The sequence below is a fragment of the Sabethes cyaneus genome, chromosome 1, assembly GCF_943734655.1.
Source record: "Sabethes cyaneus chromosome 1, idSabCyanKW18_F2, whole genome shotgun sequence".
In the NCBI taxonomy this organism is placed as follows: domain Eukaryota; kingdom Metazoa; phylum Arthropoda; class Insecta; order Diptera; family Culicidae; genus Sabethes; species Sabethes cyaneus.
In genome coordinates this window covers 60,216,283-60,288,371 of record NC_071353.1, presented here as the reverse complement: position 1 = coordinate 60,288,371, position 72,089 = coordinate 60,216,283, and the positions used below count along the sequence as shown (strand labels likewise).

The 72,089-nt window shown below is 39.7% G+C and overlaps 3 protein-coding genes across 3 annotated transcripts in view; 2 read left to right on the top strand and 1 right to left on the bottom strand.

Annotated features, from left to right (window-relative positions):
* The window catches only part of LOC128732735 (alpha/beta hydrolase domain-containing protein 17B), a 13,239-nt gene extending 1,370 nt beyond the window's left edge, over nucleotides 1-11,869 (top strand). Inside the window, exons 2-4 of the mRNA XM_053826067.1 lie at nucleotides 1-33; nucleotides 91-223; nucleotides 11,416-11,869. The exon at nucleotides 1-33 is cut by the window's left edge and continues 603 nt beyond it. Coding sequence (XP_053682042.1) covers nucleotides 1-33; nucleotides 91-223; nucleotides 11,416-11,499 — 250 coding nt within the window. The 3' untranslated portion in view covers nucleotides 11,500-11,869. The remainder of the gene's footprint in view (nucleotides 34-90; nucleotides 224-11,415) is intronic.
* LOC128745731 (uncharacterized) lies at nucleotides 11,645-18,854 on the top strand. The gene is made up of 2 exons (XM_053842812.1): nucleotides 11,645-11,695; nucleotides 11,749-18,854. Exons 1-2 carry the CDS (start codon nucleotides 11,645-11,647, stop codon nucleotides 13,741-13,743), a joined length of 2,046 nt encoding a protein of 681 aa, XP_053698787.1. The 3' UTR covers nucleotides 13,744-18,854.
* Nucleotides 18,855-41,437: 22,583 nt separating this feature from the next.
* Nucleotides 41,438-68,936, bottom strand: LOC128745200 (sarcalumenin). Its single transcript, XM_053842221.1, has 9 exons — nucleotides 68,835-68,936; nucleotides 48,563-48,649; nucleotides 48,091-48,497; nucleotides 46,096-46,578; nucleotides 45,657-45,978; nucleotides 45,412-45,584; nucleotides 42,251-42,442; nucleotides 41,933-42,196; nucleotides 41,438-41,865 (listed from the first exon to the last, which is right to left on the bottom strand). The coding sequence occupies exons 1-9, from the start codon at nucleotides 68,893-68,895 to the stop codon at nucleotides 41,455-41,457; spliced, it is 2,400 nt and encodes a 799-aa protein (XP_053698196.1). The 5' UTR covers nucleotides 68,896-68,936; the 3' UTR covers nucleotides 41,438-41,454.
* Nucleotides 68,937-72,089: the final 3,153 nt, after the last annotated feature.

Sequence of the window (72,089 nt, the reverse complement as noted above, 5' to 3'; positions counted from 1 at the left end):
CAAGCGAACATGGTTTTTCGATGTGTTTCCAAGGTAAATGAGTAATAAAAAGTTTGATTCCAAATATTAATTTGCCGATTTATTTTCTAGTATTGACAAGGTGTCTAAAATTAGTTCACCAGTTTTGGTAATCCATGGAACCGAAGACGAAGTGATAGATTTTTCTCACGGATTGAGCATTTACGAAAAGTGTCCCAAAGCGGTCGAACCTCTCTGGGTTGAGGTAAGTTGCCATAAAAATTTAAACCATTGATATTGAACAATTTACAACCAATGCACTGACGGAGATGTTTTCACCTTTGCTCTGCTATGAATACTGTCAGTGCCTAGGATACTTCATACTGTGTAGAACTTATGCTTTGATGTATTTTATTATACTAAAAGTCATTGCCCTAATGATCTCGAAAAATGAGTGATAACGCTTTACACTAAGATAAAGACCTTAAAGCGCAGAAAACTTGGTCGGTTACCGCGTATTGCAATTATTATTATTACTAGCTGACCCGACAAACTTCGTATTGCCACAAATTAACCTGTGTTGTACATAAATCATGAATCTCGGATGATCTTTATCACTTCTCGAGTTTTGCAAGCCCCCCAGTGGGCGGCGCTTCCGACGGCGGGTCACCGGCAACACTCGCGACCGGCTCGTCCTGAATGATCTAGTGTTACTATAGATAGTTTTTGTGGTCTTGTTATTGATTAATGTTTTATGGAATAGTCTCGAATTTCTCAAGTTGGATTAGTTTTTGAGTTTCGCCAAAATTTCTGTTTTATTTGTATGAGAGTCCATATCCCCCTACCACAGGGGTGAGAGGTCTCTAACTATCATAAAATAAATTCAAGACTCAAAAATCTCCTACATGCTAAATTTGGTTCCATTTGCTTGATTAGTTCTAAAGTTATGAGCAAATTTGTATTTCGTTTGAATGGGAGCCCCCCCCCTCCTAAAAAGGTAAGAAGTCCTAATTCATCATGGGAAAAATGGTTGCCTCCAAAAACACCCACATGCCAAATGTTGTTCTATTTGCTTGATTAGTTCTCGAGTTTTGTATTTCGTTTGTACAGGAGCCCCCCCTCTTAGAGTGGGGAGGGGTCCTAATTCACCGTAGAAAATTTTCTTGCCCTCGAAAACCTTCACATGCCAAAGTTGGTTCCATTTGCTTGATTAGTTCTCGAGTTATGGGGAAATTTGTATTTCATTTGTATTGGAGCCCCCCCTCCTAATGTGGGAAGAGGTCCTAATTCATCACAGAAAAAATTCTTGCCTCCAAAAACACCTACACGCCAAATTTGGTTCCATTTGCTGGATTACTTCTCGAGTTATGAGGAAATTTGTATCTCGTTTGTACAGGACCCCCCCTCCTAAAGTGGGGAGGGGTCCCAATTCATCATTGAAAATAAAATTGTCTCCAAAAACACACACATGCCAAATTTGGTTCAATTCGCTTGATTAGGTCTCGAGTTATGAGGAAATTTGTATTTCATTTGTACAGGAGCCCCTCCTCTTAAAGTGGGGAGGGGTCCTAATTCACCATAGAAAATTTTCTTGCTCTCGAAAACCTTCACATGCCAAATTTGGTTGCATTTGCTTGATTAGTTCTCGAGTTATGAGGAAATTTGTATGGAAGTCCCCCCTCTTAAAGGGGAGAGGAGTTATAATTCCTCTTATAAAGAGGGGAGGGGTCTCAATTCACCATAGAATAAATTCTTGTCACCAAAAAAAAACACCCACATGCCAAATGTTGTTCTATTTGCTTGATTAGTTCTCGAGTTAGGAGGAAATTTGTATTTCATTTGTACAGGAGCCCCCCCTCTTAGAGTGGGGAGGGGTCCTAATTCACCGTAGAAAATTTTCTTGCCCTCGAAAACCTTCACATGCCAAAGTTGGTTCAATTTGCTTGATTAGTTTTCGAGTTATGAGGAAATTTGTATGGCAGCCCCCCCTCTTAAAGGAGAGAGGAGTTACAATTCCTCTTATAAAGAGGGAGGGGTCTCAATTTACCATAGAATAAATTCTTGTCACCGAAAACACCCACATGCCAAATTTGGTTCTATTTGCTTGATTAGTTCTCGAGTTATGAGGAAATTTGTATTTCATTTGTATAGGAGCCCCCCCTCCTAAAGTGGGGAGAGGTTCTTATTCATCATAGAAAACATTCTTGCCTCCAAAAACACCTACATGCCAAATTTGGTTCCATTTGCTGGATTAGCTCTCGAGTTATAAGGAAATTTGTATTTCGTTTGTATAGGAGCCCCCCCCTCTTAAAGTGGGGAGGGGTCCCAATTCATCATAGAAAAAAATTTTGTCTTCAAAAACACACACATGCCAAATTTGGTTCCATTTGCTTGATTAGTTCTCGAGTTATGAGGAAATTGGTATTTCATTTGTACAGGAGCCCCCCCTCTTAAAGTGAGGAGGGGTCCTAATTCAACATAGAAAATTTTCTTGCCCTTGAAAACCTTCACATGCCAAATTTGGTTCCATTTGCTTGATTAGTTCTCGAGTTATGAGGAAATTGGTATGGAAACCCCCCCTCTTAAAGGGGAGAGGAGTTATAATTCCCCTTATAAAGAGGGGAGGGGTCTCAAATTACCCTAGAATAAATTCTTGTCACCGAAAACACCCACATGCCAAATTTGGTTCTATTTGCTTAATTAGTTCTCGAATTATGCAGAAATTTGTGTTTCATTTGTATGGGAGCCCCCCCTCTTAGTAAGGGGAGGGGTCTCTAACCATCACTAAAACCTTTCCTGGCCCTAAAAACCTCTACATGCAAATTTTCACGCCGATTGGTTCAGTAGTTTTTGATTCTATAAGGAACACAGGACAGACAGACAGACAGACAGACAGACAGACAGACAGACAGACAGACAGACAGACAGACAGAAATCCTTCTTTATAGGTATAGATTACAATTTATTGCAATGATTTAATTGCAACCAACAAGCGACAGATTTATAAAATATTTCATTTCTTTAATTTCATCACGAATCTCTGTGATAGGTTCATTAAAAATATTTGATTTTTTTTATAACGCTAGGTTTTACATTCGACGGTAAAAGAAAGTAATGAAACAAAGGTGTTGATAGTGTCCAACAGAATGGGCAAAACGTGAAATGGAAAGTGCAGAAATTTAGATGAAGGAGGGTCATTGAAGCGACGCTTTGGAAGTTGTCTACCTTTCCTGTTTACCCAAATTGGGGGATCTGCTGATCAAACCGAACTGGAGCCAATTATAACCGGATTCGAACTCAGCTTCTCCTTTCAGGTTCCCTACTTCTCCTCACAGGACTTGGGAGAAGTTGATTTCGAATCCGATTTGAAAGAGACTTCGATTCTAGCTTTTAAATTAAATCTCATTTAAATGAAATCTCATAAGTTTTGTCAACACACGAGAAAGGCTTCCGTATTCTAGATACATAGTCATACATGGTATTAAACAAATGCACCAACCTGCCTTACTGCCCATAAATGGTCTGGAAGTCTGGAAGTCATATGAAACTAAATGAACTAATTATGCAATTCCAAATACTTAGAGGTGTTGCATAACAGGTTTGCTATGATGCAAAGCAAAGATGGTTTGATAACTTTCAGAGTGTCGATTTCCTGGAAAAATCTGGAAAATCAGGGATTATCCGGGAATTTAATTTTGGATCAGGGAATTTCGAAATTCATTCAGGGAAATTTTATCCAGTCGGCAATATTGTTTACCAACTTCGGAATCGAATTACCGTGGACGCACCAAATTTGACGCAGGTCCATAGTTCACGCACTTTTCAGAAATTTTCGATAATAACTTATCTTGCCTGTTAAGATTTCGCAAAAATGTACCTTTGACCCTTTCTTTACACTTATAAAACGCATTCGTGCCAAAAAAACTTTTGATCGGTCATTTATAATAAGGCCATTGCAAATCATATTTAAAGTTTTTGTCACCCCCCCCCCCCCCCCTTGGAAATTGGCTTGAAAAATCGGGGGGCAAAAAAATAATTTGTAGAATATGAGTCAAATTACTGTTTATAAAATCAATTGTCTGTGGGCTCTACAGTCTGAAAAACTCGAAAAATGAGTCTCCGAGTTGAATTAACGCTTCTAGCACGAAACAGAAATAACAGAAATGGAAATTCGAACAATAGAATTTCCGAAAATCGTTCAAAAAATTATTCCTTCGTTTTTGTTTTTTTTCGTTTTTTTTTTGCATAGAAAATAATAACGTATATATTATAAGCAAGAATAGATTCGGTTTTCACGTACAGGTATACCTCGATATAAGACAGCCTCGTTATAAAACAACCTCGATATAAGACAATTCGATATAAGACAATTTTTGTCTTATATCGAAACAAATCCCTTTGACATAGCTGGTAACGATGCCAGAGGAGGATGATCATGAGGATGTTCATTATTTCAAAATAACTCTAAAAATTGTAAAAATGTAATAGTTCAAACAATAATAAATAGTTTAAAAAATGTAAACACACAACACAGAGCAAAATGGCGACCACTAAGGCAATTTTTTTTTTGAAAAAATCATGTATCAATATAAGACAATTTCGATATAAGACAACTTTTTGAAATTATAAATTGTCTTATATCGAGGTATCCCTGTATAAACCTTTTTTTTGCTCGATTAAAAAATTCACTTTGTTTTTTTCGCTAAAAGCTAAAAGCTATTATGCTTATTTCTGGATAAAAATGTTTTGGGTCAATTTAGGCTCTTAGTGTTTCTTATTATTTACAGAGTAAGATATAAAAAGTATGTCATCTATTCCGACACTAAAAATGTCGTAAGACATCAAGAAAGGTATTGGTTCAACAGTATACCATCTCATTAGGTGTTACAGATATCACAGTTCGTCGGAAGAAGCTGTAGAAAACACTTTCTCAGGGCAAACATATAGTTTTAGCGTTGAAGAGGAGGTCCTATAAACTGTAAATGACTTGTTTCGCTTATGAGTAAAATCAAGTTCCCCAAAGGGGTAGGGCAATCAAAAATATTGATTTAGGATTAAGGTTAAATTAGGATACTTTTTTCGCTTGTCTGTCTGATCCAATCCTGCAGTTACTGCAGTTTCCGGTAAGCGGCAGGGGGCTCTGTAGCCGCAAGGTTCCCGAGTCTGCTTTGACAAGCGAATGGTCATGGGTTCGAATCTTAGTAGAATCAGGCCATTCGATGTCAAAGTGACTTTAGCATGGGTTTATTCTCTGGCCCCTCATCACCCTTCCTTCATGCTGAGTTCTACATTATCCCGAAGACGCTTCTTATGGTTAGTATACTGGTATGAGCACCTAATGAGGAAATGGTTTTGAACCTCAGGAGGACTCACCAGTGCTAACTATAACGAGGCGAAACAGGTTTGGTATAGTAGGACATGCATCGAAGCATGGGTAAAACCCTCAACACATAAGCACGCATAAAAAAATATAAGCTTATCGTTTACTCAATAACGATAAAGCACAGAAATGCAGTGCAGAATATAGCATACACCCGGGCAACATTACAATAGATCAATAATGTTGTGGTCAAAGTGATAAGCCCATACAAAAAAAAGCGGCTAATTTAGTTTTTCCTGCGACACCCTAAATCTGGACACTTTCCTAGCTGTCTTTTAAAACAACGTACAGCTGTTTTAGAAAAGTCATTTCCAGAATTTCTATTGACATAAATTATGACAGATTTTTGAATAGCCTGCTTGTGGTTGCAATATAAACATATCGGCTGTCCCAGTTCTCTCGCCGTTTTCGCAAAAATTGGGGTAAAATACAGCCACACAAATAATGAAAACCTTGTGTAACTATTTAAAATAATGCGCAGTCATCTAAAATACAAAATACTTTGTCGTTTTTGTTAAATTATACTAATTTTTCAAGTGCGTCGAATAAGAAACACTTTTCGTCAAATAAGGCACATTGCAAAATTCATTCATCTACAAACTGTTTTCACAGTTTATAGAACAGAAGTGCGCGGAACGATTGGTTAGCAACCATCAACGTTGTTTATACATTCAACAGTTTCCGCTTTGAAAATTTCGGTAACCGAAGGATAACCCAGCGGGGGTGAAAAACAAATTCGAACATCAGAAAACCTCTCTTGACTAACCTTGACCTTGACCTTGACTTTATTGGCCAAACCGTTATTTTGTAATTAATATTTGAAATTGAAAATTTCTTAACCGCGTCAAATTTGGTGCTTCCACGGTAATTTCTATGTAAAATATGCGCAGCTTGATCGGTTGAATTAAAACTTTTATTTGTTTTGCGCCGTACAACTGTCAGATTTCACTTGCAGTAGTGCTCGAAATCGGCATCTTCAGGCCTCGCGCACTTTACGGTACCGACATCACGAGCACAAATTGAGAGGCAGACTGTAATTTACTCGCGATCTACAACGTTTTCACCAGCATTGATCATAGAAATTTACGCCAAAAGCCTCCAGCATTCTTTGATCATCTTCTTTCAGCGTCCATGATTCATATCCGTAAACGGTCGCCGGGAACATTAACATAGTGCGTTCTGTAGAATTTCTACGGGACTGCAGCTGACTACGTAATCCACAGAAAGTTCTATTCGCGTCTGCAATGCGCCGTTTTACTTCGCGGCCTTCATCGTTGCCATATGTCTCAGTCCTTCCAACATCATGAAAGTAGGATTGAACAGTATGCCTCAATAGTTTTTACACTCGAATCGATTCCTCCTTTGAAAATAGGGCAAATTAGGTTAACCAACCCCTCCTCCGGCATTTATTTTTCCATTCAGATTCTGACAATGATTCGGTGGATCACTTCGTAAAGCCGCTTGCTCCCCGCGTTTAGAAGTTCAGCCGTGATACCGTCCATCGCTGCAGCCTTATCGTTCTTTATCTTGTTAATTGTCTTTTTATTCTCCTCCTGTGTTAGCGGCTCCACAACTTGACTATCGCTTACACGCTGTTCCTACCGATCTCCGTGTTAACCTCTCCATTCAACAGCGTCTGGAAGTGCTCCTTCCATCTGGATGCTTGCTGTCTTGTCAGTAAGGAGGTTGTCTGCACTACCATTGCATATCACAGGCATGGCAATTCCTCCCCGTTTTGTAGATATTCCTGATGTCGTTACTGACGGCACGAGCACGGCGAGTACTTCTCGTACTCACATTATTTTTTAAACAGTGCGTTCTTTTTCCCATAGCTCTAGTCTTTTTATATTTTTTTTTCTGTTCTAACGTGTACCCGGAGTGAGCACGCGACTCTTGGCATGGTTCTTCTAATCTGCCATTCGGCATCAAACAAGCTGTTACGCTGTCTTTCAAAAGTCGTGCCTACCACTTCCCTCGTAGTTGTTGGCGCCATGGAGAATCCTCCACAGCCCACTTACATCTTCTTCCCCCTGCTATTCTGTGATTCGTTAATCAAGCTTTCTGGTGTATTCCGCATCTCGCCATCGTCATCTGCCGTCAACCGCTGGATGTTGAAACGCAGCGTCCTCTCAGTGTGATCTTCGCCGATTTCGATAACCTTGCGCGAGTTTTACGACGAGATAGTGGTCATAGTTGATAAAATCCCCGAAAAAACCGTGCATTGATGATTTCCAAAAAGTGTCGACAGTTAATCAAGATATGATCGATCTAAGAGCTAGGGTCTTGAATTTTCATGTTGTGTGCTCCCCATAGGTCCCCTTGAACCTTATTCGTCCTTAGCATCATCGGAATCATGATTTGTCGCAAAGCCATGGGTATAACCGTCCTTTAGAACTTGACCCATCTTTATCCACAGATTTCACAGTTATTTCGAGTAAAACCATACGTTTACATACACTGTCTTGTCCAAATCACCCTAGTTATGTTTCCATATCAACTCAAACAATATGTTGATTGAAGTTTTTTGCTGATTGATGATGATTGCTTTTATTTTAACATATTCTTACAATATATTTAGTTAGACTTTTGCCGTAGCCAGCAGAAACGCGTATTTTTCTACCAAAAATCTTTAGTCACTTATCTCCTTAAGAATCATTGGTATTAGGTCATAAAACATGAATAAATCTGACTTTAGTTTTCAGAAGTTCGCAAAGTCCATGCAATAGGGTTAAAAACTAAAGCCAGAAATCGCCTAAATAAGCTTTGTAATCGAGTTTTAAGGGTCAGGGAAAAACAGGGAGTCAGGGAGTTTTATTTTTGAATTTAAGTCGACACCCTAACTTTAATTAAACTTTGATTCATTTGACAGCCAAGCAAAATTTGGCATTGTAGCATCGTAAATCAGAAGAAACAGCAAAATGTATTCAGCAATATTGTAGATAATAAAGACCTTCTTATAAAGACCAGTGTGCATTGATTGACATCGAAACATTGGAAGATCGACGGAATACCAAACGAGCTGTGTTTGGTGCAAAAATTTTACAAGCTGAGATTGAAAGTCTTGCACTGCTTGGTGAACTTCTTGTCTATGCACCATAACGCATTCTAAGGCCCAGAACGTGGCTACGACAACCTCCTAGAAACACTGTATATGGCAATAATGACCCTATGATGAGTGTGAACGGACGATTCCAAAAGGCGTATCATTTATTCGATTTTAAGGTATCCACAAAGACCTTCTGTCAACGAATTAATAAAAGTATGTGATATTTTATGTTACTTTAGATCATTAAGACCATATGTTATCAGATGATTTTTTTATATAATAAACAATGATAAAATAATAAGATTGACCTATGTGACAATGCGAGATTCTCTTCGCGTCTCCTCTCTTCCGCTTTTCACGGCTACATAAATAGCATAGCATAGCATAGCATAGACAACCGTACACATCATGGGTGGCTGATATGATGTACTCGTAAGTACACCATACACCTGGCCATGTTCTTACGATTGTAGAAATGGGTACGATTACCTACTTTAAAGGGGGACCCTACTCTGGAGAGTCGGAAAAATCGAATTTTATTTTTTTGCATTTTCAAGACGCTTTTACCTTCAGAAATGTCATGCCAAAATCCTCCTTTAATGTCTGATCTCGTTGAAAACTTACGGCAAATATTGTGGGTCACCTCAAGGGAAGTCCATTGCTGTACGAAATTTTGAACGTGTTTTCCCCGAAACCATGTTTCTTTAGCTGGCGGTACGTGTATCTCAAAAGTTAGTGAACCGATTAGCCTGAAATTATTTTTCAGCATGTAAAAATGAATTATCTGAATTGTTACGTAGCTGTTTTTTGATATCTCAATTTTTCAATTTTTTCAATTTCAATTGGTGATTTTTGATGAAAAAAAACCTTTTGGAAAAATTGCCACCATTTTGGTAATTTTTCGAATTTTCAAAAACCGCTACGTAACAATTTAAGTATTAACCTAAAGCTTCCAAATCATGCTTGAAAACTGTTCTACGATACTCCATTGGTTCCCAGCACGTACCTACCGCCAGCAAGAAACTATTTTCTAGAGGACATTCACGCGCTCACCTGCCACCAGCACAATAATCACTATTCTGGTATCCAAAAAATACAAAATATATCTTCATATATACCTTAACCAACAACCAAAATACCCCAACACTTAACTATAATTCTAGCATCTTCATAAGTGTTCTTGTACCCAGTATTGGGGCGGACTGGGAGCCAAAGGGCCCACCGGACATTTGAGATTAGGAGATTAGGTGTCGAGTATCGGGAGAACGGGCAGCATAGCGCCTCGATACTCGAAACAAAATAAACTCAGTCGTTATTAGGACCGAGCTACCAGCTTTTAGCGTGTGCGTCATATTAACGGTTAACGGTACTTTAGTTTGGACGCATTTTTCTTCAACCCAATCTTCGCTATTTTGAGTTTTAGTTTGTTCAGCCACCACCACAGATGCTGTTCTATCGACAATATCCATTTCATTGGGAAAGCAGACGAACTAACTAGATTTACTGAAGATTGTGCCTGTGTGTTGCTCCTTCCCACGGGCGTAGCCAGAAAAGTTCCTTGGGGGGCTTTTAGCCCCCCCAGTCCAGTTTACGTGAAAACATGTAATTCTCATCCACCGAACTTTGCATGTAACATTCACATGAATTTAACCACTTATTTGATTTCGAGGTACAATGATGTCCTAACAAGTACTGATTCTTTTGAAAGCAAAAATAATAGCAACAAACTTTTATGATGACCCGTGTTTGAACCTTAATAATGTATCAAAGTGGAGCTATCGACTGTTGATGATTCTCAAACTTTATGTTTTCGGCAGGACAGTCAATCGGCAAAGCAAAACGACACTTATGGGTCATTCCACGTCAAGTGTCCGAGTCACCTGTAATCGACCTTCTCGGATTTTCACCAAACTCGGCCAGATTGTTCGTTTTGGGTCAAGAAGCAAAAATCCCAAGTTTGGTGCCGATTGAACTTTCCTTCGGTTTTTGGGGACCCCCCCCCCCCCCTTTTATTAGAAAAAGCATCATTTTCGTCAAATGGGCTTATTTTGTTTTGCTTATATCTTCGTAAATATTCAATTTAGAAAAAAAAATTTGTTCTACATTTTCATGGGAAATCATCTGAGGAATCCGACAAAAATATTAGTTTTTTGCGGCAGTGCTGTCAAATACTTTTATTTTCCATCTGAAAACTAAATTTGTATTTTTCTCTCAATGAGTACAATTTGATCTCAAAAATTTCAACACGATCGTATTCCTCAGACTTTTTTACATAAGAATCACTCAAAACCACGAGGTGTTCCGTCCCGTTCTCGAGATATAGCGTTTTGAAACAAACAATTCCCAATTTCTCATGCAAAAGAAGCAAAATTAATTTGGTTTAATCTACAGCAACATTGCGCTGTTGTGAAAGCACATAAACAGTATATAATATAACAAAAGTTTGTTTTTGAGCGTCTTAGCAGAAAACGAAAGTTGAGTGAACGAAAAGTCAAACAAACAATTCCTAGATTCTCATGCCTTCAACCATGTGAGATGGCTAGCAGTTCTACATAAAATACATAGTTAACATCATTTCTAAAATGTTACAATAGAACGTCGTACAGAACCACCTATCGTCTTTTGTCTGGTGGCTTCTGTTGAAGGTTTAAACTAGTCACATTGATTCGTAATACTAGCATTAACCGAGCTTAAAATATAATAATGTTGACTGTTAATTAACTTGTATTTTTCGACTGAGATATAAGTATCGAGTGATTGGGATTTTGGCCGTTCAGTCATTAAATTGTAGTAGACGTCATATTTTCCTTTTTACGCCAACGTTTCGATCCGGATTAGGATCTTCATCAGGGCTTCTACGAACGTGTACTTTTATTAGCTGCTGTCTGAGTTATAATTTGTTTGTTACTTACAAAGCGTTGATCGTCTTTGTCAAAATTCTTTTAGCCTATAGTGTTGCCTGGTTAAATGTTAATGATGTATATAAGCTCATTCAAAGTAAACATGCGGTATTTTCTTTTCATTTTTCTAGGGTGCTGGACATAATGATGTCGAACTATACAATCAGTATTTGGACCGCTTAAAGAAATTCATTGCAATAGAGCTCAACAACTGACAATTAAAGAACGCTCCTAGCCAACCGCCACCGGCTTCGTCCCAGAGCACGCTAGCTACTAAAAGCCCCAAACTGGTGCCAGGAGCTGAATCCACGACCAGAGAAACGAGCTGTTCAACTGGTGCTAAAACGCCACCGAAGCTGAATGCCGCCGCGACTGAGCCCAAGAACATTAGTACTAACAGAAGCTCCCCTAGTAGTTCCATTAGTGCAGCAGCAAGTACTTCGACTGCCGAAAAGCTGTTATAGCATTCGTTAGCCGGGCCTAGCACTGCTTACGGTTGTAACTGTAGCAAGGCGAAAAATCACAGATCTCACACTCATACGACAATTAGTAGTGCAGTGCGAAAAGAATTGGCATCCTACGAAAATCCCCACCAACACCCTCCTCTACCCCCACTTAAGGTAACACTAGTGAAACGTGATGCTAGTACCGAAAGTTTGGACATTCTTTCAGAAAGAACAAAGCAAGAATGTACCTGTGCGTCGTACAGTCCAAACTCAATTGAGGGCCAAAAATGTAAAAAGTGCAATCGTGACCCAAAAACCGCATGTGAAGCGCCGCGTTCACAAAAAAAGTACCATTCTTCGAAATATAAAGACGCTTCAACATCACCGAAATCGAATAGCCCACTACGGACCACGTTAGAACCTGTTCAAAGTCCACGAAGTCCTAAAAGCCCTAAGAGTCCACGTGCCGAAGCTTCTACAGATACTAAATTTGATTTTCCGAATTCCTCACCGAAAACAGAAAACCATTACAAAAGATTATCAACGTTAAGCATAAATGGAGCTGGAAGTAAAAGTCCATCGAAGCAATCGCACCCATCGCCCAAACTTAGCCCCAATAAACTAGCTCCTTTAGATAGAAATGAACGCGTGCTGGAGAAGAGTAATTCTCTCGGAGAAAGTAAACCACAAAAGCTTCTTCGCACAACGAGGAGTTTATCGCCGAGACCTCCGGTAAAACATCAACACTCCATTATGGTTTCGGATGAAAACGATATTATTTCCGTAAAATTGTCACCAAATGAAGAATTTATTGAAAATGGAAATTCAAATAATCCGTTTAGGGAAGAAGAAACACTGTCAACAGACAAAGAACAGGAGGCACCTAGTGAGACAACATCGCCCAACCTTTCGGAGTATGGTTGTTTAAAGTTAGAGGATGGAAGTTTGAATAGTGCCAACAATAGGAGTACTAGCTGCTTGATATATGTTCCGTCTGACCCGTGGACCCGAATGACTAGCAACAGTTTTACTGGTTCCTCTAAAACCAAGGAACTAAATGCGAAAAGAATCGAAAATAAGTATTTCAGCAAACCTAATTTGGACTATCTGGAGGACTCTGACCCTTGGGTATGGCGCTCAAATATTACTTTAAATGAGCGTTACGTTAAAAAGAAAGGATCACTTCCACATCAAACGAAATCCCTGAGCAGTGCGCATAGTCGAGATGAGCTGGACTCAACACAAAAATCACGATTGTGCCAACAGAGGTCACTAACAAAATTCGAAAAGAATCTAACTATTCCTGGTATAGATCTACACTTTGATGCCAGAAAAAAAATCACTCGCCCGAAATTACAGCGTTCGAAGTCGCCAGCATTCTATGAAGAATTTTTCCAAACGGAAAAAGATAAAAGTCTGAGTATAACTAGCAAATCTGCGTCATCGTTAAAACTAGAAAAGAATCCCAGTAACTCCAACATTAATGGTGCCAAATGTAACTGTTCTGAGGTAAATTCACTCAATCGTCTCAATAGTACCAGTAACAACTTTCAGTCAGAATGTGAACATATTTATAAATCCACAACAAGCATCACCTCCCCTACAGGTAAAACGCACCCATCTCCCAAGTGGAGCATTTCCCAAGCTCCCAACTCTAAACAGCAGCCAGAATTGGTTAAGGCATCCTTAACGGTTCTAAATCCAAACCTCTTACAACCACGACACAGTTTTTCCACAGTACCGTCGTCATCGCCAAAAGATGACGAACTACAATTGAACATTAGGCGATTGAGCGAGCAGATGAACAAATATAACGGTACCGGCAGCTTCCTTTCTCAAACTCAACCTCCGAATTACATGAACGATACAATACCGCTAGAAAGGAAGAAAACCGGGGGCAGTGGTGGGCTTTTGACCGCCACCGTTGTTGGCACCGGTTCTGCCGCTGACTCACGGAAACGTGCTTCGTCGCATTCGAAAATTAACGAGCCAATATTGGAGACACGTTGCTAAAAAGACAATTCGACGTATGTTTTTGGTGTGTAGATAGTTGATAGTTTCGATTCGTTGTTTGATTTCCATGATTTGAGTGTTGCGTTGAAGTTTTCTTGTTGTTAAGCTCTAAAACTAGCACATGAATAGAATCGCTTCGTGATAATACTAGTTGCGACCTAGCTAGTCCAAAAAAGTCATCGAAACACACATAACTAGGCCAAGCGTACGGGATTGCACATTTAGCTCCTTTACCAAAAAAATGTTTTTTACTAGAGCTTGGTTGATGTTAAAACAAAACGCGAACAGATATTGTAGTTAGGTTAGAGTATCTCCAGATCAACCAAGAGCACGTTTGCCTGCAGCATACGAAATTTTTGCCAATTCCTCGTCGTGATAAAAAATTATCATTCTATTCTGATGAAACTTCACTTGTGGTGGCAATTAACTCTACAAACATTTTTTTTTACAGAAAGGCCATTGCAAATCATTTTCAAAGTTTTTGTCACCCCCCCTTGGAAATTGGCTTGAAAAATCGGGGACCAGAAATTTTTTTATAAAATCAATTGTCTGGGGGCTCTACAGTCTGAAAAACTCGAAAAATGAGTGTACAAGTTGAGTTTACGCTTCTAACATGAAACAAAAATGGAAATTCGAACAATGGAATTTCCGAAAATCGTCCAAAAAAATTTTCCTTCGTTTTTGTCTTTTTTTCGTAGATTTTTGCATAGAAAATAATAACGTATATATTATAAGCAACAATAGATTTGGTTTTCACGTTTAAACTTGAAATAATAATGCTTAAACCCAAGTTTTTTTTGCTCGATTAAAAAATTCCCTTTGTTTTTTTTCACCCCGCCCCTTTAGTGGCCGAACACCGGAAGAACAAAAACTTTATAAAATATTTGTAATGGCCTAATGTCGAAAGCGAAACTTTGATTTTAGTTGAGATTTTTGTATTACATAGGGATATATAGGGTAGACTGCTGCAGGTTGAGAAAACTCGATTATTTTTGAATGAATGTAAATAGTGCCTCAAATCTTAGTCTAAACTTAGTTTAGAAGAAACTAGATGAACATTGTCCTTGTGAGCCGAGTGTGTGGGTCATAAAAAAATGGCCAAAAATATTTATTGGAAACTTTTTTCGAACCAATATTTTTTTGGCTTCCTCCAAGAATTGGTTAACCCTCTAACGGGTAAGACCGTCTGTAGACGGCCGTCGCTTTTGGAGCTCCAGAGCCACATACGAAATTTTTCAGATTTCCTGACATGTTGATGTTAATATCACAGCATTCTGACCATGCGCTCAAAAGTTATCATCTTTCAAAAACAAGAATTCCGAAAAATTCCGAAAAAAAATTATGGTTCGAATATTCTCTTTTTTTTTCGTTTGAAGAAAAAGAACATCTAGAACAAAATATTCGATCTCAAAGTTTTCCTATGAGTAATTTACATGTTTTTTTTTCAATTTTGTGATATATTTGAACTGAAAAAAAATATTTGGGAAGAGCGTTAGGCATGAAAAACTAAAAAGAGAAATTGGACTATTTCATACCCAGCGATCATCCAGATAAATATTTTCCCATGAAAATCAATACTTGAGCTTCTTTTGAGTGTACTTTCATGATAAAGTAATTATTTGCTCGATCGCATCGTTTGTACGATGTTGCCCGTTAGAGGGTTAAGGCTTTTTTATGTATTTGATGCGTATTGAAGTGCTCTTCAACATCAAAGCCTGTATGTATTGTGATGACTGATGATATAAAAAATGGTTATGTTAAAATGGCTTGGCCGTGCTGCAGGTTGAGAAATTGAAATTTTTGCCAGGCGAAATTTTTTTTTTTTCAACATTTAATCCATTTTTTTAAACTGCTATATAAGCAAGTTAGACTTGTTTGCAATGAGTGTTGTGCATTTCAATGCTTTATACTGGGTTGAAGGTCAAGTAAACGGCGTCCCTACCTATCGCTCTTGTCTTATCTTGCCCATAATTTTCGAAAAAAAATTGTTTTCATTTTATTTAAAGCTTGATGCTCCAGAAATACCATATGTACAAATAAAATGGATTTGGTTTTCATTATTGTGAAAACGAAAAATGTCTTAACCTGCAGCAACAATTTTTTTTGCGAATTTTAAGGACCTTCACGGAAATGGCCATAATTTTTTTATTTTTCTAAAATCAAGTATTTTGCAATTTTTTCTGTATAGCCAATAGAAATACCTTTCCAATGATGACACTCGTAATTAAAAGATTTTGATGAAGTTTTATGGACCGAAAACAAAATTGGTCTCAACCTGTAGCTTTCTCCCCTACCCGTATTTTTCACATTTTCTAATGATTCTATTTTTTCATAGTGTTCGTTAAGAAAAAGAATGAAGCTGAATTTGATACTTTTTTTAAATTTTGACAGCGTATATTATGCCAAAACTCACTTAGCAGACCAAGTACGCGACAAATCAGCATGTGAATTGATTCGGAGAATTGTAACATTGCATTGCGAATAGAAGCTTATATTTCAAGTAATAAAACCGACATGAACACTATTATGTGGAATAACTTACGCATACCTACCGGTTTTTAGTTCAATTTAAAAATAGAAGAAGTAAACAAGACTACATGCATGAGATATTCTTAGAAACTTGTGTCGTTTGCGTTTTGAAATCAAAATGATTCAACGTTATTCAAAATTAACGTTTAATAAATACCGATTTTCATTATTATTGCTTGGGATTATTTCTAATTTTTATTTGATCGGCTTTCCGTTGTCCACGGCATAGCCTGATGAACAAAATTTCTTCAATCACCTCGATTAGGGGCTATCACACTTCAATTCCTTGGGCATCGTGTACTCACCGCAGGATATCGCTCCACCTGGTGTAATCACCGGGATTCTTTCATAAGTGATGTAAAAAAAAATAGTTCAATTCCAAATTTTAATCACTCGAGCCTGAACAATGAGATTAACGTTACATAGCAACAGGTGGATTGTCGATTAGGTAATTGCAAATGATTTGTTTCGAAGCCAATTTCTATAGTTACTGATTGCTTATAATCACTTCTAGTACGTAAGATATCTTGCTGGAAATGAAAAATCTGTTGCGTAAACATCTGATGGATAATACTTAGTACTGTTAAAGACCTTTAGTTAATGAAATGATACTATACAGCGGTAAAATAAAACTACTTTAATGATTTAATGAAGATATGGCGATTTATATACAAAAAGAACCGAATACACATTTAACTGCCAACAACTGTAAATTTGATCCATTTTAATCATAATCTATTGGTATAGAACAAACTGGCTTTGGTTGTACATACATGAAAGCAACAACAAAAATCATCATTTCGAATTTTAAGAACCGTATATCTCTTACTTTTGTTGAAAAACTATAAAAGGTTTGATTCAATTAACTGCTATTAAATTTTACTAGACTTGGCAGATGATTATTCTGCTGTGAAAACCAGTTACGTAACCTGTTTGTTAAATGTTAAACAAATAGTTAAAAACTGATGGTGTCCTGAGAAATTTGGATAACTCTTCGGATTTTATCAATTGGAAAAAAATACCGATCAACATTGTTTGTTTGTTAGTAAGGCAGACTAGTCAATGATACACATTCGGGCCAATAACTTAAATAGTTTTTGAACCCAACCAACGAACTAACGAGCTTTTCAATCCACTTGAAAGATACCGTGAGGTGCCCTAATTCCGTGCGGCGTCTAATTCCGTCTACTTGGCTTAAAGATGGCAGTTTACTAACGGAATACGGTTAATATTTTCGAAAAACATGTTTGAACGTATACTCTTTCAAGCCTTCAAAAATTGTTAGTAAAAATGAGCATGTTTTGTTAGAAAATTTTCAAGGGTTAGTCCCTTAGAACATTAAGATAAGCACCCATTTCCGTGTTTGTTGCATACCATTTAGTGATGTCCGGTATTCGCTCGATTAATCGAGTAATGCATAATAAGAAAACTGTTGCACTTTTCTAGCTCTAGCTCTAGCTGAGCTGCTAGTCTTGCCTCAGGTTCTCCTACATAAGATTTAATTTCACAGGAACGGCGTTGATTGCGTTAAGTTAGTTCCGCAGGGTACTGAAATAGAGGCACAGACAAACAGACATAATATTCACTTTCCATACTTCGCACGCTATAACAGTCATTTTAAATTTAGTTTTGGTTGGAAATATCTCCATATTCGTCAAAGGGGTGCTATTAACAAAAGGAGGAAAAGGTCATTTGCAAAATATTTGCTTATCCGAAGTATACTTCTATTGACATAGAATCAGGTTGGGATCCCGTCTGGCGATCTTGGGCCATTCGTCGCCAATGTTCCAGGCATCTTAGAAGTCGCTTTCGACCTGCACGAACCATCTTGCATGATTGGTCCCTCTATTCCTGGTGCCGGTGAGGTTGTCGAACAGAACCGTTTTCGTCGCACTATCGTCTGGCATCCTTACGAGGTGTGAGAACTACCGACTATCGCCAGATGTACGATACCCCCTCTCCAAGCAGTACATATCGCTCGTGATTCATACGCGTTACGCGTTTCACTAGAAGACGGCAAAGACGCGGATGTCCTCTGTGAGCAGCGTCATAGCTTCAAGTCTATATAAAACTACTGGTCAAATAAGGGTTTTGTACATTGTCTGTTCCTTCTGTGATTTCCCGTTGGCGAATTTAAGCTGGATCTCCTTACTATTGTAATTATCCGCGGTCACCAGCGATCAAATACACGAACTCATCCTCCGCTTAAAAACACAGCCATGCAACCCTAGGAGACAGGCAGAAGGAGTATGGATATAGGAAGAGAGAACGTGTTTTTAAGTGAGGAAAAGCTCGATGCCAGGCACACTAATGATGTTATTCATCATGTGGCACGGTGTGGAACTCTAAACCACTAAAAACCTCACTGCTCCTGGCCCGAAATTCCCCCGGGACCGCTACAAGGTGACTACTGCGAGGAGAGACTGTGCTTATGCACTGCTCCAATAACGGCGCTCTTGCTACCCATCGAGACGTGGGGCTTTGCTCCCTTCGAGACGTGTACTAATTGGGAAGTGCCCTCCATCGCGACGCACACTCCGTCACAGCCACCCTCTCAGGACGAGCGAGAGCGAGAACGTGTGAGGCGCGCGTTTTATGTGTGTGTGTGTGTGTGTGTGTGTGTGTGTGTGTGTGTGTGTGTGTGTGTGTGTGTGTGTGTGTGTGTGTGTGTGTTTGTGTGTGTGTTGTGTGTGTGTGTGTGTGTGTGTGTGTGTGTGTGTGTGTGTGTGTGTGTTTGTGTGTGTGTGTGTGTGTGTTTGTGTGTGTGTGTGTGTGTGTTTGTGTTTGTGTTTGTGTGTGTGTGTGTGAGTGTGAGTGTGTGTGTGTGTGTGTGTGTGTGTGTGTGTGTGTGTGTGTGTGTGTGTGTGTGTGTGTGTGTGTGTGTGTGTGTGTGTGTGTGTGTGTGTGTGTGTGTGTGTGTGTGAGTGTGTGTGAGTGTGTGTGTGTGAGTGTGAGTGTGTGTGTGTGTGAGTGTGTGTGTGTGTGTGAGTGTGTGTGTGGGTGTGGGTGTGGGTGGGTGTGTGTGTGTGTGTGGGTGTGTGTGTGTGGGTGTGGGTGTGTGTGTGGGTGTGGGTGTGGGTGTGTGTGGGTGTGGGTGTGGGTGTGTGGGTGTGAGAGAGAGAGAGTCCGTCAGTTGCCAGATTGTATTGGGATCGGGCCTCAATAGCCTTACACAGTTCTCCTTGATTTGTTTATATAATTCATTTAGCTTCTTGTGTGAAATAGGGGTATCTATGGCATATGAGCCTCGAGGTACGATGGTGATTTAACAAGCCAGCCCTCGTATGTTCGAGACTCAGCTAGACGGTGCTACTAGGGTTAGACGGATCGTTGTGCTAGCCTCGTATTTGTCCTGTACTCTAATAACCAGCGCTACGAAGTCTGTCGATAGAGAAGGATCAAGTCTCAAAGACTTTTATACCCTAGGCTTTGCTATACCATATGTTGTGTCATTAAGCCAGATCAAAAATAATTTACTTTGGTCATGTCGGTTCATGACTCGGTTCATCGGTGCCATTCCTAACATCTTATTATACATATAACTAAAATAGATATTTTGGAGATTTATTTTAAAACGTTCTCTTCTCGTTGAAAATAATTAATTGCAGGTCAAAGGTAATGCTTCAAATATGACAAACCACACTCCACACATATCCAGCTTTTTACGTGCCATAATGGCGGACGTGTTCGTAATATATGAACGGCATTCTTGACATTTCCCTAATACATCGCACGTTTTCTTTCCGCGCGTTCACGGCAAAACTAAAGGAATGTGCGGAAAGAAAGCGTGCGATGTATTAGGAAAACATCAAAAAGGCTGTTCAAATATTACGAACACGTCCGCCATTATGGCTCGTAAAAAGCTGGATAGTTCTTACAAAAATTAAAAATATTTTTTCCACCGACCGGTTTCGGGCAGGATCCTATCCATCAATAGACCGGTGCCTGACCCGACAAATCGGACATCGCTCTGTTTACGGGTAGAATCATCCCGACCCCGAGACCGGTCAGCGGAAAAGATATTTTTAATGTTTTGCAAGAACTGTAAGTGTTGTTTCTGGTTTGTCTGCCTTAAGTGCTATTACGTTATGCAAAAGAAATCAATTTGTACGTTGAAATTTGAATTCAAATTAAGTTATTGCCTTGAGAGTAGTTTTCTAAATAAAACACTAGGTGAGCGCCAATATTTTTACAGTTTTTTTGAATATTTTTTAGCAAAAGGCAGTTACTTCTAAAAAATAGGACCCTTGGTAAGGGACTGAGCGGTAGTTACACAACACATTATTAGGAGAGGCATGTGAAGCGTTAAGTAAAGAAAATTAAAGCACAATATAAAACTAGAAATGAGGATTAGAAATGATTATATTAAACTTCGGTATTCTAAATGACGTAAAGAGTTGGTCAGTGTTATTCTGTATTCCGAGCAATAGTTTTTTTGAACGAAAGTGGAAGTTACTCTCTATTCCGCCAGCAAAGTCAAATCGGCAACTCATTCGAAATAAGTCGAATACAGAATAGGACTGTATATCTACACATTAAACGTAAAGCATATGATGCAAAAGTAAAGTAACGATACAAAACTTATCTATGGTATGCAAACAATTAAGTGTTTTTATTTGTGTTCTGTTACGTGAAACTCCGCAAAACTTCGTATCATATTTCATCCGGGTTTACAACCATCTTTTGCAGACTGCAAGACAGCATATTTTTTCACTTTAAACAAATAGGTGATGGAAAAATTCTAAAATAGGGTATTTTTTGCCAAAAAAAAGTCCCCCAAGTGAAATACTTCGTATAAGCCATAAATAAGGAAAGTAAATAAAAAATTTAGAAGGAAAATAAATATAAAAATCGTTTAGTAACGGAAAACACCTTAACTACAATATCATTTATCAGTTTTTTTAACTTAATCATCCGAATCTGTATTGCAATTAATGTAAAACAGGAAGTTCGAGATCTCAAATATGCAAATTTTGCCTTCATGTGATTAAAAAGTGATTTAAACATGTATATGATCGTTGAAGTATTAATAATTAATTCTCTGGGTGTTTCGTAACTGGAAAACTTTACTGGGGCGGACACCATTTTGCAAAAAAAAATATATTATTTTTTAGTCAATCATTTCGCTTAAATTTGTCTTAAAAGAATTTAAAATAGAGGTCCAAAACTAAGGTTATTATGTATTTCACTGACCTTTTCTATTCCATTTGATATACAAAGAAATCAATCCCAAAACGACACAAAAAAAACGTTTTCGCGTTCGAATTCCTACAAAATGTAAGCTATGACCTATATTTTGGACGTTATGTGCTCAAAAGCTAGAATACAATTAGACGAGACGTTGGTAGCTGCTTTGCAATTCTAGTTTAATTACCACGTTAAAAATGACGGGTGTTTCACAACCGGGGACTATCCGGGGACTCTATTAATAGATCGGAATATTCCTCAAAAGGCCAAAACCATTAACCCGAAGGTATCGAACATAAAAGATATAGTTAACACTCATTGAACTGAATATATGAATATATGGTATTACCACCTGCCTTAGCAGAACATCCGTTCATGGCAATGAGCCTATCATGTCAAAAAGAGTTGTACATATCCAACGGTTGGGAATTGGTCGATAAGCAACATCCCCCACACGTACAAGGGATTTAGAAAATCTTCTTCCAAGGGCTAAGTCGCCTGAGTCAATCGTTGAATAACCCGTCTTAATACAGAATGACTCCAGCAGGTGGGGAGAAGAGCCCGCTCATTATCCACGATGTATTGTTAATCGGGCCAAGATTAAGAAAGTTGACTGTTTCACCCTCCCTAGGCACATCGCTTCAAACAAGTGCTCTGATGGTCCCTCCCTCTTCCCGATTCTAGTTTATTTATGAAATGTGGTGTATATGGGCAAAAATAGAGCAATCTCACCAGCAGTCCTTCGAATGGAATAGAGTTGCGTCTTTTGAGTTTCCATAAGTGATTCTAATAATTAATTTAATTTTTTCTTCTGGTATCCACGTGCAGTATTAACACTCGTATTGGCCTAAGTTTTCACTATATAGCAGGAGATGCTTCATAAGCTAAAACGAAAAAAAATAATTAAAATAACTTATATTATGCTTACCTATTAGCAAGGTCGTGTGGCTCAGCCGTTTGCTCAAAACCGCGGTTTTGAGATCAGGCAGCCGGGAACCACCCAGTATCGCACCTCCTAGCTTGGCTACTCAATAGAGCATTACCGGGTACGGCCACGTGGAGGCGCTAGGTAGGGGCTTGGGATAGCTAGAGCTATATTGGACGCTCCTCATTTGCCTTCCCCATTGCATACCCATATAGTTGGCACTCCTTGAACTGTACCAAAACTTGAAATCCAACTCTTATAAAGCTTATTTATAACAGAAACAGAATGATTAATCTCGTTCAATTTTCACAGCTTAGTTTTCCCGACTAAGCACTGTGGAAAATTCTATCTCCATGAAAAACTTTTCCCAACTGATTCCAAGATTACTGAGAAAATGTGCTTTAATTTTCATAACATAAAATTTATTCTATAATGATGCTTGACCTCTTGGTTGAGGTAAAATAGTGAGCTCGAATGTTTTAGATTTTAATTAACCAAGCCCGTATGAAAAAATTCTTAAAATTTCGAGACCCTCGAGCCTAACTTATACAATGATTTTGAAAACTGCCCATTATCAGATATGAAACTCGTCGCGATTTCCCAAATGAATAATGGACTGAATTTCCTGACCAAGAATGCATAAATCAAATTTAATGCCCTTAGTTTGGAAATTTCGCATTCAGCTTTATGTGGTTCAGCAAGCGTTGGTTGAGTCAGTGGGATTCGGCCTCTTCTTTGTTAAATTTGTTTTTTTTTTTTGTTACATTGGACCTTTCACAAACTAGCCGTAAACCTCTTGCTGGTTCGATCGAAACGAAGTAAAAATTAATTCATTGGCACAAAATACTCCTATGAGCATGATTATGACCATTATCACGACAAACGAATTTTATTCCAAAAATTGTTGAAGGTATCCAACCTCATCCATACTCCGATAGTCAATATACAATATATTAAGTAATTAGTTGAAGAAATATGACTAAATTCGACAGTTGAATTCAAATGAACAAATATTGCTACCTAATATGGAATTCAAAACATTTTAAGTTAACCGCAATTTTAAATTTACAAGCATATCCGATATCATTACCACATTACATGCGTTAATAAAGGCTGTCAGCTCCAAACTAACATTTTCTTTTTGGATTACAAATACAGTATATGCGATAAGCTGATAAAATTACAATTCTAAACTGCCCTGTATAAAAAGTAAATTTAATAATTGCACATAAATCGGCGGAAAATTACATACTGTAAGGGCTAGAAGAGATACCCGTGTATATATAAACGATAATAGTATAAATTGTGGCTGGGAAATTTACGACATAAATGAATATTTGAATGGTTATTCATTTCTCTTGGAAGTAAACTGAGAACACATCTTTCGGCTGTTGACTTGATCATAGTGAATATCCGAATATGCATTTTCGGATTGTTTAGTGGTTATGTGATGCCAAGAATAGTTAAGGAGTAATATTAGCACAAAGAATCAATCGGTGTTAGTTGCTTCTGAAAAACAATAGTTCTTATTCACACAATGTAATGTATGTTTTTAGTTGTAACAACAAATGCAAACGTATGCGTCTCATTCCTAATTGCGAAATTGAATCGTTCATTCGTTTCATCGTTCGTGAGTGCATAGTTTGATGAAGCTCACTTCAAATATTCAAATAACAAATTTTCCACCCACACAGCTAAGAGTGAATCCATGAAACAACTTTCATCACTTTGTCAAGTATGCATCAATTTTATCAACTAAAGCATATGAATGGCGCGCATTTGAACTTAAAAAAACTAAGTGAATTGATAACTTTACAGTCTACACACAAGTAACATAAACACTCTGTACATGCGTATAACAAATAATATTGTAATTCGAACAAACATGTGAAATAAATATTTTTTCTTATACAAAATTTGTTTTTTTAACTCAGTTATCATTACATAAATCCGAGTCTTAGGTGCCAATCTCTTTTTTGGCTTGGACTGCAATTCTCCCCGTGATATTGTAATAAAGTCGGTGGAAGAACACCCGGATCCCGAATATTTCGTATCAGATGGAACGAAACCCAAGCAAACTATAGTGTAATCAAGCTGTTGCCGATCGAAACCCTTACGTTAGGCAACTTTGCGTAGCCGCCAAAATACGCTTCTCTAGTTCAATCAACGAAAATCGTACGACACGACTAAAATTTGTTTAAATTTACATACAAGAATGTAATTTCTAGGTCTTATCTGCCCTGTTTTCCTGTTGCGCTACATGCATGCAAATAACCACTAGCAACGGCACTTCACTTCACATAATTTCAAGGTTTTAGGATGAGAATAAACTACCGGAGGAGTGAACGGAAGGTGTGCTTTGTCCCAGCTGTAAAAAGTACGATCGGCTCGATTACTGTAATTACCGCCTACAAGGTGCTCTCTCAGGTTTTGTTAAGTCGTCTACCCGCATAGCGAGAGAATTCGTAGGGTAGTATGAGGCAGGTTTTACGGACCATGCTACTACGGATCAAATTTTAACTCTCCGCAAATCCTTCAGAAATGACGAGTACAACGTGCCCACGCATTATTATTTTCGTGGATTTCAGGGCAGCATACGACACAGTCGAACGCGAATAACTATGACAGATAATCACGAGATCAGCTTTCCGGACAAACTGACGTGACTGATCAAAACTATCCGACCGTGGTGACCGACTGCATAAATAAAAGGATCATACCCGAAATTATCTGCGTATTAAAATTAAAAAGCGTATTATCTTGCGAACGCAGTACAAGTTGCGGTACTGATTGAAGTAACAATTTTACTGAGACAACGTGGTCGGTCCACCGTAGCCTCTCGGTAGGTGTACGATGATAATCTTTCCAGGAATTTCATGTAGCTCGTTTGAATATAGTTATAGTCTCAAGCCCGTACTACCGATCTGATTAGCGTTCCGCGCATCGTATGCCGCATGACCGAAACGCTTTGTGTAGGAAAAAGTAGGCCCGATATCCAGCCTTTTTTACCTGTATGGATTTATCACTGCGACCAGTATTATATTTATTATATTATATTATATCTTCAACTTGCAGTTTGTTTATTTATTTGTACATCAACAGGCCTTGTGGCCCAAATGATGATTTAACCTAAAACTACGCGCTTTTGAAAAAAAGCGATTTTTCAGCACGTTACGGCTGACGTCAAATTCGAAGCTGGAGTAAAAGCGGTTAAAGTGGCGTTGGAGACCGGTAATCGTGCTGAAGCTGCTGTAGTTAGTCCGTCGATTCGGCACGTGTAAAAAGTGGCTATTGCGTAATGTACGACTCCGGACGTGAATATCAAGGTTTTGCAATATATACGGGCAATCCACCCGTGAGGTCAATAAATCGGAGACAATTGTTCCTCTATTTACATCGCGACGAACATGAAGGGGGTCTAGGTCGATGAGCCTACAGCGTTGTTCGTAGCTTAGCAGCTGGAAAGGGTTATTCCACGGAAGTCTCCGAAGAGCAAAACGAATGAATCTCTGCTGCACTGACTCGATTCGGCTAACTCCATTTTGATAGTATGGGCTCCAAACTGGAGTACAGTATTCAAGATTGGAGCGGACTAATGCACAATAAAGAGCTTTCAAGCAGTAAACATCGTTGAAGTTCTTGCCGATGCGCATAATGAAGCCAAGGTTTCTGCAGGCTTTGTCCACGATGAACGCGATGTGCTGTTTGAATGTAAGTTTAGAGTCGAGCAGTATCCCCAGATCCTTGACGCAGTTTTCACGACGTAATGGCATATTTGACAGCTTGTAGTCAAAAGCGAACGGGCTCAGATTTCTGGAAAATGTGATGACTTCACACTTGTTGGGGTTAAGCAGCATGTGGTTGTCGACACACCATTTGTTAAAGGTCGATAGTTCCTCCTGAAGGACAGCGGCGTCGGATAGATTTTCGACTTTTACGTATAACTTGAGGTCGTCAGCAAACAAGAGTCGCGGACCTTTGAGCAGGTAGTTGACGTTATTGAAGTAGATAAGGAATATTAAAGGACCAAGATGGCTACCTTGTGGTATTCCAGAATGAGCAGTGAACGATCCAGAGAGACTACCCTCAATGTTCACCTTTAAGTGGCGATCGGATAAGTATAAACGGAACCAACGCAGCAACGGACCACCTATGCCAAGTTTATCCAGTTTAGCAATAGCGATTTGGTGGTTCAATTTGTCGCAAGCTGCGGAAAGATCAGTGTAAATGACATCTGTTTGCGACCGAGCATCGAAACTATTTATCACGTAGGATGTGCGAGTCAAGAGATTGGTAGTCTTGGAGCGCTTGGGCATAAATCCATGTTGGTTATCAGAGATGTACGGTTTGAAAAATGCAAATACTAATTCAAACAGGGCGAGCTCAAACAGTTTCGAAATTGAGTTTAGAGCAGAGATTCCTCGATAGTTATCTACGTTTTTCCTATTTCCCTTTTTATGCACAGGGAACATGTAGACCGATTTCCATGCTGAGGGAAAGACACCTGAGTTGACGGATAAGCTGAAAAGATGGCTCATTGGAGCAGCAATAGCGTGGATGCATTTTTTCAGGAACACAGGTGGTATACCGTCCGGTCCAACGGCTCGAGAAAGTTTCAACTTCGTGGCGGCCGATGCACTATGGTCGAAAAAGCCAAAATTCCAGACAAAAATCAATATCTCGAAAACCATTGGCTCTACATATTTTATGTATACAGAAGATTTTGTTTAGAAAAAAACACCTATCTTTTGGTATAATTAGTCATTAGGGTGGTCCACTTTTACTCGTTATAAAAATTTTAACTTTTTTGTCTTGCGATATAGAGCAATACTTTCTACTACAAAGTTGTAAATAATTTATTTTGCAGAAACTTTGCTGAAGAAATCAAATTTGTATCTCATCTGTGTATCACTATACAACGAATTTTCTAGATTAAGTCAGGGTGGATCTTGAAAAAGCAGTTTTTTTGCTCTAACTTTTTTATTTGAAAACCAATTTGAAAACTTTGTTCGGATGACTTTTAGAACGTAAAATGATGCATTTTTTAAAACTTCTAGATAGTTGCTATCTATTGTCTGAAGGAAGATATAGAAGTTTTCGATTCAAAATATTATAGTTTTCCACGGCGTCTCACACTTCCGTTGGCACATATTTTCGAAAACGGAATGAATGGTCTAAAAGTACGTATCTGGATCTACAAAATCCATGTAATGGCATTTTTCCAGACTTCTCCTATTCTGAGAAAAACGCATTTGAAAAGTTAGTATTTTCCAAATTCAGCCCCCTGTTGTCCAACGGTTCACCAATATCTACGATCCGCAGGGCCTGGGGAAAAGCTGGGTTCGAATTCTGTTATAATTGACTCCCATTATAGCATGTTTTGTTCCATGGACCCGTAAACGTTGCTTCAAGGGCCATCCCTTACCTGTTTTTTCGCTCTGCAGACATTATAAGCACGTTTGTTTCATTACTTTCTTCTACCGTTCCTCCATCTATTGTAAAAAAACTACCGTTATAAATATTGCAGGTAAGTTAGAAAACGACGCTTTAAAACCTTTTTATTAAAAAGTAATATTGGGGGTACTTTTAAAGAAATGGACAAACGCGAATTGTTTTCTTTGTGAAAAAATACTCAAGGAAACTCCGTCGAAAAAATTCGAAAAGTATGTGATGAAGTTTTCAAACCATACAGTGTCGTAAAGAAGGACATGCCGGTGGAATCGAAAAAAAAATTGTTCAATTATAAGGGATACATGCATTTTTCTTCAAGAAGAATTATTTGAAGTATTAACAAAGCTCAACATAAGTTTTTAAGTACAATGAGGAATACTTCAACGCACCATTACTAATTCCTGGATAAAGCTTTGAAAATATTGCAATAATATCGAATGATTATGATGTCCCGACTACTTCATCGATTGATACCGCATTCTCATTAAACAAGTCTCATCGAGATACAAAAATTAATTTTATTTTATGCTGTGGACAAAATGTAGCCCGATTTTTTTTTGTATTGATAGGTCATCCTAAAAACATTTGGCCGACTTGAGTGCTGAGAGAATGCGTAAAATCTCTCGTTATCAAGCCCTAGAAATAAGCAACTGTGAGCTTATTCTGCTAGAATCAGTCTGCAAGGCGGCAAGCAAAATAGAAATACTTGTCTATACAAAATATTAAAAAAATTATAGCAAATTCCAAAAACCTTGAAAACATTTTAGAATACCTCGAATTTATGTTAGTTTTCTTTCTAAAAAGATCAGAAGGTTTTTAAATAAGAAAACATACGCGATAGATCTACGCGGTTAACGGTAAACTATCAGTCATTAACTTTTCGTCGGAAAGCCCAATTCCAGAAGTAGAAGCCCAAAAGCGGGATTCTGTTTACAAAAATGTAAATCCTGCGTTCTTTTTGCCAATCTGCACACCAAATATATTGAACAGAACAGAACAAAACACATGAACAGATTTTTTGTTTCAAACAAAAATACTGCTTTTGAAATTGGCAGAATCGATGACGACTAATTCCGCCTTAAACAAAACTACACAAGCGCAACACTTCAGTCCAGAGATGTAGAAATACGTTTTTTTTACAATAGATGGAGGGGACGGTAGAAGAAAGTAATGAAACAAACGTGCTTATAATGTCTCCAGAACGAAAAAACAGGTAAGGGATGGCCCATGAAGCAACATTTACGGGTCCATGGAACAAAACAAGCTATAATGGGAGTCAATTATAACAGAATTCGAACCCAACTTTTCCCCCAGGCCCTGAGGATCGTAGATATTGGTGAACCTTTGGACCACAGCGGGCTTGATATGGAAAAATACTTACTTTTCAAATGCGTTTTTCTCAGAATAGGAGAAGTCTGGAAAAATGCCATTACATGGATTTTGTAGATCCAGATACGTACTTTTAGACCATTCATTCCGTTTTCGAAAATATGTGCCAACGGAAGTGTGAGACGCCGTGGAAAACTATAATATTTTGAATCGAAAACTTCTATATCTTCCTTCAGACAATAGATAGCAACTATCTAGAAGTTTTAAAAAATGCATCATTTTACGTTCTAAAAGTCATCCGAACAAAGTTTTCAAATTGGTTTTCAAATAAAAAAGTTAGAGCAAAAAAACTGCTTTTTCAAGATCCACCCTGACTTAATCTAGAAAATTCGTTGTATAGTGATACACAGATGAGATACAAATTTGATTTCTTCAGCAAAGTTTCTGCAAAATAAATTATTTACAACTTTGTAGTAGAAAGTATTGCTCTATATCGCAAGACAAAAAAGTTAAAATTTTTATAACGAGTAAAAGTGGACCACCCTAATGACTAATTATACCAAAAGATAGGTCTTTTTTTCTGAATAAAATCTTCTGAACACATGAAATATGTAGAGCCAATGGTTTTCAAGATATTGATTTTTGTCTGGAATTTTGGCTTTTTCGACCATAGTGCGATGTAACCATCACTTCGTCGATGGTGAGGTTGTTCAATGAATGACCCAGGAAAGGAACACACTCGGTCGCTGTGGACATCTCTGCAATCGTCAAACTTTGACCAGTAAATACACTGGAGAATTTCATCGAGAACAGTTCAGAAATTTGCTGAGAGTTGCTCGCCGTTTTATCACCCAGGAACATAACCGAGGGTAGACCGTCATCTTTCCGTTGCTCGTTGACATATTTCCAAAAAGATTTAGGGTTACGCTTCAATCTTCGCTCGACATTTCTCAGGTAGTTTCGAAAGCAGGAACGACTCAGGCGTTTGTATCTTGTATTAATCGACAGGTAGTGGTTGCGGAGGGGTAGGGTCCTGTACCTCGTACGTCCATAATTCCATCTGCAGTGCGTCCCAGTATCACGTTGGGCGAGGAGACATGCAGATGTCTGAGGTCACGGTCGTTCTGGTGGAATGTCAGTTCAGCAGTTGGAGTGTCGTCATTAGCGTGTCGTTCAGTAAGGACCGATGTCGGAACATGCAAATGTGTAGTACTGGAAACACGGTACGAGTCAGTCGCCGGATGTATATTAACAAATGTGTGCTTGCCGTGAAGAGAATTAGTTGTACAGACAATTGGATTTAGTCTAATAGTTGTTTCCAACGCTAATAAACAAATTTACTAATTCGAAATCGTATACGTCACCGGCATCATTAAAGGTTCGTTGTATCCGTAGTTTGTGCGATGAGAAGGCTGCCACAGAAAGCAATTATTCCGGAGTTGCCTACGGGGGACACCGATGGTAACCTGGCTTAAAAGAGAGCTGCAACCAACATCTCCATTTAGTAGTCCGAAAACAAAAAGTCTTTCCAATAATTTCGTTCTCGCAGTAACGAATGCAGGTCGATCAGTTTGCAGCATTCCTCATAGGCTGATAGATTTAGAAAATCGTTCCTGGACAAAAAACGCAGAGCGTATCAGGATTTTTTGAGATAGCCTTCATTCTATTGATATGCACAGCATGATTGGTGCCCACACAACAACCGCGTATACCAGAATGCTACGGACAAGTACACAGTACAACGATTTAAGCGCTTTTATATCCTGGAATGCTTTGGTGTTTCTTTTCACGAAACCTAGAATTGCGGAAGCCTTAGCTGTTATCGTAGATGGCTTTGCCCGATAGCGACTATAATCGTTTCGCAGATGGGTGTCGTAGACGGCTATAAGATATGACGCAACATTACAAAATGGGCTTTTTTCGGATGGTGATAAAAAAACTAAGATAGCTAATTGAGTGTGATAAATTTCCCCTGGAAGGTTATTATATTATAAAAATTCTACGTCCTTGCGAGCGGCCTTCCGGCAGTTAACCGGAACATTCGCCATGGCGAATGAAACCATGGCATGTGTGTAGGCATGTTTTTGAGTTTTTTCTTCGTTTTGTTTATCAATTCCTCCTCAGTTTTCTCGATAAAATTGTTGGAGTAGATCTTACGCTTCAGGTTTGTCCAGAAATTCTTGATAGGACGCAACTGGGGACGCTGGGCGGGTTCGCCGACTTGGTTACCAGTCGCTCCATATCCTCCAACGATCGCTTCGAGTAGTAGGCCGACAGCAGATCCGGCCAGAACATCACGTCTTCGCCCTTATGGTAGGTGAACAATGCAACTACTGGCACTTCATACATGAAGTGACTTGCTTCATTTGTTGAACAGAACATTTCAAGCATGCTTCAGTTGAAGTTGGTGGCTGTTTCAATTGACGATGGCAGAAAGTCAGGCACGATTTGTCGACATTGACTAACTTAACTTTAATATGAGTTGCATTGTAGGAAATACTACTCAAATTCAATTTATTTGCATTCAAAGTTGCTGGCCTTCTGAAGATTTGATCAAAAAAAAAAGTACAAATGAAAAGTTGAAACCGATAGTCATGATGAAGTGACCCGTTTCGCTGACGCTGACTGAAGCCAGTTTGAAACTGAAGCGGTGCTGCTTCTGTTGAAACCGAAGCTTCACTGCTTCATTGTTGAGTGACGCTATGCAATTGAAGGTGACGTTTTCGGGCCCTGTTTCAGATACCACAACAACATTGTAACAACCGTGCTAGTAGGGTATGATTCTAACTTGTACTGTTTTGGGCCCCAAAATCCAAAAAAATACTCGGGGTCCAACTTCTATAGAATTACCAGTTGAGCCCGAATCTTACGAACCGGAAAATATAAATGTCTGTTCAGAATTCAGAAAACTGCGGATACATTCCATTGGCCAGCGTTTGTGATGATGTTTAATCTTTGTATTAGTTCTTTGAGTACTTATATTGCATAATTCATAATATAGCTCTATGCCGTAAACTGAAACAAATAGTTTTTATGCTCGCATTGGATTTTATTTAACAGAATAACATTATCTTCACTGTGCTGATTCTTATAGGTGCGCAAAATGACATTTTTGTGTGAGTGGCTCTGCCGCGAACTGATTCATATTGTTGGTGTTAAGTCAGACATAACCGTGTGACAAAATTTTGACTTCGAGAAAAACGCATTCAAAGTTTGCTGCAATATTGCTTAGAAAATTCTTGATCGTTTGCTGTCATTGTCTCATTTTTATTAAAAATTTTGCGACTTGGTCCGGTCTGATTTAACAACGACCATATCGCGACAAGCAATTGAGTTGAGCAAGTGAGTCAAGTTGATCTGTCCAATCAAGCAGTTGAGTCGAACAGTTCAGTCGAGCCAGAGCTGTCCTGCACTCAGTGCTTTTTTAGCTGTAACGCCTCAGCCAAATAAAATTCGAAAATGTTATGTATAGGACATTTATAGAGTCGATTATTAATATTCTTTTCCATAAGATTGCTGAACTAAGTATTGCTCTTCTGCCACAAAAGACGATCATTAAGACTGTCGCAGTGGCCTTTTAACCCAATGTCCTTCTGGCATACAAAAAAAAATTGCTCTATCTTTAGTATTCACGGCGCACTTTCACTTCACACTAAGTGGTGCGCAAAGAGCGCTCTGGGTGTACCGCCCAGTGTGAACTGGGAGTGCGCCGAAAATACTTAAGATAGAGCAATACTTAGTTCAGCAATCTTATGGATAATAATCGACTTTATAAATGCCCCATATATAACATTTTCGTATTTTGTTTGGCTAAGGTGTTACAGCTAAAAAAGCAAAACATGTGCACCACCCCATCGACATCTCTATAACGAGCTGCAGTGAACGTCAGCGACAGCATGTCCTGGGCTCAAAATTTGACAGCGGGTCCAAATCAGACTGCTGGCAGTTGAGTGAAACGCAGTGTTGACATGCTATCTCATTTTCGCATACACGAGATGTTGGCAGCGAAAACATGGTTGCCTGCCGATGGGGTGATGTGCACTGAGTGCAGGACAGCCCTGAGTGGGCTGGTACCGAATGGCCGAAACACAAATGGCCGAATCACGAATGGCCGAAATCTAAATGGCCGAATTTCAACAACAGTCACAGAAGGTCGGATATTGAAAGGCCGAATCACGAATGGCCGAATCACGAAAGGCCGAATTTTTTCGGAATGCCCAAATAACTGTTCAATAAAAACAAGAATTGGTAAGCAGTTAACTACTAACTTTAATCAAACAAAATAAGCAACAAAACTGTTTACTATAGTGTATAGATAATTGAAAGTTCTTTCTTTCCCTAAGCGCAAATGCGAGACCTATTTACCGTGTCAGCAGCAAATGTTTCCTAGATAATTCAGGGCGAGACGGCCGCAGGCCGCGAGTGTGCGCCGGCCCCTGCGGGAGGCAGCCCCCTCCCCCACGCAGAAACCACTACTATTTAGGTGCACGCGTTTACCTAGGTTTACTTACTAGTAGGGATTATCCCTTAGTTAAGTCCTCCGAACGAACGGCAGCGAGTAAGGACAGCGCGTACCCAACGTTTGTGCAGGTTGAAGGCCATCAATATTTTCAGCCTTACATGAAGTTCGGCCATTCGTGTTTCGGCCTTTTGTGATTTGGCCACTCGTGATTCGGCCATTAGGTATATTATGCCATTTGTTATTTCGGCCATTTGTGTTACGGCCATTCGTAGGTAATCCCCCTGAGTCGAGCAGTTCAGTTGTGCAGTCCAGTCGACCAATCAAATCGACCAGTTCAGTCGAGCAGTCTAGTCAACCAGAAGTGCAATCGAGCAGCTCAGCAGTCGACCAGTGACTGAGATGACTGAGAATACAACGCACGAAAGCATGACGTCCTGTCAGGGGCCTGTTCTTAGTTACCGATAAACTTCATATATATATATATATATATATATATATATATATATATATATATATATATATATATATATATATATATATATATATATATATATATATATATATAAAAGAGAAGTGAAAAAGTTCGACCGCGCATCACTTCAGAACGAAGCATCCGATTTGAGCCGTCTTTTTTTATTATGTTCATCTAAACCACCGCTATGTTTTTACGGTGAGAAAAATTGGGAAATCTGCTGGAGAGATTGGAAATCTCGAAAAATTAGTTTTCCATATAAAATTGCAATGTGTTTACTACAACCTACTGCGATATTATATTCAATGTCGGGTAGCGTCGTTGTTAGCCAAACAACGGTGTTAATAAGTTGTACGAACAAAACTGTGTTTTGATTTTTTTATCAGAAATAGGAGCGAGTTTCTTTCATACGAAAAAACTGAGTTCTAATACAGGTGTTCTTCAGATGTTTCGGTTTTCAGTGAGATATTTTCAGTTTATTTACGTTTTGTGATTTTTCCGTGATTGAAGTGAAACTTTCATTGATTCCAGTGAGGTTTTTTCGATTTTTGCTGTATATTCGAGAAGTAAATGATATTATTTCTGTGAGACATAATGCCGCCAAAATTTTGTTTGACACAATCGAAAATTGCAATGCAAGAAGATTGGCGATTCGCCGTGCAAGTCAAACTCCCCAGCAACGTGTAGAATCGAATGAACAGCTTCAAGATCCTGTGTCGCGGATGACAGAAATATGCCAGGACTACAGCAAACTGCCGTGTATTACGATTGGGCACATGAATGTAGTATGTCAAGTTAGCGATGCGCTAAAATTACGTTCGAAGGTACCAGTATTGTGTTGTGCAGGTGATAAAGTCAAATTGCCACCGCTGTTTCAACGACCAGAACCATTACGTTCGTTATTTTATAGCGACTTACTAGAATCAAGTCATTTCTTGACGAATGTCCACAAATACTGCGTTTGTTTTGAAATGACCTCATTTGGCGCAAACATTATTGAAGAAAGTAGATTAAATGCGACATTTAGGGTAATTTCCTTTCATTTTAGCCTTTCCCAGGATTTCATATTCGATTTTGAAATTGCCATCGATTATATAGATTCAAGGGCAAATTTATCATCGATCGATCATTCGTCAGCGAATGAAGATCACAAATTTATTTCGTTGGCAACTTTGATACCGAAATTGATCAACGATTCGCGAATAACCGTCAAGTGATATTATGAAAAGTTTTAGCGCACTGTAGCAGCATTTTCAAAAATATCACGAAAAATCATTTATTTCTTGTAAATTTCATTTATTTTCGATATACGTTTTATATAACTTCCGAAAATGCTAGAATACCAGTTACGGCAGTTTTGAAAGGTTCAAACATTGCCAAATCATGGAAAAATAACCAACAATGCAAAAAGCATGTTTTATAAATTGTCTGATTGGTATACCGGCCCGCGGAATATATATATATATATATATATATATATATATATATATATATATATATATATATATATATATATATATATATATATATATATATATATATATATATATATATACTATATACAGTTTATTATTGAATAAATCTTCATCATGATCCTTATTGTTTGCTTTGCCCTACTAACATTTTTTTACGAGTTGAAAAATCTGCTGAGCACCTTAGAAGACACGGTACTATCAGACACCTGAGAAGATAACTCAAGGAGTGGGGTTTAGGTATCCCGACCCCCATAATGGGGCGAGAGGATCCCGACCCACTAAAACCCTACTCGAGTCTCCAGCCTCAATCCCCCCTGGCACCACCTTATCGGTATTACTTCAGGGAGGGGCTATTGTGCTTAATGCACTCGCTTAGATAACTACTGGACTATGGTAGTTAGGCTGTTTATTCGCCGTTGATCGGCTCTCCAGTGGTTTTGTAGTTCGAGTACAATCTGGGTAGCAGCCGCATTGACCGCTCCCCAGACGTCCGAGCTGGAACACATCCTTTGGACTAAGTTATCCGGGGTAGTGTCCTGTCCGATCACTGCCATCATGTTGCTTCTCGCGCCCGCGAAACGAGAGCATATGAAGAAAGCATGTTCTGCCGTTTCCTCAACATCCACGCATTCGGGACACGCGGGGGACTCCGCATGTCCAAACTTGTGCAGATACTGTCTGAAGCAACCATGCCCTGACAGAAGCTGTGTCAGGTGGAAGTTGACTTCGCCGTGGCGCCTGTTGACCCACCCGGATAGTTCCGGGATAAGTCGATGTGTCCACCGACCTTTTGTGGAATTAGACCATGCCCGCTGCCATGTGGTCATCGAGGCCCATCTTGTGGTACTCCGTATGCCTCTAGTTCCACGTTGGTGGAAGCACTCTACGTCTTCGCTGATGATGATGCCAATAGGCATCATACCTGCTAAGACGCAGATTGCGTCATGTGAAACTGTGCGATACGCACTCGCCACTCTCAAGCACATGAGACGATAGGTGCTTTCCAGCTTGGCTAGATAGCTTTTGGTACCTAACGCCGAAGACCACACCGGTCCGTCATACCTAAGTATAGACTGGACCACGTTGGCTAATAGCCTTCGCTTGCTGCCATATAGCGCAGAGCTATTAGACATCATACGAGACAATGCCGAAATAGCTGTGGAAGCCTTCTTGCAGGCATAGTCGACGTGGCTCCCGAACTTGAGCTTGTCGTCGACCATGACTCCCAGAAGTTTTAAGGACCGTGTTGACGAAATAGTGCAGTCCCCGACGCTGATATTTGCTTGCTGTACCGACTTGCGGTTGTTCACCACGATAACCTCCGTTTTATGATGCGCTAGCTCCAGTTTCTTGCATCGCATCCAATCTTCAACAATGCTTATAGAGTGGGCAGCCCTCAACTCAACCTCTCTGATAGATTCACCATAGACTTCCAAGGTGATATCGTCCGCAAAGCCAACTATCACCACCCCTACCGGGAACTTTAGCTTCAACACCTCGTCATACATGACGTTCCACAACACCGGGCCCAGTATGGAACCTTGCGGGACACCTGCGGTGATTGGAACGCACTTCTGACCCTCCTCCGTGTTGTAGCATAGCACACGATTCTGGAATAATTTTCCAGAATCCTGTACAGTAACACCGGCACTTGGACTTTCCGAAGCGAGTTGGCTATGGAGTCCCAGCTAGCGCTATTAAACGCATTTCTCACGTCAAGCGTGACAACTGCGCAATAGCGGATACCTGTCCTCTTGTGCTGGATTGCCACCTCGGCTGTCTTTTTTTTTTTGTATGCCAGAAGGGCATTGGGTTAAAAGGCCACTGCGACAGTCTTAAAGTAGGCCTTTGCCTTTTCGGAAGCCGAATTGGTTCCTTGACAGACCGTTTGTACCCTCCGTGTACTGTACGAGTCTGTTAAGGATAACCTTCTCCAGCACCTTACCGGCAGTATCGAGCAGACAGATCGGCCTATATGACGAGGGAACACCCGGAGGTTTTCCCGGCTTCGGCAACAGCGCGAGGTTCTGTCGCTTCCATCTGTCCGGGAAGTGACCAGCTTCCATGCATCTACTCATTGCTGCCCCGAATAACTCGGGAGCCTCTAACATAACCGCTTTAATGGCCATATTCGGGATTCCGTCTGGCCCCAATGCCTTGCTCACCTTTAAGGATTTAGCGATCTCAATGAGCTCCTCATTCGTAACCGTCGCTTCCTCCCTGACCTCTAAACCGCCGCCGCCCACGTTACTTTGGATGTTCGGCACGGAGGCCGACCATCCTACGCTATGGTCTGAGATACTGGAACGTCGGCCGTGGGACGACTCAGCGGCCTGGGGTCAGGGCCTTGGCTCGTGGCGCGGAAAGAGGCCTTCGATGATCCGCTCCAGCATCTCTGGCGATTGCTCTGAAGGCGCCATCACTCCCTTGGTCTTTGCTATTACGAGCCTGTAGGCATCACCCCACGGGTTCGCATTGGCACTAGCACATAACCTTTCAAAGCAGGCTCGTTTACTAGCTTTTATCCCACTCTTAAGCGCTGCGCGTGCAGCAGCAAGTGCTACTCGACATTCAGCCCTGCCTTCGTCCGAACGAGCTCTTTGCATAATTCTCCTCGCACGAAAGCACGCTCCGCGGAGTTCCGCAATTTCATCTGTCCACCAGTAAGCCGGTGACCTGCCATACCCATGTCGACCTTTCCTAGGCATGGTAGCGTCACATGCTCGCGACAGTACCGCAACCAAATGATCAGCGTTCGGATCGGGCATACCACGATCACCGCACTCTCTTCGGATCGCTTCCACAAATACTTCGGGATCGAAGTATGATGTCTTCCATCCACGGGTGGTTGGAGCGTCGACTCTACTCGCCGCCTGCCGCCTCGTTATCTGACCGACACCATAGCGGACCACCTGATGGTCACTGTGAGTGTAGCCATTGTCTACCCTCCAGTCTCCTATCAGACCAGGACTGCCGAATGTCACGTCGATGATAGACTCCGCACCGTTCCTACTGAAGGGACTTGTGGTGCCGACGTTGACCAGATCTACGTTGAGCTTTGCCAGAGCTTCAAGCAGAATCCGGCCCCTATGGTTCGTGCGACGACTTCCCCACTCTACCGCCCAAGCGTTAAAGTCGCCCGCCACAACCAACGGCCTTAGACCAGTCAGCACAACTGATACTCGGTCTACCATCCGCGTAAACTGCTCGATAGACCAACTCGGCGGAGCATAACAGCTACAGTAGAACACTCCACCCACTTTGGCAACCACGAATCCCTCGTCTGCAGTTGACACAACATCTTGAACCGGGAACCTGCTTGTCATTCATATAGCCGCCGTCCCGGACCTATCCGATACCCAGTTACCGTTTCCGGCAGGGATGCGGTATGGGTCCGAGATGATTGCAATGTCCGTCAACGACTCAGTAACTGCTTGGTACAACAGCTGCTGGGCCGCGTGGCAGTGGTTCAAGTTCAGTTGCGTTACTTGCACTACGCCCGTGTTTTAGTCGCCGGCGCGCCTGCCGGGCACTTCGGGCCTCCTGTTGTGTGCTTAGCGTCCCGTTGGCCGGTACATATCAGGCACTTGGGTGGCGCATATGGCCCGTACCGCCACATCTCCTACACAAGTGGCTTCTGTCTGGCCCCTTACAGCTCCAGGACCTGTGCCCTCTCTCAAAGCACCGGAAGCAGGCCTCCGGCTGCTGGAACACGCTCAGTGGGCACACGAACCTTCCCACCTTCAGCTTAGCCACTTTCAGGGCTGCCTTTCCGTCTTCCAGTGGAAGTCTTATAGTTGCTACCTGGGTTCCCGCCGGTCCCTTACGCAGACGAACTGCCTCGGTAGTCACCACCACTTTGCATTGCTCGTTGAGAGCTCGTGCTAGTTCGCCCGCTTGGGTGATCTCGTCCAGGTTTTTAAGCTGGAGTTGCCCTACTAACATGATATACTCTGTTTTCCTGTAACATCTATGAAAGTAGTGTAGTATGGGTTCCCTGCACTTTCAAAAGTAGATGCTACACTAACATTCCTACCCACTTCCCCTGCGGTTATTCAGACGTAGCCAGGTATATAATGCGATTATATAGCCACCTACGATATGTGCAGCCACATATGCTAATGCTAATGCTAATATGACGTTCTTGTGTTTCGGCCAATGAATAGATATATTATACCATTTGTAATTTCGGCCATTTCTGTTTCGGCCATTCGTGATTCGGCCATTCGTAGGTAATCCTTCAAAACCCAAAACAGACTCGGTAACCTTGCGGCTACGGAGCCACCCTGATTTCCAGCTTGAATGCATCATTGAATCTTGTCGTGTACCTACTCGTGTTGTTGCGGTGGTCAAAGTTCCCAAATATATAAAGTCATCAACCACTTCAAATACCTTACCATCGATAGTTACTGTCCTTGAGAGATAAAAGCTGTGCCCTCTTGAGCCTTTACTTCTCATATATTTGGTTTTTGACGTGTTTAGAATTCGGCCCAGAACTAGGGCTTCCGCTTAAAGATTATTAGGGTATGTTGCTGCTTCGTCGTAATTGCCTATTCCCGTCCTATCCAACACAAATTATTAAAAATATCAGTATTTTTATGACACACAATGCAAAACTAGTTATTCCCTAATATTTTAGTTTGTTGTCTATCACACGCGATCAATCAATCAGTTGCGTAATTTCAATTATATGGTTTAATAATCGCTTTTCAGTGATTTCAAAGCTCGCGGATCGGAAGGTAAGTGTGTTTTAGTCAAATCAGCACAAGAACTTTTGGAGTATTCATTAAATCCATCCAACAAATGATGAAAATCAGAATGGCTTCACTTACTACGACGGGAATTAGAAATAAACCCTATTTAAACTTTTTTGCTTATTAAACCTTTGACCTACCTCGAGGCCAACTGGGAGGCTAAATGTTGATGATTAGAACGATTGAAAAAATATTGGTGGTTGTTGCCTCCCCTAGTAATTATTACTAGTTCCACCTCGAAAATCGCTATTAACTCGATAACGTCAAGCAAAACAGCTACTTAGACTGCCGAAATATACTTCAATTTAATAAAAAACAATGTTGTAGGCAATTATTTGATGTTTATTGATTTGTCTGAGTTCGCTTGATAAAACAAAATAGTATAATCGGAGATACACAATCCAATTTTTACAAATATTTTCTCGATGGTTCCATCGTTTTTTAAACTTTAAAAACTGCACCTCTCTAAATGCTAATTCATTTATTTAAACCGGTGATTGAACTCGTGAATATCATTATTCACAAATCACTAGGTTCTCATTACTGCAGAAATACAAATCCTATTTTAGTTTAGCAAAATCATTCCACTGTTTTCACTCGTGCTTCAATTTGTGACCTTTCAATTTTTGGCCTTTTGTAAATAAAGTATCGAATACGATATTTACTTATATTACATTGAAATTCAAAGGCATTTCTAATAGTTTTCTGAAAAGAAAGTCTGCATAGTAATGTACACAGATAATCATTCGTTCTCTTTTTGTTTAATGCATGGAGTAAAATGACACCTTCCAATTTATTTCAGCACATTCAAACACCATTCTATGAACAGTACGAAGACAGTTTTGAAATTATGTTTTTATATTACTTTGCGAACCACTTCTATACTATTGTTGCAATCTGAGTCCTATAGACTTTAAAAATGGGAACCGATATGCTCATCGACAACAAACCGATCCGATTTACTGCTCGAAAACATTTGCAGTATTGTCATCTATTGGACTCTGCTTGTAAGATAACAGAATAAATAGCGGAAAAAACAAAAATCAACTATTACATTAAAGACAAACAAAACATTAAAAGGAAGTGTGAAGGGAACTCTGATCACCCGCGAGTTTTGCTTTGTCCACTCAACTGCTTGATTTGCCTCGAACGAAATCAGTAGTGGGTGACGGAACATTCAGTTTATCCAAAGCTGCTTCGGACATCTTTTTGTATTTACCAACTAGTTCAGGTAGATCGTACGCAATCGCTATATCTAACTTGTTGATAGGACATCCCCGGAAGTAGGTGCACGTTTCCGATAGCTTTTTGAATTCATATAGAGGATTCAGCTGGAAGAAATCGCGATACACCTCCGGATCTGGCAAATCGTACCGGGAAATATTGGTAAGCGTCGAGAGACCTTCATAAATATGGTACTGCTGAGGATTTCCAATTATCTGATCCGAAATATGCTTTTTATTTGCGAACAGCGTTTTGTGGTTGTAGTAGGTTGTCAAATAACAATCTACCATTTTGGCATGGTTGCGGACACGTACCTGAGGAAAAAATAATGGTGTAAATAAGTCTACCCAAGAAACTACAAGTATAATTTGGTCAACTCACAGCAAAACGACGTGCACTGGCAATTTTATTTTCAATTCTCTTTTCGATAGCTTGACTCAAGTCAAGTAACATAAACCGTTCTTGAGCCTGCAGCAACCGGACAGGAGCTCCTGTTTCGAAGGGATTAGACCATAGCGACACAGTGTACATAACTGGTGGTTGAGCTGAAGACATGAGCGGTGAGATGTTCCAAATTAGAGCTCCCTGGACGCGGAGCAGTTCTTCTGGCTTGACTTGATCAGCTTTGTTTAGGAGGATGCGAGTCTGTTAAAAAAAGATATTTAATAAATACGACGATTTTATGTTTCAACGTCTTACTTGATATTCTCTTCCCTTCAATTGATCCAGAATTGCTTCAGTTTCTGGGCCCACATCGAGTTTAGAGGGATCATAGACAAGGAATATAATGTCGGCTCTGTCGATAAACCACTGGCAGGCATCATTGAATGGAAAATATTGGGAAACTTGTTTCCGTACCTCTAAGATGCCGGGAATTTCAACAATATTAACCTGAAAAAAAAAGAAATAAAAATAATGGCAACTTTTTGCGACATAGGTTTGCAAAATAATTGTAAGTGAAAAATTAGCAAAGGTAAGAATATTGCGTGTTTCAAGCCAAGGGTCTTGATCAACAAACATTAAATTAAAACACGAACAGCTTATTTCATTGTCATTGCTATTGGTAGTTTAATGTAATGGTCGCTGTGTTCCAACTCCTCAACAAGAAAACTTATTAAGAATTTTCCACTAGAACGTACTTAACAAAAAGTGAGTAGCACCTGTAATTGCTCTACCAGTAACAGAATCTTAACGTAAGATGCGATAGTAGATGAATGATAGTAGGAATGGACGAATGATAGCCTACCTCTGTGGAGCTAAATGCTTCGACTCTCGAAAACGGAGTATGATACGCTCGTTCGTCAACGAGGCAGCTACCGCGTTACTAAAGTGTGGAACCTCGAGTACGCGAAATGATTGGTTTGACGGGGAATGCAAACAAGCGATAGAGAGGAAAAAAGAGCTTGGAAAAACTATCTAAGCATCCACGAAAGAGAATTTTTCCAAGTATCGACGCGCGCGGAATGGGTTGCCCAAGATCCTGGGGAGGAAAAAGTGCCAGAAGGAGGATAGAGATCGTGAGGTGCTGGAACAACTATTTCGGGCTAATGACACGCGCAAGTTTTACGAGAAGGTGAACTCGTAACCACTCGTAACCAAACTCGTAAGGGCTACACACCTAAACCTGACATGTGTAGGGTCGAGGAAGGGGATCTAATCACAAACGAGCGCGAGATGGTCGATAGGTAGAAGCAGTTTTTCGATGAGCACCTCAAAGGCAGTATAGCAGTAGGAGACGCAACGGAAAATAACATAAGAGTGCATACAAACGAACACAGCGTACCGGTTACGGATCTCGAAGAGATCTGTGGGTCAGCTAAAGAATAATAGAGCCGCCGGAAAGCACCGATTCTGGGCAGAATTCTACAAAAATGACCACAAACCACTAGCAACGACACTTCACTGGATAATTTTAAGAATATGGGAGAAAGAGAAACTACCGGAAGAGTGGATGGAAGGTTTAGTCGGTTCCATCTACAAAAAGGGCGATCGGCTAAATTGCTGTAATTACCGCGGCATCGCGCTGTTCAAAGCGGCCTACAAGGTGCTTTCCTAGATTTTGTTGCGTCGTCTATCCCCAAGAATTCGTAGGGCAGTATCACGCGGGCTTTCTGCCCAAGGAACATTTTTGTTGTATAACAGCTTATCAAGCGCTTGTTCCGTTTGATTCAGTTGATAGTTGAATAAGCTATTCTTAAACAAAATTTTTTGTTGTGTGGAGACCCGTACTACTACGGATCAAATTTTTACTCTCCGACAAATCCTCCAGAAATATCGAGAGTATAACGTACGCATTCATCATATTTTCGTGGATTTCAGAGCAGCATACGATATAGTTGAACGCGAACAGGTATTGCAGATAATGCACGGGTACGGTTTGCTGCACAAACTGACGCGGCTGATCAAAGCGGACGATCGACTGATGTGCTACAGACGCATTTCGGGGACACTCTCGAGTTGCGGTAATGAGATGGACTGTCCTGTATATTATTCAATATCTCTATTGAATGTGTTATCTGGAGAGAGAGCATCGAAACGATCTTTAGTAAGAGAACCAGCTCCTAGCTTTCGCAGATGACCTCGACATCATTACTAGAAACCTTGGGACGGTGGAGGCAATCTACGCCACACAGAAAACGGAGGCTAGGAGGATAGGGTTGCAAATCAATGCGTCGAAAACCAATTATATGGTAGGAACAGGTTCCAGAGAAAGCAACCTTTGCCTCCCACGGACAGTGACTATTGACGGCGAAGAACTGGAAGTGGTTGATTAATACGTACATTTGGGAACTCTGATCATCGTCAACAATAATAGGAGTAAGGAGATTCAACGACGCATTCTAGCTAGAAATCGAGCCTTCTTTTCCTCCGCAAGACGCTTCGATCAAGGAGCACAAAGCTGACGATGTACAAAACGCTAATCAGATCGGTAGTCCTCTATAGACTTGAGGCAGCAGCTTTGCTTACGGAAGACCTAAGTGCACTTGCCGTATTTAAAGGTGCTGCGGACTATTTTTGGCGGAGTACAAATGGATAACGAAGAGTGGTCTAGGCGTATGAGATACGAGCTAGAGGCACTACTTGGAGAGATTCCCATCTGTCAAGGTCAGCTGTAGCATCCATAGCAGCAAGCATAGTAAATCCAACACGTCTATACTTTGCAACGTTAGCCGGAAGAATGGAGTTAAACGTCCTTTCTAAGACTTGATCTTCTTTATCGACAGACTTCGAAGCCGGCTATTAGAGTACAGGACAGTTACGGGGCTAATGCAAAAATCCTTCTGATTCTATCTAGCAGCACCGCCTAACCAAGATTCGAACATACGACGACTGACTTATTAGACCAGCATCGTACCTCGAAACCAACTAATCGGTGCCCGCAAGTTTACGATTCTTGAAATAACCGATCGTTTCACCCTGCGTACCATACTGCTAAACGTTTTTATTAACATCCAAATCGAACGTAAACGCTCGAATTATAAATAATGCCCAACATACCAATGGGTAATATTTCTGACATATATCTTTTACATTTCTTCTTCTACGCTCTTTACTTCTCTACACCATCGTATACCTGGTGAAATTGGGAGACTACGGTGGGCCGGCCACGTCGCCAGAATGCTGGACGACTGTACTGTGAAATCCGTTCTCTTCAAGAACCCCACCGGCCCCAGGAATAGAGCCACCCCGGCACTTGGCTGGAAAACTCATCCATTCATTCATTCATTCAGTACAATGTGGCACGCTGTGGTAGGCTGGGCACATGGCCAAAACCCACATTCGACTACACTTATACATGCAAAGAGTTTATGATATTCCTTCAAAAATAGTAAAAATTTACAGCATAGCATTAACCTTACCCTTTCGAGTAGCTTATTTGGCAGCTTTTGTCCACGAAGTCGATCAAGAAGGCCTTGACCAAACTTTTGCAGTCCGGAAAAGGTCCAATCCGCTGCCAGTTGCGTGCCATCAAGAACTTCCGGTTCATCGCCATGCATCAGAATGTTGAAGTAAGCAGGAGATGGCTCAGCACCTACAACAAAAACAAATTTATAAAAAAAAACTATGCCACCGGCGCGCCGCGGCAGCATGATCCATTACAAACCAGTTCGCACTGAATTTGGAGTGTACTCATTCTGGGTAAGGTAGTTAAGGATCGTAGATTTTCCACCGCTCCATGGACCCATGAATAAAATTAGTGGCTTGGAAAAGATTTCTGGATCACCAAAATGACGATTGCTGAGATCTCGATACTTATATAAAGCTTCCAGTGGCTTAATAGCGGTGTCGTAAATTTTCTTCAAATCGCGTAGAATGACATCAGCGACCTTATTTAGTGCTTTTTCTTTTTCTGCCGCTTCCTCATTGATGTTTAGCAACTCGTAAATGTGCGAAGTATCTCTAAGATTCGTCGGGATTTCGTACTCCTAGTGAGACACGAAGAACATATAGATATGGGTATCAAGGTGGAGGAATTGAGACGATTAATCAACATTATTGAAAAGAGCGTGCTTATGAAAAATATAGAGAATGATTTTCATTACCAGTAGCAAGTCTTCCTCCGGAAGTGGTTCAGATTCTTCGGCACTCTCCGGTTGCTCCTTTTGTTCCTCCGTCGAGTCAGTTTCGATTTCTGCTGGTTGTGCTTCTGCTTTTTCTACGACTTCTTCACTGATTTCCTCTGTTACAATGTTTTCGATTTCGAGTGATTCTGCAATTTCTTCACTCTCTGCGGTTTTGGTTTCGTCAACTGTTTCATCGTCTTCAGCTGATATTACTGTTTCAGTATCCTCAGCTGATGCATCTTCATCTGCATCTGAAGCTGTGGTTTCAATTTCTTCTTCAACTTCTTCGCTGATATCTTGTTTTAGCTCTTCACTTGCTTGAGCTTCATTCTCTTCTTCTTGACTTGTTTCAGTGATAACAGTTTCCACATCTTCACCACTTACTACTTCCTCAGAGACGACTTCTGCAACCACTTCTGCTGATTCCTGTTCAGTTTCACCAGCTTCAGCTTGATCATCTTCCTACAAGAATATTGACTGTAACATGAATTAACTCATAAAATTGCCCAGAATGCGAGTGTTTGCTTTATTTCTTGCTGATGATTTTGTTTCCTATCCCCGCCAAAACATTCGGTGAAAGCTATCTAAAAATGAGGATTGGTATTGAGGGTTGGTTTTATACCTCTTCCTCCACGTCGTCATCTTCGGCATCATCATCCTCGATGTCCTTACTTTCTTCAGCCTCTCCGTCATCGTCATAAATTTCCTATACAACAAATTCATGGCCACTATTCTGATGTCATTTCGCGCTTTATGCTTTTGTTTATTATAAAGCTTACGAAATCACATCAGAATACTGTACCTCTTCTGCGCTATTTATCTCTGTGTTGTCACTATCATGTTCGGTCTGGAGTTCTGTGTCTTCATCACTTGCTGTCTCGTCGTCTTGATCAAATGTTCTATCGTCATCATATTCCTAGAAACATTCCGTATCAAAATGAGCATGAAACCTAGTTGAGTATCGTTTCGCTAAGAAGTTTCATTACTCAGCTAGGTTATATGCAACACCTACCTCATCTTCTCCATCGGCATCTTGTTCATTATCCTCAATATTTTCAGTGCTTAGATCTGCCTCATTTTCTAACTCCTCTTCTGCCTCATCAACTTCTTTGCTAGTGTCCTGCGTTTCTTGGCTCTCTGAAATCTTCTTAAGATTATCTTCATCATTATCATCAGCCTGCTCCTCTTCGGAATATTCATCTTCTTCATCAATATTCTCATCTCCATCATCATTTTCTTTGCTCTCTGTTTGCTGTTCTACATCTTCTTGTTCATCGTCATCATTTTCATCGTCATCGTCATCGTTATCAGCGGCGTCATCTTGACTTTCAGTTATGTCATCATCAGTCTCATCAACATTGTCTTCTTCATCAGCTTCTTGGCTTTCTGTTACCGATTCGTCATCTTCGTCAACATATTTTTCTTGGCTATCTGTGGTTTCCTCATCGTTTTCATTTTCAGTTACCTCTTCGTCATCGAAGTTTTCTTGACTCTCGGTGACTATCTCTTCGTTCTCATCCTCTGCACTAAGAATGTTACCTTCCTCCTCCTGAGTGGTAGGTATGGAGAAATTTGAATCAGTAGATCACACCTTACCGCATCAGAGTAGCAGAACGGTTTCACCGTCACACAATCACAAGCAGTCGTGTAGGCCTTGAGCTCACATGGACGTGGTTGGTGATTGAATGATTTAATTCGGTTTTGGCGGGGAATTGGATGGTACGATATGGTTGAATTATGGTTGGAAGAAAGCAAATGAGTATTGTTGCAGTTTCAATTTGCGAGAGAGCGTAACCTGAAAACATAATGACTGTATACGTGATTAGTTATGTTGAGGTGAGAACATACACAAATGAGCGAAAAACAATGCATGAGCGGCACTGGGAAAGCGACTACGGAAACGCAAGGTCTTCGATAATTTGACCGAGCAGCGGTAAAACGTTTGCTCCCATGCTTCACATGTTTACTTGTTACCTCAGGCTCTGTTTCAGCTGATACTTCTTCGTTTTCTTCTTCTTGCGCACTATCAGTTATTGGCTCGTATTCTTCGGCATCTTGTTTGACATCTTCTTCTGAAGCTGTCTCCTCATTACCTTCGTCTGCTTCTGATTCTTCTTCGTTGACCAGCTCTGCTTCGATATCTTGTTCATCTTCTTGGCTAGCCTCTTCAGGCTCTTCAGGTTCTTCAGGTTGATCATCATCAAATAGTGCCTCTTGAACTTCTTCTGACGGTGTTAGCTCTTCGGGTGATGCTGCAACGTCTTCCTCGAGGCTAGTCTCTTCAGCGGCAGTGTTTTCTTCTTCTTCCTGACTAGTAACATCTATCGGAGATTCCGTGCTACTCGGTTCTTCTATCGTTTCTTCTTGCTCTTTACTACTCACTGTCTCTACTACAGATGAGAAGAAATTGAAATCACAAAACAAATGTTATATTATACAAACCTACCGCTCTCTGTTTTTAAATCTTGGAGAGCTTTCTCTATGTATGGCCGACACTCGTATTCCGTGGGAGCTTCCGCATTGACTCGAAAATCTATTTAAGTTAAGCAATATTAGTTAAATAGCACATTGTAAACAGTATCAGTGAAGATTAGATGCGATTCAACTTTCTTATTTAGTTGTTAAATTCATGGAACTCTTATAAAAGTAACGCTGTCAGCCGATCATTTGGATATGTTCGTCAAGAAATACTACATTGAAAAGTAATAATCTTTTATCTCCAGCGTTCCGTGACGGTCGCCAACAAAGCTTGGACTTTTTTGTAAGACTCTGCACTAAGCAAATAGGTCCAAGTGTGGCTCAAAAACAGTGCTCCAGAGCTGAGCCCACTCGAGTAAAAATTGTGCTTTTTATTAGAGGCTATGGTTTGTTCTACATGTCACCCAAATATTGAGTAGCTCAAGCAGCACACCTAAGCGGTGCCAACTTTCTTATGGAAATGATACATGTATTTACTACAGCATACTTAAAATACAATATTGCATGCATGCAAGATATTAGATAAATTAAAGTGTTCGAAGTTTGAATCACGTTTTGAGAAATGATTCAAACTTTGAACAGTCATGAAGAATATCAGGTTTTTTCGGTTCTTCCTTCGGGAAAATGAATTGTCTTGATTGTAAAACTGTACAAAGTCAACTTACTTTAGATGTGATACATGTAGTTTGCAAATATTAGCAATTAACTACCAAAGTATAGATTGAAACTAATTGTTGCGTGAAAAATTTAAATCACACTGTCAGGTGGATTTGAAAAGACACAGAGTTTAGAAAAAAGATATAATTTCGCTCAGTTATTTATCAAAATAATACTAGTGTTCAATGTTGGAGACAGAAATATGTCGGCCATGAAAGTTTTCGAAATTTGAATCAAAACCGAATTGTAAAATTTTAGTTTTTTTAGTGGAAAACTATATTTTATCTTCCTTTTGAACATTTTCCTATGAAGCGACGTGCGACGTAGTTGCGACACACAGAACAAGAATAAAACCGAATATCGCACGTCGATTATTACGGGTTTCAAATGCAACAGCAGCTTTTTACGAGCCATATGCCTCCCAGTTGGCTCCGAGGTATGACGCTGGCCTAATAAGCCAGTTGTCGTATGTTCGAATCTCGACTGGGAGAGGCTGTTAGAGTCAATAGGATCGTAGTAACTGGCCCTGCAATTGTCCTGCACTCTAACAGCTGGCTGCGAAGTCTGTCGTATAAAAAACAGAAGGTCAAGTTTCGATAACGGAATGTAGCACCTAGGCTTTGCTTTTCTTTGCTAATGGCGGACGTGTTCGTAATATTTGAACAGCATTTCTTTCCGTACATTCCTTTAGTTTTACCGCGGAAAGAAAACGTACGATGTATTAGGGAAATGTCAAAAATGCTGTTCAAATAATACGAACACGTCCGCCATTATAGCTCGTAAAAAGCTGGATATGTTACACGCTTAAAAAATTTGACCCACTTTCACAAGCTCAAAACGTATTTTTTACACACTATTTTGAGTAACACTTATTCCTTTTATGAGTTCAACGCAAAAGCTCATTAATTAGGCTACACAATATTTATTTTATTTATTTTAACTACATATCTATGTAACACAAGTAACCTTATAATGGTTTTCAAAGTTTACGTTCAATGTGATTTCTGCTAATAATCAATCAGTTCTAATAATAATCAGTTTTCTGCTGAGAGGAATGTTTTACAAGACATTTTGAAGACGGCATAGCTTCTAACACTTTTTCACACGCTCGGTAGACGGTTCCAGAGACAGATACTTCGGTGACGAAAGGCTTTCCTGCCAACATCAGTTACACAACTGATTAGCAAAAGATTGTTTGTTCTATTTGATTGGGAGAATGAGTAAGAATTTGAATAATAAGTTGGCTCATCAGACAATATTTTGTATGATATGCACTATGCACTCCGAATATGCACTCAATTCGGAAGTTGAGAAAATTTTCAAATGTACTCCCACCAATGAGTTTTGAAAGCTTGAAATGTGATAAAAACGGGGAATGTTATGGACGTAACGAGTGACGGAATTAAAAGCCAACTTGAGTTTTTCGAAATTTTCGTTAGATACATTTGCAAACAGGACACTACCATATTCGAACAACGAAACAATAAGAGTTTTAGCTAGTTGTAATCGTATCCAGCTTTTTACGCGCTATAATGGTGGCCACTATAAATTGTGTTCGTAAAATGCGAACAATCTTTTTGACAACTCTGCATACATCAAATCTGGCACTCTTCTCTTGCAACACAACCGTGCCCTTTCTTTCGTTTACGCCAAAGAAGGAGAGCAATAATGTGCGAAATGTAAACAAAACTATTGCTCTCCTACTTTTGCGTAAACGAAAGAAAGAGCACGGTAGTGTTGCAAGAGAAGAGTGCCTAGTTTTGATGTATGCAGAGTTGTCAAAAAGATTGTTCGCATATTACGAACACAATTTATAGCGTCCTCCATTATAGCGCGTAAAAAGCTGGATAGGTTGTGGAGTGTAATGACGTAGTGCAACTAATGATTGCATAGACCCATAAACTTTCTTACACACGGCTGCTAGTTGAGCGTCCCACTCTATGCATGGTAAACTAACCATTAGTGAACCAGTTAGTACTTGAGTAGTTTTCATCCACGAATTATTTTAAACTGGTAACGCTAAACACGCAAAAGATGGCACTTACAATACGAGTAACTTTCGATTAAGCCTAAAAAAATATCAATTTATGTTGAAAATGTCTATATTTTGCACATTTTTTAAAACAGATTGGAATGTCCGTTTTCCTTTAATGGACCTTGTGGTTTACAATAGGACAGCGACCGGGTCCATTATAGGAATTCTAGTGTATTTTGCATGGAGAGGGTCCACTAATCGCAACATTTTTTGCGTTGTTAACCTATAATGGAGCCACACTTGTTGAAATTATCGATTTTAAGGCATTAATAATTGAATGTTGCTAAATCTTTATAAACTGGAATGTGTGGTATGTTTAGTACTTTCTGTTTCATGTCATATTTCCTCGGAAATAAGAAGCACAAACTAATAAACGCCGAAACTGTACCCGAGGTCCATTATAGGTAAAGGGTCCACTATAGGACAACTTACCCTAGCGTTCCATGAGTATGCCCAAGTTTTTGACAACCGCGGAATAGGGAATAATCCAATCTAATTCCAACCATAATTTGCGCAACTTCATCAAAAACCATTCTCTTCGTTCTTAAAATGATTGCTTAAGTCCAGCATTTAATCGAATATCATTTGATTTACTTCAATCCATAATTTTCTTTATGTCCATATTAATTTTATTTACGAGGATGTCGATTTCATTACTTCGTCAGCATAAAGATGAAATTTACAGTATAGCAATTGCTGAGGAAGATCGTTAATAAACATCGAGAACATTAATGAGAACATTAACGAGAACAAAATTGATATTGTTATAACATCAACATTTTAAACCGATTTTGATGAAATAGTTGTCATTTGATTCGCTAATTTATCTAGTTTTGAATTATTTGGCAATTTGGCCATTAAAAGACATACGGGGCCCGTATGACATGCGGAATTTCGGCAGCGTGTCCGCTGAGAGGTAGAGAACTGATTGTATTGTAGGAAAATCAGTCATGCGGATATAAAAACTCTAAAAATTCATACAATGAACTATTTCGTATAATGAGATGAATCAGGTTGGCCATTCCGGAGTAGGTTCCTGTGGGCAATATGGGTATCAAAGTTCTTGGAATTAGTTCGTTAGGTGATATTTTTTACATTTCGATGTATTTTGCTTGGTTATTTCGGAAATGGTTTCTACGGGGCCACAGATGATACCGCAGGATTCAAGATAATGCTTAGCATTATCAGAACAGTTCAAAACGTAGAACCATCCGTTATACATTTGGAACCAGTTCCGAAATTATTAATCAGTACTAAACTGGCCATATCGGTTCAAAACATCTAAAAGATCCACTAAACCAATTCTAATATTGGATTAGGCACCCATCTGACCATCTATAATCCTACAGGAACCCGATTGTGGAATGGCCAATGCGATCTGAAATCACCAAGTTATATAATAAGATATAATAAGAAAAAAGGGTCCACAATATCAAGTTCAAAGCTAATAGCTTTGCTGAAAGCTGTTATTCTTTCAAAACAAGCGGCCTCCCACGTTTTACCGGACGTTGCTCCGGAATTACCTTTTCCCGAGAGCTACATGTCATTTGATGGCCAAATGCTTTATCTAATCAAAACTAGATGAATGTACGAATCAAATGCCACTGGTTTCATCCAAATCGGTTCAAAATAGCCAAAGTTATGAACATAGCAAATCATGGGTACCTGGGTGCCTCCTACGTAATAAAAAAAATCAAGTGCCTCTCATTGCTAATCCCCTTTATGGATATGCACCAAAAAAACCTCAATTACTTAACATCAACGAGTTTTACGATGTCGCAAAATTTCAATGACATATGTTTTAAATTGAATGAGTTATAACTATTTTAAAACTGAAAAGGTACCCGGGTACCCTGTCGCACACATAACGGATAATGTGCAGTTGCCATGGTTGCGACGTGTAATACCAAATAACACCGGAAAATAACGATACATAACTCTTTTTTCTCCGAAAAAAAATCTCAATTGATTGGGAATCGTAGTAGAGTTGATTTGTCATACTACCACAAGAACAGCCAACGAGGTCACAAACCACAGAACCGCGTTGACTGTGTACGAAGTAGATCATTATTGCACAAGTATCTTCTATAAAGTCTTTGAAGCTCGGTCTCGTGCGTTCTGGTGCGAAATGTGCTACCAATATGTTCTTGTACCAAACACGAACCATTCGTAAGACTACGAATATTTTTAAATGGGTTGATATTTGTTTTGTCAGCTTCGAATATTCTATCTAAAAAAAAATACCAAATTATGTTCTCGGTTTATGTTATATGAGGAAGTCAAAAATCCGAGAAGCATTAAAAACTTCAGCACAAATCTTGTGAGTCCAGTCTGTGCAGGTTTGCTGCATAAAAGTTGAATAAAGTTCCATTCACATAAAATATTTGAGATGAGTGCTGGCAATGCAGAATGCATGCGAAAATGCGGCAATTTCATTTACAACGCACTTTGATAGGTTGACATCAAACTGATATTTCTCTGGAATTTTTTTCTGATTTTTTCTACCTTTTGCGTTGCTTATCTAATTTTATATCACTTAGGAATTAAAGATAGAGCAATTGTATTTCAATTGTGATTCAAAAAAAAGATGTTAATCTTATGTTGCAGTAATAAATAAATAAAGCAATAGCAATAACAATTTTAGACTAACGGGTGGCAACTAAAATTTTGGAATTTTTTCTCAAGCTGTCCAAAAAGTCAAAGATACATGAAGAAGATCTGATTTACCGAAATTAAAGATACATTATCCATTGTTGAAAAAAAAATTAGTGTACATTTGAAAACGGTTCGTAACCGGCTGTTCGACGAAGCTTCCGTTCGACGTCGAAACAGGAGCGTTGTACGGCCGTCATGTCAACTTTACGAATGCATCTCTTGATTCTACCAATCAACTGTTTGCAATTCGTGGCTCACCAGTTATTTTTGTACACCAAGGAACTCAAAATCCCGGAGAAATCTTCGATTGAACGCACTGATACAGATTTTTCCGGTCGTGGTTTTTGGGTAAAAATGGGATCGAATGGGTATTCAGGAACGACTGTTTTTTTGGCGTAATGCGATGATTCGGATTACCCGGCCAAAACACGTATTGTCCATGTGCATGATGTTTTTGTAGAAACGGGATCAACATTTTTTTCAAACATTCGTCTGGTGCATCTTAATTGATAACCAAACTAGAGGGCTTGTTGTTGAAGAAACGAGAAAGAGAACGATGTCCTTCTGCGTCCATAATTTTGCTGGTCTTCCACTGCCTTGCTTGCGAATAGTTGTTGGGAATTTGAGGATATGGTAAACAGTCGAAGCCGCAACATATTTGCTTTTTAAATTGTTGGACCATATACTTTTTGCCGAGATTTCTGTTGCAGGTCGTAGAAGTGTACGACGCGGTCCCGAAATGCTTCTTATTTCGGCGCCATTTTTAGCAAAACTGGGCAAGCATAAACAAAACAAAAAATATTAACAAAAAGAGGAGAGATAGAGAGAGATAGAGAGAGAGAGAGAGAGAGAGAGAGAGAGAGAGAGAGAGAGAAAGAGCTAACACATACATACTCTCATTTCTCTCTGAGCTCGTTTGTTGTTGAGTATAAGGGCCACGAAAAAATTCCAAAACTTTAGTTGCCACCCGTTAAGTAAGTATATTTCGTTAGTTTCCTTACTGTCCGGTCATAGAGGACAAGTTGGTGTCCGGCCATAGAGGACACGAAACAGTTGCAAAAAATTAAGTTTTTTTTCAAAATCTTGTATTTTTCTTGTATTGTCAAATTTAAACTGTTTCCAACTTGACTAACTTGACTCTTCTATAATCCTGGTCCTGCCATAGAGGCTGTCCGGCCACAGAGGACTTCCCCCTACTCAACGATTTCGACCTTTCAGGTTTGTCTGGATCTTACATCTTTTTGATGCCTAGCCAGGCGAACAGACAGAGCTGAATATCTAACAGATTTTTTGAAAATGAGTCAGATTTCCGTTCTCACACCTCGCAAAAAGTCTTCAACTCTCGTTTCAAGCAAAATGTTAAATCTGGGGTGAATAAAACCTTCAAAATCTTTCTCGAAAACTGCCTCCGACAGATCAACTCCCAACTACTTTCTGCCAGACACTTTTATTCTCTTTTGCCAATTTTTCGTAAAAACCTGTTGGCAGCCTTGATTGTCCTGGGTATTTGAATTGAACAGCATTGATATTACAAATGTTTTCGATTTAGGTCATTCAAGTACTAGTCATAGAGATAGACAATAATATTCCGGATAATTTGGTGTTCACAATTGCAGATAAATCTTCAGATCTTCAAATGTCTATGGATAGCTGCTACACATGTAAAGATAATCAAGAATAACTAGTCAAGTTTGGCAATTGAATGCCATCTTCGAAGACATAAACCATTATGGCATTCTATACATATACATACCATACTTCTAGCAGTACTTCTACTAGCGCTATGTAACATTAGCTTGTCCATACTTTTGGGACAACAGCAATGAGTTTCAGAAAAAAATATTGGTCAAGGATATAACTGTATCGACCTTTTCGCGTGCGTAATGGCGGCTAGTGGGCACAACTTTCAAAAAACATTAGCATGGCTTTGGTAACTTTATTCACGTCAAGTTGATATTTCCAGCCTTGATTATTGTTGTAGAACTTTCAAGCGTACGTGAGCGGGGTTCCCGAAAGCAAATAAATCAATCACCTTTAACCTTAACTTTTAAAATGTTCCTTTTTGTGTTTTATGTTATGCCGATCAAAAAGACCCTTATTTTTATACTTTTTATAGAAAGCTAAATAACATATCAAAACTGCAGAAATGTATAATTCTTAGTTTTTGGAATACAATATTAAAATAGGCACGGGTGGTAAATATAAAATAAAAAAATATAAAAGAGAGTCCACGTGGGGGAAATCCGAAGCAAATTACTCCTCCGCACGCTTAACGCTTGATACTACAGTTTGGTATTAATAAGGTAAGGTTAAGCTGATTTCTGAACAGAGTCTGATAGTTTTATTTTTGGACGGCATCAGAGGTCATCTGCACTGACAGAGAGCGACAGAAACAAACAGCGGTGAGATATTTCTGCTTTCATACATTCTAAATCTTCATGTAGACGACTGCAAACATTGAACGGACAGAAATAACCCGTAAAGTTTGGGAGTGACGCTATTAGGTATATGTGTAACGTATGGGTGGCAGAAACCGGTAAAATCAATGTCAAGTACATCATTCCATAAAGTTCAGACAGAATATGCATCAAACAAAATGATCGATGGTTGGGTTGTTTCAATCTCAAATTATTAGATGAATGAACAAACTCTTCAATTTGAACAATTAAATGTAACAGGTTCCGTACCAAATGACAAAAAATAAATACAATTTGCCTAGCAAAGCAAAGCAAGAGTAAAGCTTTCGTATTACGCGCATTCCCACTTTCAGAACTTGACCTTCTGCCTTGAGAATAGTGCTGCGATCCTGCCTATTGACTCTAAACAACAGTTGCTCCCAGCCGAGATTCGCACATGCAATGACTGGATTGTTAGTATATGTACGTATATGACTGGATTGGTGTATATGACGCTACTTGCTTCGGTTGTTGAATAGGAGCTTTCAAGCAAACTTCAATTGAAGCTGGTGATTGAATCAAGTGACGGCGATTGAAAGCAAGATACGATTTGTCGATATAGACCAAATGTCTCCGTAGTCGTCAAAGTGGCCCTTTCTAACGAAGGCGAAACTGATCGAGGGATACTCCTTTTGTAAGTTAATACTTGGGAAAGTCGATCATAGATGGTTCTTGTAGCGGCGCAGTTTGGCAAAATGTGCTTGACGATAATTTTTGTTGATTTTTCTTTCAAGAGTTATGTCTGTTTGTCTGTGCTATAATCCAGTCCAGCCAATAGACCAAATCAAGGTGACGTCAATTAGCAGATACTGGCGACAGATACTAAGTGGCTAAATGCAACCAATTTACAAGTAAACTCATTTAAGAGTGTATATTATAGTCCCGCGGACATCTGACGCTTGTGAGCCGAAAAGAGCTTCCGAATCCGCGAGCAGAAACGAACAAACACGGGTTGAGTCAAACAAAAAATTGAAATAAACTGAAAAAGTGTAAAGGAAGGTTTAGTTAGCTAAAGAAATGATTTGTAAGTTGTTTATTAGCACGCCAATGAAATGTTTTGCATATTTGCAGCTGCGAGAGATCCGATTTTCACTCAATGTTTACTTGCCGAATTGGAGTTAAATTTTCTTCTCGTGAAATTGAAAAAAAAATCGTAGGGGAACTGTGGGTAAGACGAACAGGTTAAGAAGAACATCTAATATAATACAGAGAACTTATGATTTATAAAACCTAAATACAGTTTACTTCAGTTCAATATATTGTTTTCAAAAGGAGCTAGTGAAATATTTAGCAAGAAAGGTTTTTCAATGTGTATTTTGAGTATTAAAAATGGTCCGAAAAAATTAACTTTTTTAGTGCTGCGGGTGAAACGGACAATGTGTGGGGGTAAGATGGACAGGTATTGTAAATCGCCCCAACTAAGAGCATGTTATTATTTTTGACCCTTAACAAATTGAGTAAGTAAAATATGGTGGTGAATAGTGCAAAAAATGAAGGAGGCAGCCCATCCCCTCCCACTAGAGGCTACCAATGGAAAATTGTTTGGCAGCTGCAATATGAACAAGCATTTCAAAAACTGTTTCATGCCTGGCCACTGCTAATTTGTTTGAAGTTCACGTTTGCCGGTTAAATTTTCATTTATATGCTTGAGATATCACTAAAAAGCAAAATCAACAATTTAATTCTAATATGTTCACTGACCATCTTACCCACACAAGCAGTTGTCCATTTCACTCCATCATTATACATTTTTTTAAAGTGTTCACAATTTTGCATACGCAAATGAAATTACGTATTATTTCAATGCAGACGTTATTTGAAAAGGTATTAAATCGAAATACTTCATGCTATGGGCAACATTTAGGAATTAAACCGCTCAAAAAGCTTAATTTCGATGGCAAAAAAGTTACATCCAGAAGCAGAATATTTCCAATTTTTAGTTTTTCTGTACTTTATCAAAATTGGAAAGTTCTAAATGATGATGGAAACGTTCAAAAATCATGAGATAGTAAGATGGTTGGATGCCCATCAAAACATTTACGAATTTTAATGCTGAACTGGTAGAATCAACCACCTGTCCATCTTACCCACCCTGTTCGTCTTACCCACAGTTCCCCTACCACGCTACTGAATAAAACAGTGTTGCTTATTTTACATCCGCTGGTCTATAGTACAGTGTCTATAGTAAAAGTAGATGTGTGAAAATTTTATGCAACAACAAGGTATGCAACTATTTTAGATCATATTTATATATGTAACATTTCCAATTTAAAAAGTTTATTAAACGTGCTCAAAAGTACATAAAGTTACTCTGGCTGAAAGTCTCATTTATAAAGAAAATTAATTAATTACATAAAACTATTCTTTTGTGGTCAATTGTTTGGGTACACGAATTACCAAAGCAAAGCGGTGCTTTTACAATGAATTTTATGGGACAACGAAATTTTCTGGATCAGTAAAGTGACGCAAATAGTTGTTCGTGAAAAACAATTATCTAGAGTCAGCAATGCAATCCTTTCGGCTAATTCTTACCAATCGATTTATGATTCAAATAAAAGTAAAAATCTGACGACTTTTGACATAATATCGAGTCTAGACTACCAAGAAAATCAGCATGAAACTTTGATTGTGATAGAGGAAGATGCCAAAAAATTATTAGGATTATGCATGCATGCATGCAGTATGCACAAAGGCAAATAGAAAGTTTTTCAGGGCTTTAAATAGAACAATGATTGATTTCAGCAGCAATTGTAAAATCGTTTGGTAGTGGCACGATTCTGCTCTCAAGAAATTTTCAATGTAGGGTATCCAAACTATTTTAGACCTCATCAGCAGCAGTACACAATTTGGACAGTTCCATTTGATTTTGCTGGGTCCAAATTATGTACAGCTGCTGGGATGCATAATAGGTTGGTTACCCCTTATTGCGTATCATTTGACGATCAATTGCAGCAGACGAAATTAGACACTGTCTGAATTTATTTTGACAAAAAAACATTGATTGGCAACCACCACAACTATTGGGTATTGGAAATTAAGACATCAACATTTCTGGCAAACTTATTTTCAACGTATAACGGCAATAAATTGTAGGATTTTGGCAGTGTGCCATTTCTTATTAATAATTTAGCATAAGCAAAGCAAAGCAAAGCCTAGGTACTACATCCCGTTAACGAAACTTGACCTAGAAATTAAATAAAAAGAAAACTTATCCAATTTAATTTAATTTATTTTATTCTTGACAGATACGTATTTCGCCTACGACTTGCAGGCTTCCTCAGTGTCTGTTTTCGAACTCGAAAATGTTTTCTTTTATTTAATTTCCAGGTTTCGTATTCTACTAAGACGCTCCAAAAACTTCAGTGAAACTTGACCTTCTGTTTTTATACGAGCAGGCAGCGGGGCAGACCTCGCAGTCAGCTGCTAGTGTGCAGGACAATTGCAATGCTAGTGATACGATCCTATTGACTCTAACAGCCTCTCCCAGCCGAGATTCGAACATACAACGACTGGCTCATTAGACCAGCATCGCACCTCGAGACCAACTGGGAGGCTTGGTGTAGGGTAAGCACCCGATTAATCAGGGGTCGCCTATTTTAATCAGTTGAAAATAAATTTGGTCAAAATGCAGTATTTTGTTCAAATTTTCAAAAACTTTCAATAAAAAAAATCGTCTCTAGAAAGACTATAAGTATTGCCGAGTAAGTAGAGAACTCAATTACCCTACTAACACAGTTGTTATGAAGTTGTTATAGCTCCTGCTTATACAACTAATTCTAGTTGAAAATAAGTCGTTTCAACCAGAAGTACAAATTGTGTTGCCTGGGCAAAGCCTCAAAGAATCAAGTTAATTTCCGTGACTCCGCTGCTACCATCGCGCAAATCAACTCAGCAATTAGTAGTATTCTGAGCGTTGACCTAGATTTCAATTTACCCGCAATAGCTGATCGTGACGTAGAAGCTGCAATAATGAAACTCAAGCATTCATTTGCCGCTGGTCCGGATGGAATTCCATGCTGCAAGCACTACATCTCCTCAGAGCAACATGGCTTTTATGCAAAACGCCCAACTGCTACAAACCTTGTGCAGTTCACCGCAGCGTGCTTACAAAACATGAGCGCAGGTGCAGAAATTGATGCGGTTTACACCGATTAAAAGCTGCATTTGACCGAATTGATCGCAATATTCTACTACACGCAAAATAATCCACACGTCCTTTCCACGTGAAAAATCACGTAAATTTCTCTACAGGCAGTTACGTGGCTTTCAGTTGAACATTATTGGAAAATACAATAACATCTATCTAATATACATGTAAATGCACTCATACTAATGCAAACTACGTTAAATTCACGAAAATAGTACGGGAAAAGTAGGATGGAAAATATTCACATAACTTTTCCCGTAATTTTGACGTGAAAATTATTTTGAGTGTAGCTAAACTGGAAAAGCTTGGGGCTTGTTCTGTGCCAATGGTTTCGATTCTATCTTTTAAATCGAATGCTCTATATGAAGATAGGAAATCAGCAGTCTGCACATTTCACGAATCTTTCAGGCATTCCACAGGGCAGCAATCTCGGACCATTGCTCTTCACGCTATTTATAAACGACGTTTCATTTTCACTCTCGGACGACTGCCGACTGATGTTTGCAGATGACGTAAAACTATTTAAGATTGTCAACGATACTGTAGACTATTTGGAACTCCAGTGCATGGTTGAGATCTCCAGTGGTGTTCCATTAACCTACTAACGGTTAGCACCGAGAAATACGGTGCGATCTCGTTTTATAGAAAATCTCACCCGATTACCTTTAGTTATACAATGTTTGGTCAGACGGTAACCAGAGTAAACCAGGTTCATGATTTAGGTGTTACTTTGAATACGTCGCTAACATTCAAGCCACACTACACGAAATAATTGCCAAGGCCAATCGCCAGCCTGGATTAATATTTAAAATAGCTGAAGAATTTCGTGATCCTATGTGCCTTCGATCACTTTACTATTCCCTGGGGCGTTCCGTCCTTGAGACCAACTCGATTGTTTGGTGCCCATTCAATGCCAACTGGATAGCAAGAATTGAAGCCGTTCAGCGAAAATTCGTGCGTTATGCTCTACGATTCCTCCCATGGCGGAATCATCACCAGCTACCACCATATGTTGAGCGCTGTCAGCTTCTTGAAATGCAGACTTTGGAGCGAAGGCGGTTCGAAGCTCGAGCTGTTTTTGTGAGGAAAGTCCTGTTTGGCGAGATCGATGCCCCGAATACCTTACAGCAGCTTAATATGTATGCACCGGAAAGAAGCCTGAGGCCCAGAAATCTGCTGTTATTACCTCAGCGAAATGTGACGTACGGGCAACATGACCCCATCCGCTTCATGTCGGCAAGCTTCAATGCCGTAGCCGATATATTTGATTTTAACTTAACCGTAACAACGTTCAAACAACGGCTTCGTAGATAACTATGTTCTTTGTATGTTTTCATATTGCTTGCATTGTTAATTATATTGCATAGTGCTCGTACTATTTATCATTAAGTCAGATGATGTATCTTATAACAAAATAAACAAAATAAAAAAAGTTAATAAAAAAGTCATGATTGGGTAAAAGACCTGTTCTTATAGTAAGAAACCAGTGTTTTTGGTGACGAACAGGATTATGACGCTGGCCGAAATGTGCAAAGATAGGGATAGAGGTATTTTGCCAGACGACCCTGCGGTGATCGAAAGGTGAAAGCAGCACTACGATGAACACCTTAATGGCGTGCAGGCGAAAGACCATAATGACGGATATGTGCCATTCCCATCGAGAAGTGAAGTTGTAGGAGCCATTCAGCACCCGAAAAACAAGGCAACAGAAAAGGATGGTATTGGAGCGGAACTTATTAAAATTGTCCCGGATATGTTGGCCAGCTGTTTGCAACAATTGATTGTTTAGATTGGATACGGAACGACTACCGTAGGAATGGAAAGACGGGGTTATTTGCCATATCTACAAGAAAGGCGCTAATCTGGATATTGTGAGAACTACCGTGCAATCACTATCCTGAATGCCGCCTACAAAGTGCTTGCATCTGCCATCGACTATCGCCAATAGTCAATAGATTCGTGGGAAGGTCGGTTTCATGGAGAGTCGGTCTACAATGGACCAAATCTTCACCGCAGTATTTGTTCATTACCTTTAAGCTACTAGCACATCAGTACCGCAATGATATTTTTGCACATCTTAAACCGAAGTCATTTTACATGTAAGCAACGAGATCGTATCTGATGCATTGAACATGTAAGTACGGATTTGATTTATTCTCATCCGACATACGAGTTTGTGTCAATTGTGACTGAATTACAGTGTCGTAAATAAGTTTGCATTTGAGCGTTAATTTTAATGATAATGCTGACTTCATGGAATGATATGCAGTACCTTTGTAAGCATTCCGTGGTACAGATTGTTCTAAATATACATTAGAATACGTTATATGCATATTCATATTTGATTACATGGAGATAATATTATTAAAGCTCAAGTACAAAAATGTTGCCTGTTATTTCAAAAGCTCTTAAAAAGAAATTAAAAGTTTTTTTAAAAAGAATGCTGAACAGCATTAGGTGCTATAGGACAGTTCAAAATTGCTCACAACAATAAGCATCAAACATTATTTTTTAGTGTACCAGTTCAATGCTGAATTTCTTTTTCCAATTCCACTTAATATTTGCATTTCTTCTGAAAAGCCGTAAGACTTTTAACAGTTTCTACTTTTGACACTTTTAATTTTTAAAACGTTACGTTACGTGGTTTTAATATGCTAAAAAACAATCAAACTCCTCAAATTTATTGTCTTGTCAGTATGACTTAATCATTATATGCTTGCTGCTTAATATTTAGGCGGGCTTATTCGAATTATTAATATTTTTAAAATAGTTAAAAAGGTAATTGTAAAAGTTTTTCAAACCAGATAATAGTTTTTTAAATATTCCGTCACAATAAAAATAAGTTCAATTTTAACAAAAGAAATAAATAGATATTTAAATTTAGAATAAAAGCGAAGAAACCGTTAATTTTTTTGGTTGACAAATCTGCATTGAGAACGTATCCTTGAAATCTCTCTATTTTTTTTGTTTTTGTTTTAAAGAAATAACAACAAATTTGAACGTGTTTTGATGCAAATCATATTTTAATGCACCTAGCACCTCATGATTATCACTGCTTGTATATAAATCTAAAACGATGTCATATAAGACATTTTCCAAAACATAATCCGATTAAAATTGTAATTAAATACGATTACATCTTCATGATAGCCATTGTTGGTAATTAAATCTAAGAAATCGTCATATGCGATATTCGCTAAGCATAACCCGATTATCTTTCGACCTATTTACGATTTTTACTATTAATTCGTATATCAATCATCGTGTGCATTACATGCGATGAAATTTACACATTGTGCTTACAACATATGTACATTTATACGATTCCGATGTGATATCCATTTATATAAGATTAAATCTCGACATGAATATACGATATCTGGTTTGCTGGGATATGCTGGCGGCCAGGACTGAATGCGACATTGTCCGATTAGGCAAAACCGTGGTATTCGATGGAGGTGAGTTTAAGGTAGTCGACGAGTTCGTGTACCTTTGGTTACTGGCAACAGAACAGCAATACCAGTCGTGAGATTAAAAAATGTATTATCAGCGGAAGTTGAGCCTACTATGGACTCCACAAACTCCTGCGATCGAACAATCTAAGCCTCCGTATAATGTACACATTACACAACGGTAATTAGACCATTTATTCTCTATGGACATGAAACGTGGACACTGCTAGAAAAGGACTGGCGATTACTCGGAGTTTTCACACGGTGGGTGCTAAGGATCATCTTTGGCGGCACAGAGAATGATGTGTGGAGACGAAGCATACACCACGATTTCGCGCGACTCTACGGCGGACCCAGTATTCAGAAAGTGACTAAAGCTAAACGGATATGCTATCTGGCCCCAGGCTGCTGAGTCGTCCCCCGGCCGACGTTCCAGTAGCTCAGACCATAGAGTAGGATGGTCGGCCTCCCAGCCGAACATCCAAAGTAACGTGGGCGACGGGGGCTTAGAGATCGGGGAGGAAGTGACGGTTACGAACGAGAACTCATTGAGATCGCGCAATCCCTAAAGGTGAGCAAAGCACCGTGGCCAGACGGAATCCCGAATATGGCCATTAAAGCGGCTATGTTAGAGGCTCCCGAGTTATTCGGGGTAGTAATGACTAGATGCCTGGAAGCTGGCCACTTCCCGGACAGATGGAAGCGACAGAACCTCGTGCTGTTGCCGAAGCCGGGAAAACCTCCGGGTGCCCCCTCATCATATAGACCAATCTGTCTGCTAGATACTACCGGCAAGATGCTGGAGAGGGTTATCCTTAACAGACTCGTACAGTACACGGAGGGGACAAACGGTCTGTCAAGGAACCAATTCGGCTACCGAAAAGGCAAATCTATGGTGGATGCCATCTTGTATGTCACTAAGACAGCCGAGGTGGTAATCCAGCGCAAGAGGACAGGTATCCCCTATTGCGCAGTTGTCACGCTTGACGTGAGAAATGCGTTTAATAGCGCTAGCTGGGACTCCATAGCCAACTCGCTTCGGAAAGTCCAAGTGCCGGTGTCGCTGTACAGGATTCTGGAAAATTATTTCCAGAATCGTGTGCTATGCTACAACATAGAGGAGGGTCAGAAGTGCGTTCCAATCACCGCAGGGGTTCCGCAAACCTCAGGGGTTCAGCAAGGTTCCATACTGGGCCCGGTGTTGTGGAACGTCATGTATGACTGAAGCTAAAGTTCCCGGTAGGGGTGGTGATTGTCGGCTTTGCGGACGATATCACCTTGGAAGTCTACGGTGAATCTATCAGAGAGGTAGAGTTGACGGCTGCCCACTCTATAAGCATTGTTGAAGATTGGATGCGATCCAAGAAACTGGACTTAGCGCATCATAAAACGGAGGTTATCGTGGTGAACAACCGCAAGTTGGTACAGCAAGCCAAGATCAGCGTCTGGGACTGCACTATTTCGTCAACGCGGTCCTTAAAACTCCTTGGAGTCATGGTCGACGACAAGCTCAAGTTCGGAAGCCACGTCGACTATGCCTGCAAGAAGGCTTCCACAGCTATTTCGGCATTGTCTCGTATGATGTCTAATAGCTCTGCGGTATATGACAGCAAGCGAAGGCTATTAGCCAACGTGGTCCAGTCCATACTTAGGTATGGCGGACCGGTGTGGTCATCGGCGTTAGGTACCAAAAGATATCTAGCCAAGCTGGAAAGCACCTATCGTCTCATGTGCTTGAGAGTGGCGAGTGCGTATCGCACAGTTTCACATGACACAATCTGCGTCTTAGCGGATATGATGCCTATTGGCATCATCATCAGCGAGGACGTAGAATGCTTCAACCAACGTGGAACTAGAGACATACGGAGTACCACAAGATCGGCCTCGATAATCACATGGCAACGGACATGGTCTAATTCCACAAAAGGTGGGTGGACACATCGACTTATCCCGGAACTATCCGGGTGGGTCAACAGGTGCCACGGCGAAGTCAACTTCCACCTGACACAGATTCTGTCAGGGCATGGTTGTTTCGGACAGTATCTGCACAAGTTTGGGCATGCGGAGTCCCCCACGTGTCCCGAATGCGTGAATGTTGAGGAAACTGCAGAAGATGCTTTCTTCATATGCCCTCGCTTCGCGGGCGAGAAGTAGCATGATGGCAGTTAGCGGACAGGACACTACTCCGGATAACTTAGTCTAAAGGATGTGTTCCAGCTCGGACGTCTGGGGAGCGGTCAATGCGGCAGCTACCATGATTGTACTTGAGCTACAAAGCCGCTGGAGAGCCGATCAACGGCGAATAAACAGCCATAGTCCAGTAGTTATCTAAGCACAATAGCCCCTCCCTGAAATAATACCGATAAGATGGTGCCAGGGGGGGATTGAGGTTGGAGAGGCTTGCGTAGGGTTTTAGTGAGTCGTCCCTACTCCTAAAAAAACGGATATGCTGGGCAAGATGTGTTGCTAGAATGCCGGACAACTTTTCTGCAAAAATGGTTTTCACTACGAAGAAGAGGAGAGGGGCACGCCAAACGAGGTGGCATGATCAGGTGGACGATCGGTGTGTGCCCGTGGAACTGGAGAACAGCTGCCACGGACCGAGTTAGATGGAGGAATTACGTTATGTGGGCCTTATCATAAGCCGTAAGGCCAACTACCCAACCAGCACCAACTCGTATGTCAATCAATGTACGCAAATCCTAACATGATCCGAACGCACGACGGCTGACTTTTTAGACCAGCGTCATACCTCACGGCCAACTGGGAGACAAATATAGTATTCAGCTGGAATATGCGCAACCAGTTTTGTAAAAAAAATTCAACTGCTAATTCATCACACTAACTAATCACAATCCGCAGTAACAAGATAATTTTGTTTTCTATTTGCCCTTGAACTTTATTCGAATTTCCAACTATCTTGATGAAAGCTAACATTAGCCCGTTTACGAAGTTCATTTCTGAAATCTTCAATAGAATAAATGTAGCTAAGATTTGGGTAAATGTTTTGAAAAGCGCCAAAGATTTGCCAGTGTTTAAATCCAGAGACAGCATCTTTTGAACTACCGGCCAAAACTTTATGGCTATAGCCATGGAACAATGAGTGTGATGAAATAATTTGGGACATCAATCAAAAAAGGGTTTTTGAGAGTTTATTCATAATTTAAAAAAAAAATCCGACATCTTAGTCCACAAGATACGACTGAAAACATTTGATCTATACGAATAAGGGTTGCCAATGATTTGATAAATAAGTATTTATATTTATTTTTCCCTTCTTGAGATAAACGTATGAATGAAGCATGAATCGAATAAAGATTCAATTACATTTATGGAATAAATTTATAGAACTACTATATCGAACGTATTAAATCATTTAGCATTAAAGCAACTGAATAAGGAGCAACATTGGTCCTAGCACCGAAGAAAATATCTTTTTTGATGACTACCCTGGAGAACAAAATCGAGTCCCAAGCAGGCAGCATTAGACGTACTGGCAAATAATTTGGTTTAGAGCAACCAGAATCATGGAAAATAACGCGAATACAGAAAAAAAAAACACACACACACACACACACACACGCGTCAATGATGTCACAATTAATCCACTGTCATGATCGTATGGCGAGAGTCCAATAAAAAACAGTTTGAAATTTTAGTTTTAAAGTTTAAAATAATTCAAAAGTACTGAATTATTCCCAAGGTGATTTCATTAACTTGTCACGGTTTTATAATCTAATGTGTATCTACTCCATGCTTTATGGCGCGCATAGTAGATATGATTTATGCCACACAAGCATGAACTGATTCTATGAATATGTCGTTAAAATGGGCAGAGCTGGCAGATGTTACGTAGACTATTTGAATATCCGGATTTAAAAAAAAATCTGATACATCGAATAAGTAAATTGGCGTAGGCGTATTTCTGTTAATGGCTTACGAATATCAATTCTTGAAATATTGAAAACTCTGATACATAACTGATTGAGATTCATTCAAAAACGGTAAGATGGTAGTGAATTCCGCTTGCCGTTAAACATAAAAGCTATACAACTTTTTAAAACATAAAATATGTACGAAAATATGGAATTGGATAAAAAACGAACAAAATATTAGACAATTTTTGTAGCCGAACGATTATTTTCAGATACTTTTGCTATTCAACTTTCCATTTTTTTTTTTCAATAATTTAATGCATAGATTTCACAAAGTTCTGTAGCTTGAAATTCCTTAGAGCTAAAATTCAATACCCTGCCTGCTTCAAAACTCTAACACCTGAAAAGCTTTTGAATTCAATCGAAGCATATGGTGATGCACAATGCTAGTCGAGCACAATTATTGCAAATATTCAATTCGTGTTATATTTTGGAATACTGCATGGCATCAACTGTTATCCGCTTTAACCGTCCCATCTGTCAAACACAACCGAGATGACGGCACTCTGTATAAAAGTTAAAAATAATTCACCAACCTCACTCGTTGTCGTCTTAAGCCACACGTTTATGTATTCTACGTACATACTTAGCCTGTCTTATAATATTCAACCAAAATTTTCATTTGAAGAATCAGCTGAAACTCTCCACTATTGCATAACACTTGTTACATAAGATAGATTTTCATATTTTCGTTTCCATCATCAACAGTTTGCAGTTTCGCTAGCCCTTGTAAGCTAATTTGGATACAAATTAGACACTGCACTTGAAATCGGAACGGTTAAAACATAGCTGCATCCGTTATTTTTGTATTGATGTGCTCGGTGGATATTTTTGAATCGAATCGCATCAACTTCAATCCGACACTGTGAGGAATTTTCTTCTTCCCTCACTGCAGAAACCTACCATTCACTGAAAGAGCGAACACGGCGAGTCCGAGCAGGACCCACACTGATAATCGCGCCATGCTGCTGGATTGCGGGTTCCTCCAAATGCCAGACCGGAGAATTCCTGTGTTCAAATTAACGTAACAAAAACCTAAAGTAACTATGTATTTTCATTGAGTACCCGGGAAGCACTGAATATTTCTCGACAAAATTCGAACTCTTCGTAACACTCTCAAAATCAAAAATAAGGCAGAGCAGCAAGATTTATCGTTTTCTACTTTATTATTTTCGTTTATTCGCTTCGTCGATTCTTTGCATATGAGAAAGAACTCTTACTACGAACTATCACAATAGGGTTTTATTTCCCGTTAAAATTAATCAGTCTGTTAGTAGGTTTCGTATCAGATTGACGGTTCTGCCACAAAAAAACGTGTCCGAAATAGACAAATAGACAGAATCGAATGTCTCTCTTTAGTAAAAATGTTCACTACAAAGCGATATAACCGAAAACTCCCGCACGACGACCTCCACCTGGTAAGCAATTTCGACAGGTTATTTCGTGCGGATGCGACTCGATGTCCTAGTGACTACACCACGACTTTGAGCTTAACCGAAGTTTCTCTCGGAGAGCCGCGACAACGTGTACGATTCCCGATTTGTGAATTTTCCCTGGGAAATCTGAATATTAGCTCCGCATGTCCATGATTTGCCGAAATGAGAGAAAATGGTTATTTTTAAATTCACACATCATCCATTGCCATCGCCAACGTGTTTTCTCGTCTTTCTGTTTCTGATTAGTCAAAAGAAAACTCGATGGGGGCTATCGGCATACGATGTCCAGTTAATTTGTGCAATCAAGCATTGACTGCCGGCAGCTGAAAGCGAATGGTCAGTCTGCGTGGAATTCGAACAGTCTTCATCCTTCAGTTCACTTCGCAATGATAACTCGTGCAGATTGCATTCATAACGACAGAGTTGATCATTCACTTGGCTTTAAATGTTCAATAGACAGAAGCGAACTTATTTGCACACGTAAATCAAGTAGCAAACTCACGCGAAACTTGTACAAGGTTACCGCGAAACCGTCTATCCCGCTTTATTCCTAGAACCAAACAGAACACTGCGATACATTTGTGCTTCTAATAGCCATGAAAGTTGATGCCACTTACCTATTGATGACGTCACTGTTGACGAGAGCAATCCTGCGTGCGCAATCTCGCGAGATTTTTCCGACTAGATACGAAAAGATAGTTAACAATAAAATTAGGAATACGTGGGTGGTCAGCAGTAGTGAGAGATAAGAACTTGATAAAGATACACTGAAAAGTGTGATTTTCAGGAGGAAATTAAGTTTTAACCTCAAAGGAATTCTATCCTAAAAAAATAATAGCGTATAGGTAAAGTAATATTGTTTTTGAAACGGTTGTTCTACAACTGATGAAGGGACGCTAGGGGAAAGTAATGAAAAGTTTTTTTTTTGAAATTGAGGGGAAAGAGTGGAAAGGTGAGCGGGGAGTATTGGTAGCTACGCTTAACAAGTTGTTGCTGTGACTCCTACCTTTTGTCCAATGCTGGAAGGTGCACTGGTCGAACCAACCTATAATCAGAGATTATAACCGGATTCGAACCCACAACACCCGCCAGGGCATGTGGCTCGCTCGTACTTGTACCTTTGAACCATAGAGGCGCTGAACCTGGTTCAAAGGTATAACTACCAGCGAGTCAAATGCCCGTGTTGTGGGTTGGTTGGCGGGTGTTGTGGGTTCGAATCCGGTTATAATGTCTGATTATAGGTTGGTTCGACCCATGCAGCTTCCAGCATTGGACAAAAGGTAGTGGTCACAATGACAACTTGTTAAGCGTAGCTACCAATTATACCCCCCCCCCCCCGGCTTCAGTTTTCCACTCTTTCCCCTCCATTTCAAAAAAACTTTTCATTACTTTCCCCTACCGTCCCTTCATCAATTGTAGAACCACCGTTTCAAAAAAAATATTAATATATGTTTGACCGCATTTTAAGGTCAAGACTTAAAAAAACATGAGGTTTGGTCTATTGTATAGTTAAAGGTTAAGGTGACAGCCAGAGATGAAATTTCAAGCTTGAAATTTCCCAGTTTAGAGCAGGGCCCGACAACGTCACCTTCAATTGCAAATCGTCACTCGACAATGAAGCAATGAACCTTCGGTTTCTACTGAAGCAATACCGCTTCGCTTCACAACTGGCTTCAATCAGCGTCAGTAAAACGGGTTTCACTTCATCATGACAATCGGTTTTAAAGGTTCATTTTCACTTTTCTACCAAATATTCAGTAAAAAAGCCTGTAACTTTTAACGCAAATGAATTGAATTTGAATAACATTTCCTACAATAAAACGTATATAATATTTAACCAACATCGTCAAATCGTGCCTGACTTCTAGTTGTCGTCACTTGAAACAGTCACCAACTTCAGCTGACGCTTGCTTGAAACGTTCTTCAACAAATGGAAACAGTCGCTTCGTATATGCGAAGGTAAAAGAAAGTCAGCTTCATTTATTTGTTTCGACGATGCCGGTCCCTGGTTTAGGACACAAGAAAATTGGCGGGGCTAGTTGCACGATCCCCGTCGTCGTCGTCAGCAGCTTAGAGCCGGGGTGGTTCGTGCTGTTTAAGCTTTATTCAATTCAATCTTGGATTGCTCGTTGCCCATTTCCCTGACGTTTCTAAAGTTGTAGTTTTTTGTATTTAAAAAATAAAAAAATGCCGGTTTGGACCTGGTCGACCCATATCGCACGTTGGGTTCCTCTGTTCTGGGTGTCGGTGGGGTTATTGAATAGAACCGTTTTCCTTACGACGTTTCCGGTTCACCGTAGCTTATTGACTATCGCCAATTCCGTTAATAATAGCCTGTTAAAGGTCTAGTTTATGGGTTTTTGAACATACTGAACTATGCATAATTTGCTGTAATACCATTCTAAATATTTGATTCATATCAATAAAGTTTTCTTGAATAAATTTTATCAATTACTAGCTGACCCGGCACATTTCGTACTGAGACAAATTGAGCTAAATGACATAAATTATAAATTTCGTATGTACTCAAAGTGTACGTTATGTTTTGCACTTCTCTGAGAAGTACTTTGACGTAATAGTTAGCTGATCACCGGATTTCAACAGAACATTTGTTTCTTACAACTGTGCTAAACCGTTAGTTAGAAATGGCTTGGGTAATTCTCATGATTGGTTAAAATTTGTGATTCATTTGTATGAGAGCCCCCCTTCCACCCCCCAAAAC

Coding starts and splice junctions, on each gene's coding strand:
- LOC128745731 (XM_053842812.1), top strand. CDS start 11,645: ATGCCGCCGCGACTGAGCCCAAGAACATTAGTACTAACAGAAGCTCCC. Junction 11,696..11,748: donor TACTAACAGAAGCTCCCCTA/GTAGTTCCATTA, acceptor AAGCTGTTATAG/CATTCGTTAGCCGGGCCTAG.
- LOC128745200 (XM_053842221.1), bottom strand. CDS start 68,895: ATGGCGCGATTATCAGTGTGGGTCCTGCTCGGACTCGCCGTGTTCGCT. Junction 45,979..46,095: donor CGGAGGAAGACTTGCTACTG/GTAATGAAAATC, acceptor GTGTCTCACTAG/GAGTACGAAATCCCGACGAA. Junction 45,585..45,656: donor TCCAAATTCAGTGCGAACTG/GTTTGTAATGGA, acceptor TTTTTGTTGTAG/GTGCTGAGCCATCTCCTGCT.